The sequence below is a fragment of the Pezoporus wallicus genome, unplaced genomic scaffold (assembly GCF_028554395.1).
Source record: "Pezoporus wallicus isolate ANWC-B61680 ecotype Strahan unplaced genomic scaffold, APGP_CSIRO_Pwel_v1 contig_3952, whole genome shotgun sequence".
Classification (NCBI taxonomy): domain Eukaryota; kingdom Metazoa; phylum Chordata; class Aves; order Psittaciformes; family Psittacidae; genus Pezoporus; species Pezoporus wallicus.
The window spans coordinates 4,763,648-4,824,595 of NW_026635034.1; the positions used below are offsets into that span (position 1 = coordinate 4,763,648).

Below are 60,948 nucleotides of genomic sequence, written 5' to 3' on the forward strand. Positions count from 1 at the left end.
ATTGATGTTACTAAATTAGAGTTTACTGCTTTACCTATGCAAGATAAAGCCCACATAACCCATGCAACTTTTTGCCCAAATGAGGTAAGAAGGTTTAGCTAGTGAAACACCACTGACTATGCATAAATGGTAACCCAAGAGAAAGTAGTTTTGCCTCTTTGGACAGGAGAACTAGTATATCACTTTGAGCTAGGAAAAAAATCTATACGGACTACGCGTGCAAATGTCTAGAGGGAAATAGGGCTGACAAAAGCCATTTTTATTGTTTGCATGATCTGCTCCAGCTTAGAACAACACTGCAAGTTATTATTTATTTATATATCTTTAAAAAGTTGCATATTTTGTCCTTCCATCTGCAAGAAAGGTGGAACACAGGAGGAGAAGGGACAGCACAGACTAAAACCACAGGCTTGGGCTGGCAGTGAAATATACATGCAAACGCCTGAATAACCCACAGTGAAGAGAAGATTAGACAAATGAACAATAAAACTGACTGCTCCGTCTTGTCCTCAGTGGATGGGAAAGTAATGAAAATCTCATGAAAGATAAATGGTAACGTTAGTTTAAAATGGATTTAATGAAAGTAAAAAAAGGATGAGTGCTCAGTCCAGGCTGCTGATTTATATTGCCTATATTTTAGTCCTCATAACCAAGTTCTGTCTCGTTAGCCATTAGGAGTTTAATACAGGGTTACACATTCACTCAAAATCCAAGCAGCTTTTAAGACTTTGAAGGAGCACAATGCTGCATTTTGAAAGATTAGCAAGGGCGTCCTTGGCTGGATCCTTGCATATGAAAAAGTCATCTTTAAACCCGAGTTTTTCTTGTGGGATGGGGGGACGGAGAACAATTCAAACCACCGCTCCCATTTTTATTTCCATTGAACTTGGTATAACGTAAAATTACACCAAACTTGCAACAAATGGAATAAAGGTTTACAAAGAATTAGCTACAAACTGAGGGCTCTTGTGAAGATGAAACGTGCTCCAAAATTAGCTGAGGGTTGCTTTTATTCTAATTCTATATTCTTTGTCTTTCATCTGCTCACAGCTTTTAGAAAGAATGAGCTAATTTTTTCCCCACTTCTTCCTCTCAATATTTCCCCCCTGTATAAGTAATACATAACAGTAGGGATATTGGTTTTATTTGGAAAAAAATGGAATCTGTCCTGGTGTCAGAGCCAGGCTGAGGCAGCCATAATGCGGATGAGGGTTACGCACAGGGACAAAACCTTCATGTTACAGTGAGGACCACAAACCCGTCCTTGGCTAGATGTGCTGGAGGAACATCAATAAAAGGATGCATAGGGACACATGACCTTTTAGATGAGCAAAAATAAGCAGAAGTACCCTATAAAAAGTAGGAGGCACAAGACAAACACAGCCCCAGGCTGTCCACACCCCCTTGCCAGTGACTCAGCACTGAAACTGAGCCTCTCCTAGACCAGATAGTGTAGTCTGCTGTGATTCATCCCAACCCACCCACTTCCTATAGGAAAGGGCAGCAGTGTTGGATTGCCACTGCTGACCTGGGCTGAACCAGACCTGGGAGCAAGCAGGTCTTTACTCCGCAGGGCATGGGCAATATGAGGCTGCTGCAATGGCCAGCCAGGGGCTCATTAGCTAATAGTAATAAGCTAATAAATAATAGTAATTGACTAACTAGCTAATAAGTAATTTAGAGCACTGCAGCCCCTGTCAGGTCCCTGGCTGCAGTGAGAGGGTACGGATCCAGATCTCTACTGATGGACAGCAATGTCCTTGATCTTTTTTGCTGTATAAATAAGCAAACAAATAAATCACATACGCACACTTGCTTTCAGAAAATGAATGGGAATTTTCCACACAGGGCCAAGGAGCAACCCTCTGCTCAAAGTTGCCTCCCATGCATGTCCGTAGGACTCCTACATAATATAGGGCCCTGCTCCATCCTCTGCTTGTGTTTCTGAATCTCCTCTGCCAGGCTCTGCTGCCATAAAGCAGCTGCTAGTGCTAAGTGACTTTCTGCACCAGTGGCCTTCTCATGAGCAACACGGATCTTTCTTTCCTTAGCAACTGAAGATGCAGTGTCTGACTTCAGTCAATTGATTTTGATGGGGATCATATCCACTTGCACAGTGAGGAATAGAAGGTGCCGTGAGTGTCTCAGTCCCTGAACGAACAATTGTACTAACAGCAAGGATGCAGAGGCAACAGATTTCAGGCTGTTGCAGGTAGCAGTAACAGTCAATCACCTGCATTTAATGACTGTGTTACAGTAAATCCTCTGCCCAGCCTCTTTAGAGTCCAAGCAGCAGCTCATTTCTTGATGAAACTCAGCTGGCCTTTAGTTTCCCATGGGAACACGTTGCGCAGTAACTTGGTAATCCATGATCAAAATGAAGGAACACAACCTTGGCAAAGTGAGTGCTTTCAGTTGTAAATCCCCCCAGTGCCTGCTCGTTGTTCTGCACTTTTACTTTGATGCATTCTAAACGCCAAACTGCTTTTGCTGGGTGTCTATTTCTGTAGTGGCTTGACTTCTCAGCCAAGACCTTATACCTGTTGCAAAGCTGCAGCACAGGAGATATGAAGGGATTGCCTGGGCACAGCCACATCCCAGCTCAAGATCAAGAACTTGGCTATGAGTCTTCTACTTCAAACCCAACTACAGATGGGTTTCTGGACACTTTTAACCCTAAAAGCACAGTGGGTGCAACCAAGAGGCTCTATGAGCAGGGTATTCGGTTGGGTTCTCACCAGCACTGTGAGTTTTTTCCTCCCTGGTGCAGGAGGAGCAAATATATTAACCACCATGGCAAATACCAGACAAATAAACACAAATGCTTTTCAGGCCCTGATGAGTTGGGCACATCTCTCCACAGAGAATAATCTCCCAGAAATTGACACATAACACTGAAAGACAAATGGGAATGAAAAGGCCTCTCAGATATAATAGCCTCCATGAATTACACTGCCTTTCATCTACATGGACTGTCACTCTTTCCATTAAAGAGTCACTGTCATCAGTAATCCATTTTAAGATTTATTGATGTGGAGATGTATAGACTTACTGTTCTTATTTGCTTTTCCCCCCATGCATCTCCATGGGCCCCCAAAAGGTGAGACTCTATCCAAAACCTCCACCCTGTATATGAAAATATAAACCTGTGATGGGATGGCAGGCTTTTGAATTGGGTGCCAACAAAAGTAATAATGCTGATAAGGACAGCAAGGATGATAACCTTGGGGGGGGGGGGGTGAAGAGGGAGGAATGATGCCAAGGACAAGAAAGGATAAAAGATGAGCAGGAGAAAATAAAGAGGGATAATCCAGTTTTTAATTTATTTTTCACGAATTCTCACTTTATAAATTTCATCATTTCCCGAAAGAAAGAAAATAATTAGGTTACCTTTCCTCTTTGGTCATTTTTACTTAGAAAAAAAGAACACTTGCATCTTTGAAGTGAATATATTCAGATCCAGCTTTTGCATCCAGGAAGGCCACTTTACAATGCTGGCAATAAAGAATATACTCAGGTGGGAGTATGCTGACATTACAAAGTCTTTTCAAACAGCTAGAGGAATTTTAGTATAAATAAGCCTCAAGCTACCTGCTTTGCATATTTTTATATGATTCTAGTGCAGTTGCACAGTTTGTCCTGATAGTAATTGAACACCCATATGTGGATTAATACCTCCAGTGCAAAAGAATGTGGAAATGTTCATGCTGCTTCAAACCAGTCTGTTTGCATGTGCAACTTGATACCGGGTAAAATTGCAAATACTTACGTGACTTAGAAATCAAAATGCTATTCAGAAGCTTCTAACTCATTCCGAGGCAGATTTGGGGATATGTGTGTAAGAAACAGATACACTTATCCTCACTCCATTATTCTGTGTATTACGCTGACAGCAGGTAGTGCTCAAGGCAACTCTACAAAGGTAGCATAGGGCAAAATTCCTTTGGTAACCTTTAAAATCTCTTCCTGCTAAGAAGTGCTTGGTATATTTCTACACTCTTGTCTGTAAGGACAATGAAGACAAATCTTTTTCTTAGTTTTGTTGCTGTGTTAAGTAAAGCTGCTATATTTGGTGAGCTACCAAAGAAAATGTTTTGGTACACCTGGCTATGCTGTAGATCAATGGGAGTCTGTATATTATCCATGTATACTAAAAATAAGGCTCTCTTCCCATATGGAAATTCGCTTAAAGAATAATGAACTGTGGGGACTGAACATGTAATGCATTCTAATTAGCATCCTCTTAATCACAGCTATTACCACAGGCTATCGTCATATTGGAAGCTGTGCCTGTGCTGATCCTTTAAAACACGCACATGTGACAGCTATCAAAGGAATTATCAGCACAAATTTAGCTTTCTATTTGTGCTTTCTAGCTCCAGACACAGAGAAACTTTAGTGGTGGATTAATTTTGCTGCGCTCTTGGGGATGTTCTAGCTTTCGGTGGGATAAAGTTAATTTTCTTCCTAGTAGCTGGTACAGTGCTGTGTTTTGGTTTCGGTCTGGGGATGATGTTGACCACACACTGATCTTTGCAGTTGTTACTGAGTAGTGTTTATACTAAGCCAAGGACTCTTCAGCTTCTCAGGCCCTGCCAGCAAGAAGGCTGAAGGGGCACAGGAATATGGGAGAGGACACAGCCAGGACAGCTGACCTCAACTGCCCAAAGGGATATTCCATAGTGTATGGTGCCATGTTCAGTGTATGAAGTGGGAGGGAAGCTGGCTGGGGGCTAATGCTTGGGAACTAGCTGGGCATCGGCTGGGGAAGCGGTGAGAATTGCATTATGCATTGCTTGTTTTGTGTGTTCTAATTCTTTTATCATTATTTGTTATCATCATCATTATTATTTCCTTCCTTTTCTGTCCCATTTAAACTGTCTTTATTTCAACCCATGAGTTTTCTTGCTTTTACTCTTCCAATTCTCTCCCCCACCCCACCTGAGGGAAGGGAATGTGAGCAAGCGGCTGCCTGGGGCTCAGTTACCAGTTGGGGTTAAATCATGACAAGGAAAGGCAGAACAGTGCTAGGACTCGTTTTAAATCGATCCTATTCAAGTTCTTCAGCAGATGGGATTACGACCCATGAAGTCAAGAGCTGGCTTCCTGCACTCGTGTGTTACACAGGATGGTAACCACTAAGCCAAAGCTATTACTCACCTCCTTGAACAAATAGTTTCCTAAATAAGTGCCTGGGCTCATTGCCTTTAATAATCCCTTGGCTCAGTGTCATGAATATGCCTGCATTTTTCTCCCAACAGCATTGTTCTCTTGCAAAACAGTTTCTGTACTGGGTCTTTTATGTTTTGCATGTAACAACAGCTATTTGAGAAATAAAAGTCAAAGGGCAGAACTGTAAATGATGGGAGTTCCATGTGCTTACACGGCTCTTGTCCCATCTTTAAGGTGACACTGAACAGGGGTAATTTCATGGAGTAACAGCATTGCAGAGACCCTGCAAAGAAGGGGGATGCTCAGCTGCAGTCAAAATCTTTGTCTCTGGGAAGTTCATTGTGGTAGTTTGAGCCCCAAGGGTATGCTTGTGTTGTTCCATGGGCTGCCTAAGAAAATGGGAAAATACTGTAGAGCTTGCTCACCCTTCCATCACTCTCCTGCATCAGAAAGAGGGCTATCTGCAGCAGCCACCTCCTTCTCTTTTCTTCTCCTCCTCTTCCTGCTGCTTTTCCTTCTCCTTCTCTTCCTTCTCCTTCTCCTCCTCTACCTGAAGACTGTTTGAAAGTGCACAAACATCTTCCCAAACCCACTGATCTTGCAGATCCAGGAAGAAAGGAGACATTGTACCTGGAAGCACAAAAGTTGGCTGCACTTGCTCCAAAGGCCCTTTCCAGGCCAACCAGCACCTGAATGACCTGCTGCAACAGGAGGAGCTCCTCAGTGGCCACCCCATTGTGCTGGTAAGGCAGTCAGACACCGCTGGTGTTCATCACTTGGATCTGCAGCAGCAGAAGAAGCTGCAGCAATACTTTGGCAAATGGCCTTTATCGTTCCCCATCTCACTTGCTCCAAATGCCCTAAATCTCCAGAGACCCAGGGGAGAGGGATGCACACAGGAGACAGCAGCCTCTGTGCCCGCATGACAGCTTGCAGAAGAGCTGTGATTAGTTATTAAATACATCTGCAAACAAAGCAGATGATTGCAAATGCCCTTTTGCAGCCTCCTGGCAGCAGTCGCCATGCTGATTGGGAGCAACACAGCATCAGACAGTGGCAGAGCCCAAAACTCATTTTTACACACACATCCTCCCTACTTTAGGGAGTGATTTAAAAATTGGAGGAAGGATTTGACAGTTTAATATTTAAACAATTTGTTTCATGTTTAGACTATCATGTTAATGATCTGTGTGTCACAACAATAATCAAGTGGAGTGGAAACTCGCTTGCAATTAGGTACTTAGCCTGTCACAGCATACAGAGTATCAGGCCCATGGCTTCTAATTTTAGCCAAACGCTTGCTTTAAAATCTTATTTACATTCTGTTTTCCCCCTCCCCCTTCAGTCCACAAACACTTGTGATCCCCATGGCTCTGGGTATAAAGGCTCCGGATTGACAGGTGATGAGTCTGTGACAGCTCCTGATGCAGAGCCAGTCCCTTCCCTCCTCCCTGGCCATTACAGCTCCTTGTTCCACTGCACAATGTCCAGACAGCTGCAGTCCTCTCCCTGCTGCCCCAAGAGAAAACCATTTCATTTCTGTGTGCCACACTGCCATACCCCTCATGGCTTCTATCCACGCACCATACAGCATCCTACAAATGTTGAAGGAGGACTCTGTTATACCAGAAATGTGGGTATCTATCAGAGAAAACAGGAAAAGCCATAAAATTCATCTGCAGGCTGTGTCTGAACTACTCAAGTGGTGATAAAATAGCCTGACTGGCCCTGCTGCTACTCCACAGCCCTTATGCGAAACCAGATTTAAGCCTCTTGCACTAAAATACCCTCCTCTTGCCTCTTTATTGTCCCTCTTTAATAATCTGCATTGTGCTGGTACTAATCCCAGCCAGAGGCCTGTTGTGCTGGAGAGAGACTGTGCTTACAAAGCCAAGACCAGTGCCCTAAAGAGCTTTAAACCTCGCTTTAATTTTGGTGCAAATTATGTAAAACGAAGTGCTCACGGCATTTCAACAAAGTGGGGAATTTCTTCAGGAATTTGTCTTCTGTTGAAAAATGGAGTTGGGATTCTCTTTCTTTCTTTAAACAAAAACCTCGCCACCACCAGCAGCTTTTACCAACAGTAACCTGCATCATTTTTCCAACAGCAGAGAGTTTTTGACTGATTGCCCCGTGCATATCAATTCTCAGCTCTGCTGTGGCGGTGATGTGAGTAACATCCACAGCAACACGCTGCCTGCACCTCTTCAGCATCTTTATTAATGATGTACAGCCCAGCCCTGCTGCTCGCTGGTGCTTAGCACCAGATTTATGGCTAACTTCCCAGGCTTCTCCCACTACTCTTAATTTATTATAATCACAGTGTTCATACATGAGCGTTTCGTGTTAGGGAGACGACAGAGCACCCGGTCGCACTACAGCAGATGAAGTCTATCAAAGTCCTACTGGTTTAGGAAGCCAAAGTCTCAGGGAAGCAAGTCTTTTTTAGCATTTGCAAAGTGTTTATCACAGTTGTAAAAGAGCAGTTTGCATCTGGCCACTGACTCTTGCAAGGTGTCCCCAGGAGGGTGACACAAACCTGCAATGCAGCTCAATGGAAGCTCACCCATGGCCAAGGCAACGGTAGCAAAGGCTCTGAACTGCAATTGCATTTTCCAGCTGTATCCAGAATGAAAAAGTCATACATGTTTTAATATGGTCTAATAACAATCACTCTATGCATCTATGATTCTATTTAATAGCAAATGATCCTTCCCAGTATCTTTTTTTTCAGCCATTCTTACAGAATTTCTTTATTAGTAATTTGTTGTTGAATTTGACATGGTGATAACAAAAGGCTATAGGAAAGTATCCAGTTTTATTATAGTCTACAGTACTTTTCCATAAAGGTTAATATGGACCCAGCGCTCCTAATAATTAAATGGCAACACATCTGCTGAGACTATTCAAACCTTATAGTTCTGCCCTTCCAAGAACAATCCTTTATTTTATGTTTATGTTCTACTCCACTCTTCTGTGGTTTTCCCCATGAATAAGCTAGATTTGCAGAAATTTAGGGATATTTTCTCCTTCTTCCCCAAGTACTGCTGGATACACTGTGGTAGAACAGAAAATAAAATCTACTGATCAAGACAGTTCTAAAGCTGTCAACATATTTTGTTCCCTAACTATTATATCCAAATAATCTCAAAAGTATTGTAGTCTTCTCTTGGAGTTGATAAGCCATTTAATGTATTATTCTAGTGACAGACAAGCTGGCGTTTGCTACAAGCATTTTTATGATTCAGTAGTTTTCAGAGAGACTAGAAAACCAAGCGGCAGATTTACACTACAACAAAATAAAAGCAGAGCTCTCATCTGCCTGATGAATGACTAAAGCAGCTTTCATCTGCAGATTTTCAGCTAGTTTGCCTGAAGGTGGAGAACTTACTGTTTAGGATGCGATAATGGTACCCGCAGGCTATAATCAAGCAGAGTGTGTTGAAGAATGTACATATGCAGGGGGTACTGTTAACTCTGGGACTGTTTCCATCTAAGCAAGACATACAAGGTTTAAAAGAAAAAGGAGAGACAAGGAAAAGAGCAATGCTGTACGTGTCTATTTGGGCTGACAAGCACTTAGGCATAGCTGGCTGCTCTGCTCAGTCAGCTGGCTCTTTGGTAGGGATGCCACAACAGATGTGGCTTCTTTCAGAAAGAAGTAACAGCAAGGACAACCGCAACTGAAAGGCCTTTACATACATAGAATCAGAGATCACACCAGCTGTCCTCCAGCAAAGGCCAAATCCAGGGGGCAATTTCGGTAGCAAACACTTAAGCCATGTTTCATGTGGGAGGGCAAGCACATCAGGTTTCACCCATGCATTCAAAAGGAAACAGCCTGTCTCTCATCCCACCTTCTACTGAGGGTTAACCAGGCTGGTCTAAGCTAAAATGCCATAGGTGGCGTGAGAACAATTAAAAATACACACCACCCCAGTATCCTCTTATTCTGACTCTCCATCACCTCTAATCTTTCATCTTCCTCTGCTAGGACTTAATCTGTACCCTATCAAACCCCCTGCAAAAGCCAGTTCGTCCCACTACAAAACAAATGACCATGAGCTCATAAGGCACTGTCAGCTCTGGACTACAAAGCGGACAAACCCAGTGACTGCATTTTCTGTGCATGGACATTTTGGTGCTTTCCATATGATTTTTAACAATGAGTAATGCCAACTTCTGAAGCTTTGTCCCGTATTTGACCCTTGCTCACAGTCTTCCACTTGCTTAGCTGCGAACATGATATTAACAAAGCCATTTCAAACTCTTAGTTAATTTGTTTCTGAGGTCTTTCTCTTTCAGAATGTGCAATTAAACTAAAAGAGCCTGGAAAAGCCCCTTATAGTAAATAATTTACAAGTTCCTCCCTGGGGACATTTTTTAATTATAACCCCACTGGTCAGATCTTACTGAACCCTTGGAGATCGCATTCCCTGCTGAGATCCTGGAACATAATTAACTTACTCCTTTGGTAATGCCTTTTTCTTTAGCCTATCCATTTCTTATGCAGGGCAGGCAGATTTGTTTATAAACAAAGTAGAGATTGATAGACGCTTTGTCATGAGAACAGCACTAATGGCATTCACTGCAGCAGACAGGGGCACGTCCATCTGAGGAGAGATAATACTGTTTTGAAGCAATCGTTACAGATCCTACCCTGACAACCCAGCATGGAGAGAGAGAAGGAAGCAGCCAGGCAGCCCCAGTGCATCTCCTTCTTGGCAGCCTGCCTTGCTTCCCAAGTGCCATTTTATGCATAGCAAACATAAATAATCCTGATGCACCTACAAACCCCTAACCTCTGTGCTTCAGAACCACTGCTATGTGCTATCAAACTGACAGTGATTTCATGTTATGTGGCAAAGAGAAAAACCCTGAGCGACAGCAGCAAGGTTGGGGATGTCAAGTGAAAGCTCTCACGTTTATTTAGCTCCGTGATTCTCAAGACAATATACATAAATACTGTCTTACTATCCCCATCAGCCAAATGTTATGAGCTTTCTGCATCATCCAGGGTCCTGCAGCTCCCCCAGCCCAGCCGATGAGCCTGCCATGGTCGTCTCCTGACCCAGGAGAAGCTGGCACGAAACAAAGTGCCATCTCCTCTTGTTACCGATGTTACAGTACATTAAATAGCTTCCTCATCCTTTCCCATTGCAGCGGTAGCTGAAAGGGCAGTTTGGAGTGAAAGCGAGACAGAATGGTTCCACAATGTATTGAAATGTGGTCTATGACATAGGAAGCTTGAGGACACTCATTGCCTCAAGTCCTGAAGCCTGAAAAGCTTGCTTGCTTTTCCTATACCAATTAGTTCCAGCAACTTCAGTGAGCCCACAAGGACAAAGTTTGGTGCCTGAATGTGGCTGTGCTGGACGGGGGCCTGTATTATGCATCCAAACTCTTGCTTTTTACTTTTTCCTCCTATTTTGAACTTCCACACAATGAAACATTGACCTTGTCTCTCCCTAAGCACTTTGGTTTTGTACAGCTGTTATTGCTGGCTCTGAAGCCTCTTCATCATATCCTGGACTTTCTGTACAGAGTTATTCACCTGGTTTCATCTGCAGTGAAATACGCATGAGTGAAGCTAGTGGGTAAGCTCAGGCAGCAAGATCAAAAGCTAATCCAAAGGGCTGTAAAGTGTTGTGACTAAGCTCACATCTAACTGAGCAAAGAATAGTAAGAACAATCAAAAAACCCTCTTATACAAAGAATAATTCAGAAAAGCAAAGCCACAAGGTGCAGAGGTTTTAGATAAAAAGTTTGCTTTCATGGTAGCTATTTGATTTATGAGGCACAAGGCATGCTAATAAAATGCAGTTAAAAAACAACAACAACAACAACTATTTAGCTTAAAACCAGCCATCATGGCTTCCCTCAGCTGGAGGGCAGCAGCAAGAGGTCAGCCACTGATAATGTTGTATGCTGACATGGCCTCTTAATTTTGCACCTAAAGTAGAACTGGAGCAGCATTCATGCAGTCAGGCCTAGTGTTACATTATCCAAAAACATATAAACATGCCCCAGGATCCCAGATAAAAGTCCATGGTTAAACCTTGACACCACTAAAAGTACCCACTGGTTTTGGTGGGGTGGAAGCAAGTAGCTTGTTGAATGGGGCTGGACTTAATATCCGCATTTAAAACATTTATCAGATTCGGAATCCAGGTTTCCAGTGTGAAAAATAATGGCTTCAGTGTAGCTCTGTTGATGGCCATGGCAGGCTGTGCCATATGGCATAATGCTGAGCCTAATGTGATAGGTGATCAACCTAGGCATAGGTCTGCCACATACAAAGCCTGAGATGAATTGGTTCAAACGTACTGTAGGCATGGGTTTGTTCACAAAAGCACTTACCGTTGAGAAAGTCTTCAGGTCATTCTGCTCTGCAGCTGTTCCTGGAGAATTCATGGATTTTTTAACGATGACACAGAATTGTTTGGTGAAAGTAAACACACTGACTTATTGATAGAGGGAGGAGTTAAACGTATGGAAAAAGTGAAATTGTGCTGGAAAGGGAACACAAAACGTGACAGTTTGATTGATCCTGATAGAAAACACTGTGACTTATTACTATGAGGACTATCTCTTGAGAGTGAGGTTTTTTAGAGGAAAACTCACTATCTTCTTCCCAGTTTCCAGGATAGTCTGGAGAATGCACAACTTCCCACCCAAAACCTTACTCAATCCATAAAATGTGTTCTCTGCAATTCTTAGCTTCTATTTATCCTTTAACATAGTATCCATAGTTCACACAATATTTTTGGATGTTATTAATAACCTGTGTACAAAATTAAAGAACGTAATTTGGAATATTATTTTACAAAAAAAAAAAAGAGCTGTTTTTTCTCCAGATGGAGAGCTCACTGACTGCATTTTAGACTACACTGCAATCTTGTATTTGGATAAAGGAAAGAACCATATGCCAAAGTGACAGACATAAATTAACCTTTTTTTATTAACAGATACTCTCTTTAAGACAACTTCTTAATACTTCTTTATTTTAAGACAACAAGGGGCCAGGTAAAGTCAGAGTTATTGTCCACACTAAAACCAATTAAGGCTTTCTTCCAATCACTATTTTTTGCCCAGTTTACTATAGGACTTTTCTGGCAGTTTCTTGTTTTGTTCATGGATGCACGTAAGACCTAAGTACTAAGAGCTTTTACCATAATAACTATAACCAGAATGGACCAAGAACTGTCATTAGTAGACAGTTCACCTTTAAACTGGAACAATAAAACTGATAAGTATCAAGTAATTTGTTCCTCAACAGTATGATGAGCAGAAATGGTCCTTACTGTAATAAACAGTCACACATTCTTGTTTCTATTAATTCTAGAATAAGAACTACATCAGATACTTCATAATTAGATGGAAATCAACGCAATCCTTGCTAGTATTACCACATTTACAATGTTGTTTTGTTTTTCTCTTGTTCAGTAGTGTGCTCATTGCTCCCAAAATCATCTACATGACTATTAAAAAGTCATGACTGATGGATCTGACATCTTTGGCTGGTGCCTCTAGAAGTGGTTTGAAATCAAGATACATTCAACAGTGTTCATAAAGGATTTCATCTACTTGGACGTCATTTTCTGCCACAGGCACCGATTCACAAATCTGCTCCCGAAAAGCCAAGGCAATCGTGTAAGGCTTTCCACTGGGATGTTTCATACATCTTTCAAGGTAGGTGTCGTAATATCCTTTCCCTCTTCCCAATCTGTTGCCTTTTTTGTCAAACCCAAGGCCTGGCATGAAGATAAGGTCAAGACCTCCTGTAAAAAAATGAAATAAACATTAGTAGAGGCACTGTGGGTTTCCCGATGGCTTGACTACATCCTCGTAACTTCAGATGTTTGCAAAAATGCAAGCTTTGTGTTTTGTAAAATCTCTTTGATCAGATGAAAAATATTAAATACTAAATCTGAATACTAAACCTGTAAATTTACATTTTTATCTATCAATTGCATACTAGATCAGCTGCAAAATAATTAGACCTTGAAAAGCTTGAAGGGAAAAAACCTACATTATAACAAATCTATTTTATCATTTTAACCTTGCATTTCCAAATACTAATGATTATGACTCTAAATCCAGGCAGAGACTGAGCTCGGGGAAATTAAATGCAGGAGGAATCAGAAAATCAAATGAACTTCAACATCAGACACAGAACTAGGCAAAGGAAAAAGAATGAAAAGAACACACATAAGAGAGGGGATCTTCTTGACACAACTGTAAGATGTCATGAACCTTCACTCAATCTCCCAAAACCAAAGAGCCATGAATGCAATATATTCTGAAAGTGGATATTGGCCCTCTTGTACCAAGATCAAGATCGGAAGAATTGTCTCTTTGTGGTGTCAGGCTCCTCTTCTCCCAAAGGACTTTCTTCCTGAGCCTCCAGCATTTTCACTGTTGCTCCAGCAGCACACACAGGCATTCTGCTTGCCTTCCCTGGATATCCCTCCTTCGGGAGGGACATATGGGCTCCCCAAGACCCTTCTGAGATTGCACTTGACTGGAACTCAAAAATCAGGTAAAAAACTGAAACAAGATGCGTAAATTGGTAATCATCCGGACAGAAAAGACACGACCTGCTGGCGAAACCAAAAGTCCCCACCAACCAGCTCCACATGAAAAGGTAAGATTAGCTAAGCCCTTTTTTCTTGCTTTGTTATACTCTGTGAACGGATGCAGATCAGCATCATGCCAGGCAGCCAGCTAGCTATTATTTGCACTCAGCTGCCCAGTTGTTTCAGGATTTGATTCACATCACTTCCAGGTAGGCAAAAGAAACTGGCTGCAACCACTAGGCATGGAGGCAGCCAGCCTGCAGATTGCCATTCCTTATGCAAGGCTTGTTCATTTAGTGTGAGAAGTCTAAAAGGACATCCTCTAAACAAATGAGCTTGGCTGGGCTGGTGCTGACCACTGAACCCAGGAACATCCCACTTACTAGTTTCACAATGTAAAGAAGGTCTTTCTTTACTTGCTGATGTAGCAGATCGACACTTAAGGAGAGAAGGGCAGGAATGGTAGTGGAAAGCTTAGCACAGACTAAACCACAGCTGACATGAGTCTGGAAAGAAAGCAAATGCTGTGTCTCAGTCCACTGCTTCTTCCATCTCATAGGAACAGTACTTAGCCTTCAGCAGCTTTTTATAACTAGCTTCTGCTCCTTCACCAGGGCTAAGATGTGTCAGGTACTTCTTCATTTTTCCTATGTCCAAACCTACTCTCTCCTGCCGTTTTGGATTTGAAGAGCCACTGATGCAAACACTCATCATGACCTATTGACTTAAACAGAACATTGATATGAAATATGCAAGGCAACACGGTGTGAAATGTTTAGAGAAGATCAGCCTTGCAAATTTGGCATCATACAGCTAAGGAGCATGGCTTTTTTAAAGAGGTCAGGGGAGTAAGAGGAGGGAATTAGCCAAAGGGCAGACCACAGAGTATTACTGGTTGAAACAAAGAGGAGTCTTAGAGTTTTACCACACTTTTGACTCATAGGACAGAGAAATGGCAAATGGCGAAGAGGAAAAGACACATGAGGCCAGAAGCATGGTTTGACCCCGCAATAGATGCCATTTTTATGGTAATCACTATGTGCATCATGTTGGATGCACCATGTCACATCTCAGTTTGCAAGTGAAAGTATGTATTTGACAATCGCCAGCCCTATGGGCTAGGACCTAGAAACTAGGACCTAGATCATATTAGCAGGTCATTAGCATTAATTAGCAGGTTAAATCCTTCCCAAGTTACTCCTGTGCTCACTATTTATCCTCTCCATAATCTGCCACACATCAGTTTTGTGTAGGTAGTCAGCTGGCTCAGAAACCAGTACGTACCAAACATTAACAATGCAAGGAAGGAAACACATTCTGCCTTACACTTTTTTTCAGCTGTTTTCACTCCATAAGACTCATGGCAAAAAGCAGGAAATACCTGCAGTCGCTACTGCTGGCAGGTGAGAATGCACACAAGGGGCAAAGCTACAGCCCAAAGGTGCCATTTCTCTGTACGTTTTGTATTACAGACAGGAAGAAGACAAGTCAGGAGAAGCACTAAGAAAAGAGGGAATTGGCAGGAACTGTGGAGGGAAGAAAGATATTTTCTACATAGTTTAACTGATAGCACAGACACACTTGAGTGAATTTAGATGTATTAAAGCACTGTGTTTTCTTCTGGGTTCTCTGGAGAAACAGACTGTATTTTAATGAGTCAGCTCCTCTATAATCATGGGGGTTTTATGCTGAGCAACTCAAACAAGCTTGTACAAATCTCAATATGAAAAATTATGCTCCAAATGCTGTAATAGTTACCCTTTTATTTTTCTTCTACTGGAGCACTGCAGTAGTGACTGCCTTTGCTCTGACTCACAACACTGTCTGATACCCATGCAACTCACACCACACAAGATTTAAGCAAAATGCCAAGCAAGACTTTCAGTAGAAAAATGACACAGCTACTCTGCAAGGAGCCCAAGGGCAGTTGAAGCATCATTAGCCCAAATCCTGCCCCAGGATCAAAGAATCATCAAATGGTTAGGGTTGGGATCGGAATGAATGATAGAGAGCTGCATGGAGAGAACTCTTTCTTGCCACATAACTTAGGGAGCAACAAAACCTCTGTGGTGCCTGCGGCAGAGCGGGGGAAGAGCTGTCACGGGATGAGAGGTGACAGACGCACAGATGAGACCAAGATTGCACACGCAGATGAGACCGAGATTGCAGACATAAAATTACGATCAGCAATGAGAGTACATCAACAGGATGGCAGGTGAGGGTAATAACATCTTATCCGTTTTGGCACAGGGCCCTCATGCTCCCAGGCCCTTCCAGCCCTGCAGGACCATTGGTTGCCACTCAGGACGCCCTGCAAGCTTGCTCTGTTCTCACATCCTGCTCCCTGTGCTCCCACAGATCGCTGTGTGAAATGGCATCCTTGTGCCTCACAGGACAGAGCAGGTACTTGGGCACCAAACACCACATCAGTTTTTACTGTCTCGTAAGACATGCTGAGGGAGGTCTCATATTTGCTACTTCTATCCCTCTCCTTGTAATGTCTGCTGCCCCTCACGTCTCTGTAGTTGTTAGCTGGTGGTTCTTGTACCCCTGAGGCTCCTGTGACTACAGGAGCCCAGGAAAGCACACCCATAGTCAGGAGTTAATCTGTGCTTCTCTTGGAATACTTGCTTGTGGTCTGCAAATTGCTAAAGGCTAAAAACACTGTCTCAAACAACAATCTATTGCTCCAGCTTCTATGTAGAGAATATCAATGCTTCTTACACACTTTAGCAGCTTCAGAACTTGTTATGTACAGGCGCGCTCTGCACTGAACTATGTATGTCCACATAGACATACCTTAGGTTACACAGAAGTGAAATGACTTGCCCAAGGACTCAGGAAACGCAAGATGCAGATGTGGAAACTGCACGTCCCCTGACTTAACCAGCAGACCAAAACATCAGCATCCCCTCTCTGGTGTTTTAAATAGGAATAGATGGTTTCGCTTCCTCTAGGCAGCTGCAGCGAACCTCCTCAGTTGGGCAGTGCATTTCTCATTACCTTCCATGATGATATCAGGTTTGATTTGTTCCCCAGGGAAGGATTTTCTCCTTGCACCTCATTACCGCTCTTCTCCTTAATCTGATGTTCCTATTTGAAATGCCAGCATTTTAAGAAGTGTTCTTGACAATGGTTAATTATAGAAGAGTACATCAAACTGCACAGATACAGGTCATGTAAAGACTGCTGGAGACTCGTCCTGCTCTCAGAAGGAGCTGCCAGCATGGCCCCTGTCCTCCCAGGTTTGAAGGTGCTCCACCAGCCCACTGTCACCTGCATGTGGGGTCACCCACCTTCCCCTGCACAGCTAGACAGTCCTAATGGAAGACAAACCTGAAACACTTGGTCATGCCAGCTTCTCATCCCTCACTGCCACTTGCTTGTGACTGCCTGTGACCCATCAAAGTGGGAGCTAGGAATCTTTTGATCCTTGCCTCCCTAGCACTTACAAGAGGAGACAGAGGCCGAGGTGCAGCAAACTCCTGTGTCGCTCTAAAGAACAGCAATGTGCTCATAAAAATCATGTTTGCAGCACAGACACCTCCTGAGCTCAAGCCTACAAGAGGTCGACAGCAATCAGCTCTGTATGGCATTGCTGCTGCTTCTCACAGCAGCAGCAGTTTGAGCTTCTCCCTGAAGCACAGAAGTTTGTGCATCGTTTACTCTACCACCACAAGGATGACTTGATCCTCCCAGCCTGGTACCTTGGGCAAGAATGAGGTTTTCAGCAGTTGGGTTTCTTCCACGCACAGCTTGCTCTGTGGGGGTAGTCAGGGACTCCCCTTCTCTGCTTGGATGTCAATATTACATAAGGTGCAGGACCAGAAGAACCAGGGCAAGAACAACTTTCTGTTTAAAGGAAAGGAGTGTGTATGGTGTTATGCACAACATAAACAATGACAGATAAGTCTATGTGCAGCTGCTGCAGAGGGGACAAGTATTTGAAAGCTGTTCACTTACAACAAATAGAAGCTTGCTTTGATCCTTTTCTGATCCTAGCAAGGACCACAGTGGAGAAAAAAACAAAGTCTTTTGCAGGAAAACCTTTTCAGAATGAAAAGGGTGCAGTAACCATCATCTGCATCAGCGTTTGCTGCATCCCAGTACAGAGGAAAAAAATAACTTAATCACTTGATCCTAACATTTTAAGTATCAGCCTTGGTGACATGCAGAGTATGAGCCAATGAGTTTGAATAACTCAGAAAGTTCTAATTAAGACAGAGTCGTTACTGTAACTTTAATTACTGTCAGCACCAGCATTGTTAGGCCTCTTGGGTAGGTGTTAGCTCCTCAATATGTACTCTGTAGGGCACAGATCATCATCTTGTTCTGTATTTACACAGCACCTAACAACTGTGGTCTGGGTTAATCACCAGACCTCAGGGAGAACAACTCCACAGAAGTAAATATTTCAATTATGCTGCAGCAAAACAAACCCTTGCCCTTTATGACTAGTGCAAAGCCTTCTCCCTGGAATGCCCTGGGTGCCCTCATGCCACTCCTGAGGTTGCTAACAGCTTGGTATTTTCTTCCAGATAAAAATGTTCTGCCCTTTGGAAAAAACCTGCCCTTGGTTTCAAGCACAACATCTCTGCTATTACACACTTGCCTTGGTATAAGGTCAAAAAGGGAAATGCCAGATCTGTTCACTGAAGGCCTAATCCAGACCCTGTTGAGGTGTGTGGTTCCTGGAAGGGCTGGGATTGCTTCCAGAGGAAACCAGCTCCTTATCCTGACTAAGCCAGATACTGTTATCCTGGATAAGCCAGATACTGTTATACCCCAATCAAACAAGCAAGGAGACAAAAACATTACCCTTTGCTTCAATTGGTAAGCATTTGAAAAAAAGTCATTCATCCAAAACCAATGATGGAAATTCCAGTAACATAGGGGATGGCAGACATAAATGATACGTGGATAGACAGTTACATTGCTTAACTTTACCCCAGCCAGTCTGCTAAAATGTAAATGCAATCCCTTAAACAAATCCCTAAACAGAAAGGAATCTGATAATTCCCATTTGCTCACACGATATGGCCTTTGACAATCAGCATCAGAAGCTCAGCATGAATTCTCATCTCCTAGGAAACCTAAGATACAACATAAGTGATCAGATCCTTAGTTACCTTAAATCAGCATTGCCCCATTGACTCCCCTCTGCACCAACCTACGCGAAAAATGTCCCGAGTTACTGACACAGGTTTGAGGAAAAGAAATCCTTTTATCTTGTAGATATTTGTTGGCAATTGTTCATCAACAGTTGTTCTCTGGTGCCCGCTCTGTAGCCTTCTTATGATCCCAAACAGTTACCTAGCAGTACTAAACGTTGTGTTTCAGATCAGGTCGAAAACCCAGCTCATTTTAAACTGCAGTCAGTAGCTTTTCCTCCAGCTGTTTCCTTTTGTCTGACAGCCCTGTATGAACACCTTTAACTGTGCAGTACTGCATCACTTCAGCAGGACTCACTGTTTTCAAACTGTTCCTGGACAACTCCTGCTTTAGAGGGAGAGCCAGAGTGATGCTCACTTTTTACCCAGCACACACTAGCCAGGGACAGGAATGAAAAACCAAAGTATCACATCCAAATCTCACAGGCTCCATCCATGCTCTCCTGCTATGGGGCACATGGTGACATCCTCAAGGCTAATGCTCACCTCATCCAGGGAGGAATGCTTTTAATACCTGGGGCAATCACTTGCTTTATTTTCGTTCCTATTTGTGTATGGGAATTGCAGGCACCAGGAAGGCTTTGCGTCCTTTTGTCTTCTAAAAAGCTCTTTACCCACATCCATGCCCACCCATAAACCACCCATCTATCTTTTACATACACAGAGATGCCAAGCAGACAATCTCCTCTGCAGCCCCTGTGCCCAGGTAACTGGTTCACAAGCATGACTGAGACAGCTTCTGTTATTACTTCAGTAAAATATTTTGCAGAAAATAGAACCATCAGCAGAATCTACAAACACTGAGCAACTCAGCGTTTATCTGTCTGCTCATCCATGCCAGTGCTTTGTGTCAGCATGAAACACTGGTCTCCACAGTTCACACTTGCCCTTCTGAACTACAGCATAATAAAATATTTATACTTCCCCCGAGAAGCTACATGATAGCCATCAGTCATACAGGTTTAAAACAACCAAGTGGCAGCCATTGTCCTGCTATTAAACTGCAAAATGCACTAATAAAGCCACTTAATCATCTGTGCTACTAAGCTGTGATCAAGCAAATACCTTCTATTTTGAATTCATTTAAAACAAAATCTTACACACTTGGTGCCAATGCATTTGAAAGGGTAAGTGCACTGCACAGCATCAGCTGCAGCACATCAGCCCTGCATAATTGAACCTATCCTGATCCACAAACAAATATCCCTTCATGTGTCATCAGGGAAGCTACTGCGTAAGGCTAAGACTTGTGTTTAAATCTAGCTGGTTTCACAATGTGGGATGTGTGCAAGGAGGCTATAACCATTGCACTCATCTCCCCTGAGGTTTAAGTTAGCTGAGGTCTAGTGTCTCATTTTTAGAATTTGCCAAATGTCTCCCCAAAAGAAAATCTGAACATGTACTTTCCTATTTCACTATTATTCATCAAGTCTGCGTAAGCCCCATAAATAAACTGTAACCACTCAATGCCACCTACAAAAATGTCTAGTTTTGCAAGTTCTGGTTTTGCAAATTCAGCAGCAATTCAAAAGGAAAGAATTACTTAGAAATGTTTTAGTTATTAGTCTGAGAATGACTTACCTGCTCCTGATATTCAGATGTGTGAGCAGAGTCAGAACAGTCCGATTGGGAAAACATGGGCAGTGACAAATGTCTGGTTCAAAGGCTTGCACCTGGGTTCTCCTGTGATTTTAAACCACCAAAATACTCTGAAACAAGATGTACCAAGGAGCAATTCCAAAGAGAGGACAAACGGGATTAGAGCCACTTCAGAGCACATTAACACATCTTGTTAAATCAGCAAATGCTGACTGCAAATCTGCTCCTTTAGAGAGACTCTCAAGGCATTGGTGCTTGAACTCTTTATGTTGGGATTGTCCTAACACTGTTGCAGCCTAAAATACAAGGATCTTTGTGCATCTTTCTGTGGCTTTACACTGCATTCTTTAAGATCTCAGCAGCTACACTTCCCATAGTGTTTATCTGAGCACTTACTTAAATACTTCCACTCCATACATGTGCATGTGCACTACTTCATCTCTTAATTTTTAATTGGTCCTCTTTTGCATGCTGCTGTCTGGATATTTTTAAACCAAAATATGACAGAAGTGAATCATTCAGGGATTTTTTCAGTAAATGCATCACTATCAGCATTTCCAATGACCTTTGACTCACTCAGCAGATAGCCTATCATAAGATACACAGAATTGCTTGTGAAGTATAAATAGTTAAAGCATCAACTTCTTTGTCAGTGCATAAACCTGACTCCTGTAGGGAGTTACGCTGCTTGATGGGAACATTAGGCATATTTACAGGGAGGGTTTATTGAACATGCAGAGTGAGCTGGTTTGGAGGTGAGGGCACCTTCACTGTTAGTGTCAAACATGTTAACACAACAGCTAAGTAATCCTGCTTCTTCCATCACTAGATTTTCTTTCATCTTTTTAAACTTGCACAGCTGATAAAAACCAACTCTCCCTGCAATTCTCCACCTCCTTCACTCCAGCCGCTGATTTTTTGGAGACACTCCTGTGTGTGTAAGTACACACACACAGGAGCACTTGCTCTCCTGTGAGTGTGAGTACAACGCCTGGATGAGATTTTAATTACAGGATTAAATTACACCAATGCTCCATAGCAAATGTATGGAATACTGACACCTGCCGGCAAAGGACTTCATGTCACTTCTGGACATGAATTTGCCCTCCATCTACAGTCCAAAAACTGATTCCCACCTCAAATGCACAGCAGCCAAAACACGCAGAAACTGAGTCTAGTTATGATGCCAGATATAAAGACCAAGAGCTATCCTTACATCGTGAAACAGCAGCATGAGTCTCCTGCTCCCTGAAAGCCAGTGGCTCTCAGCCAGGTCCAAGGAATTTCCCACTATACAGAGGAAATGACAGTGTATTTTGAACCTCAGCAAAGACAGCAGGGATTAACTGTGCAGGAAGAGAAATCTTTTGTAGCTGGAAAAGTGCTGACCTGATTTAACAGCCCACTAAGCTGGCAGAAAACCAATCCCAGGAAAAAGAAAGAAAATAAAGTAGTGATTTTGTGCCAGATTCATGAGCTGAATATGCTCGGCAGTGACTACTGGAGATGGCTCCGGGGTTGGGAGGATAAGGAAAGCATGGAGCCTCATACAAACATCAGGACTGTCCCTTCTGGCACCAGCAGGGCTCATCAAACTGCACCTTCAATCCACATTACCCTACACAGGTGGGCAGCAGGAAAAAGCTTCCTCTCTTGTTCTTCGGATTGTCGAGGTTATGTGCACAAAGGCACTGGGATGACCTTGGTGCTGGCTCCTCCTTTCCAAAAATGAAAATAAAGGGAGACAAAAGAGTCTGCTTGGATTAATTACTGCAGCCAGAGGCACTTGCATGTTTGCATTTCCCCTGTATGAGCTTGTTCTACAGACTCATGCCATATACTCTAGAAATTAACCCAACCTCTTGCTTTTGAGACACTCCTGTCTCTAGGAAACCGTATGAAGAAAATGACAGTGCTACTCTTCATACTCACTGTAGCAAAATTAGCCCTCTTTGAAACAAAACACTTGAGAATCACTTGCAGTGGATTTATAGTCCTTGCCTATGTCGCTCTCACTTCTCTTTAAACTTAAATTGATTACAGCAGAAGTAATCTTTTTAGTTGTTTTGCTAAGTGCAAAGGGAATGTTTTCTGCAAGAAGGCAAACACGGATGTGACACTTAAGATGATTACAAGGAAAAGCACTCTTTAAAAGCCTTAATGAACTTTATGAAAGCAAAGAGCTGCAGTGCTCCCGAGCTCTCAGCCCTCCAGGTTCACTGCAGGATAACCTGGCACAGGTGGTATTCAAATTAAAACACACTGTGTTCACAGTTTAGTCTGCACCAAGGTAATTCAGGACATAAGACACCAAAGGGCATTACAAAGTGATGCCACATGAAAACATTGACTTCTGCATTTCAGAGCATTTTTTAAAAGCCTTTCAAAGAAAGAGACTGTGTGATCATGACATAGCTGTCACTGAGCAGCAGCAGTGGGAGAAGCTCAGCCAAAAGCCTCTGCATTCACCTAGCAAATTGGGTGCTGATTGCTATGAAGGTGTTTCAGAGAGCTGTGGAAGCTGGTGCAGACATCAAGGAGAAGGGCAGACACCAGCTGCAGTGGAGAACAATCCCAGTGCTGGTGGTGGAGTCCTATGTCTTTCAACTGAAGGCTGGGATGCAGAAAGGCCCTGAGGGAAACTTGTTATCACAGCTGGGTCCAACACCAGAAATATTTAATTTCCAAGCAAGTATTTTCCAACTCTACCTGTTATGGAACATACCAGGCAGAATAATGTGAAATTATTTTATGGATCTTTAACACTGGAACAGGCATTTTTGTAATGGTGCATCATTAGGGGATACCTGGTGGAAACCAGTAGAAAAGACCTGCCCGGTGAGCTGATTTGAAAAGCAGTGGTATGGCACATACAGAAAGAATTAACATCTACAGTGCCACTACATATATTTCACAGTATCTCTTTACCTGGCATAACATTTTCTCTCTGGCATCTTTTCTCCAAAACAACATCAGAGAGATTGCAAAAGAAAGAAAGAGCAATGGCTGGAGCTACAGATCTAGAAAAGCTTCTGTAAGAGAATAAAAAACCAGACAAAGTTCGAGAGAAAAAAATACAATATAATACAGCTTTAACTGAACAACGAATAATGGAAAGAAATCAAATATCCTTATTTACTATTCATCATAGAAGAATGAGGTATCACTTGAACTGAAAGCAGCAGATTTATAATTAATACAAGGAACACAGTATTTTATACACTGTAGGAACATAATATAATATTAACATAATTAGGAACATAATATTTCACATTGCAACTAACTAACCAGTGCAACTTGCAGCTGTCAGAAGGCAGTGGAGCCAAGGGCTCAGTACAAGTAAAATGAGGTGCTTAGAGCAATGCTTGGAATGCCCACAGGTTAAGAGAAACCAGAACCTGTCTGTAAGGGGATGAGCCAGCGACTGTAGCTGCAGAGGTGGGAAGGAATTTCAGGTATTGCTACAAGATGTGAGATCTCCTGACTTGTAAAACACATGCCACTGGGTTGAATATCCAGTGCTTTGATCCCGCACTGTGTGAGGGGAAGAAGTATACTCTTCACAAAAAGCCTCATCACCAGGATGTCAATGCCTCCCTTCCACTGAATTTGTTCTCCTTTGCATATCAAAATACTATGGCTCATTGTCTCCAAGCAGAAGTTCATTCCAAACTTTAAATCATTTCATTAAAAAATAAATTACATTAGGAGCTAGGCCTCGATTTTCAATTTTGTTTCATGACATGCTCTCAGGTTTTCTTTTTTATGAACAGTGTAAAAAGATTTTAAATTATAATCTATCCCTTGACATATTTAGTACTGTAAGTTTTAATCAAGTTTCCCAGAGGAAAAGAAAACCTAATAGTGCCCTCAATCACTTTACAGTCTTGTTTGAGGAACTTTTGTTTTTTTCCTAGGCAGTAATATTTCACATCTCTGCTTTTCTCACACCCATGTTTCATTACATCCAGATACATTCCAATCTGCATAGATCTCATTTAAATATTCTGTTACCCCTGAGCATTATTTATGACATGTCTTTTTTCTGAATGATTAGCATCATTTTGTATGGTCCCATTGTGCCTTCATGGACAGCTACACAACATCTAATGGAGCTGAAGCAGCATATTACAACTTCTCTGTGCTTCAAGAACCAACATTTTCTCTTCACACTGTTTTTTTTTTTTATTTCCAAACTCTAATGTGTCTCATTTTTCAAACTCTCCCATTTCTGGTGCATCTTTTTTTTGGGCAGGTAGAGCAGGGGCAACCTGTCATCTTTCTTTACATCCCACTTTATTTCACAGCTGTAAATTAAACCTATTCCCCTTAAGACTGCACTGCCAACACTTCAGTCACACTCCTAAAGAACTGTGCTAAAATTTGGAATAATGAAGACTGCTGGCATCACAAGGCCATCAGTCCTGGCAGCAAATGCAGCCTCTCTGAATGTATGAATAAATAGCAGGAGTTTAAAGATGGATGAAAAAGAGCTTCTGTGGACTAAAATGTTTCTGCAGGGCAAATCCCAATGGCAAAGTTTGAAACAGTGCTAATGGTCACTTATACTACTTCAGGTTTCTTCAAACTGTAGCCTAGAGGTAGCCAGCATTTTCCTTGCAAGAGGATCACACTTCCCAGCATAAATAACCTTCATAAACCAAATACAATCTATGCAAGCAAGCTGTCCCTGCCTATTTCTGCTGTATGTTGTAATTTATGCTGTAGCAAGTCTCAGAGTGTTCTGGAAGTTATAAGGCCACAAAGATACAACTACCCCCAATCTTAAAAGTTAATACTCAAAAGGTTACATGAAAATGAAGCTGCAAGAGGTTGCTGCTAGAAATACATTAGTATTTCCTCACTTTGTATGAAGTTCAAATCTTATTGCTAATGGTAGATGTACTGTTATTTAAAGCACAGATTATCTAGTTAATATTTCACTAATTATCCTGAAGGTACAACACAAATATTGTGATCAGTCACTAAAGTTTCCAATACTGAAAATGCCAGGAGCCTCCAAACTAAATTATGAGTTCTTGATACCTTCATTTCTGGAAGCAAAAACACATTAAGCTTTAGCAGAGTAGTAGAGATTATTCAACATACCCCATTAAACTATTTAACAGTGAAGGAGCTTTTCTACACCAATGAAAAAGAGAAAGAAGCCTGCACAGTGGGGAAGGAAATGAGTAAATTGGGATGGGGAATCTTGTATGCCAGGAAGTGGACAAGTGAAAGAAGACAAAAGCACATGATCTCCTCCCTTTTGGCAGGGGCATTATTTTTGTTGGTCGTAAAATGACAGTTTAGGACTGAGAGCAGAAGGAAATGGGGAACATGGTCAGAAAGGCCAGAGAAGGATACTTGGAGTGGGAGATTCAGACCGGATGGGCAAAGAGCAGAGGGATGGAAAGCGGCTTGTGAGGGCAGAGAAATTAAGCTGGGAAATGGGGTCTAGCCCAAGGATGAGGCAAGTCTGAGAAATGATCATTTCAGAGGGAACAGAGAAGAAACCATAATGTTTGGAAAAGCAAGCAAAAGAGTCTGTGTTCAGTGGCGGCAGATCCTTTGCACAACTCAGACTGGAACTAGGATCCCGAGCCTCTGCTGCTTCTCCCTCAGTAAACACCGGTTAATATCTAAGTCATTGAACACTGTAGTGATAAAGAGCCCATACAGAAATGAAGAACTCTGTCCCCATACCAAGGATTGAATAACGCATGGTAATAAAGGCCTGCAGCTCTAACTTGAACAGAGGGAAAGCAAATGACTGAGCACATACTTGTTAGTAGCATTCATCAACAGCAAGCAGTATTCATATGTTGCACCTTTGAAAGAGCCTGTATCACTGCATCTGGGTTCATCTTTGAATGAGCCCAGATCTGATGGGCAAGGACTATGTAATAATGTACTTAAAGGCCAGGGCGGAATACACAGATAAAGAGGCTTATTTAAGTCTGTACACATAATGCCATTTGTTGCATTTCTTAGGAGAGTGGCTCACAACCCATTAGAGTAACCAGATCCAGTGCCAAAATTTCTAATAGCTCTTTATTTTTCAGCCAAGGAAAGATATCAAGGCCAAACCCCCTCTCCCCATTACCTAGGTGAATGTTTTAAGAGTTGTCTATAATTCACTGTACACCTTCAACTACTAGTCAGTAGTTCAGTTATGAACACTTATGTTTTTATATTTATTCAGGTCCAAGACTTCCAGCTGAAATTCTTCAGTTCAAAGTTGGCCACCTGCCTTCCCTTAAAAGAAATCACCTCCAAGAATTTCACCATATGAAGGTAACTCAATCCAGTCTTTTTTTCTTTTTTGAGTCCCAGCTTTTTGCCCATAGTTCTCAGAGCAGGTTTAAGTAATAATAAATGTCATTACAAGTTAGGAAACCTATGTCCAGCCCGCTGAATCACACCACTTCCCTAAACCACACTGAAATTATAACTGCTCGGGAAATGTCCTTTTAAATTTCTGTAGGAGTCATGATAAAAAGCAAACAGGGAGCATGGTTTTATCTTATTTACTCCTTCCAAAGTTGTGCAAGGTATTTATACTCCTGTAAACAATTGCTGCAACCCACAGTATTCATTGAAAGTATTACCTTGGGCAAAACTTGGTACCAGTGCACATTTACATTTCTGATGGGAAAGGATACAGATGGGAACTGGTACCCACTACAAAAATGTATCACTGGCTTGCTCCAGAAGTTGTCTAAATCTTTCAGTAGGTGTAGCTGGAAATGAACCAAGTCATGGACCTACATACACCCCTACTCCAAACAAAATATCTGAACTTCTTCCACCTTTGTTCTGTTACTGTGTCCATTTAGCCTAAAGAAAGCAACTTTTCACATTAAGGATTGCTGTCAGCCGTGCGCAGTAGAGAAGGTAACAGACTTTCTACTACTAATACTGCAGAGATCTCTGTTTATGCCAACAAGGTGTTACGTGGCGTACTGCCAAGATGAAAATGGGTAAACCCTGATCCAACAGAAAATGGGCTGTCTGTAAAAGGAGGGTCTATTCAAAAGGACAGGCTCACACCTATTAGACACTGCTTGAGCACTACCAAGATTGGGAAACTCTATGCAAAAATTATACCTACTCTAATATTTGAGCTATTCTTCACAATAACTATGCCTGAAGTTTTAAGGACAGTGTGAATTTAAGCTTTCTGTCATGCAAAATGAATACACTCAGAAATGACATGACTTATTTATGTACCTGCAGGGTATTTCTTGGAAATTACATAGCAACTTATGCCAGAGATGGGAACATTACTAATGTAACACCATGTTATCTCCTTATAACAATGTAAATGCCTCAGATCACCACAGTATTTGATAACATCACAGAGATAAATGTTTCATCCATGCATAATGCCAAGAATGGGGGATGAATGTAGTAGCAAGGCAATTTGCATTCCTGCAAATGTACCCAAGTTAAAAAATACAGTAACTGACATAAAAAATACAGCAAAAGGAATTTAAAGGCACATTGAGATGCAGTGTGTGTGTTTCTGTGGGAACAAAATCTGATTATGCAATAGTGAAACAAATCTAAACTTACTCTCTAGTCTTCAAAAACTGTCCAATGATAAAGAACCAAGGTCTGACTTCCAATCCAAACCGAATTATTCCTAAGTTACTGAGCACAGACTGAAACTGAGCTTCAGGCAGAACAAGTTTGATGTGGACATACATCAGTTCTTACAACTGCTCTCTTGGCATCTCTGTAGACTGCAGTAGCTCTTCTGGCATTGCTCTCTGCCCATAACCATATCCTGGTGCAGACAATGGAACAGCAACTCCAGGACTAGCCAGGTACCAAATCTTTCTCCTGCCTTCCCCCATCATCTTCACTGCCGGGCACCTGGGCTGTCCCCAACACATACATCTCAGTGCACTCTATACCAGGTAGTCATTCTTTCCATCGTACCTAAAACTGTTGTGTGTTTATTCTGTGATCTCTGCAACAGCTTTGTTTAATTCAATGAACAGCAGTTCATCAGTAGTAGAAAAGCTTGTCCCAAGCGCCTGAACCCTGGACATTTTAAGGCTTACCTCCAAAAGCTCCTAAATCCCACCAATACATACACATTTTTGACAAAAATTAGGAAAACAAGCTACAATGCTAAATATTAATGTAAAGAAGGATGATTGTATGAAGCACTGAAATACCTTGCTAGCTAACATGCCAACACAGAAAGCATTCTAATATAGGAAAGAGGTATAGATTGAAAATAAAAGAGAAACAAAGACAGTTACTGTGTTCTGGGAAAAAGTACATTGGCATCCTGAAGCAAATACAAACCCATGTTTAACCAGCCAGAGTCATATAAATGTTATGTTCCTCTACCAGGCATTAAAAACCTGTATGTGGGGTGTGGAAGCTGTCTGCATGGTTAATTTCCACCAAGAGAAAATTTTCCCAGACTGTTTCAAGCTCGAATTCGATATGAGTTTTCCATTAACGACATTAAACATTTCTTCAGATGTTTCAGGAAGATATTAATGTCTTCACAAAAAGAATGCAAATACTGAATGCAGACACAGAAGAAACAAGCTTGTTCACAAGTTTGTAGAAGTTGGGCAATTTTAGGCTAAGAAAGAGAGAGGTTATTTTGGGACTAAAAGATACATGCCACTAGCTAGATCTAAACCAACTTTACTTTTCAACTCTATGAAGAATCCAGTATCTGAGAAAGCATTATAAAATCAAAATGTGAGAGAATAATGATGGGAAAGATTTGCAACATTCATCCAGGCCTACAAGAAAGTCCTTTTATTTTCAGACAAAGGTCTCAGTCTGGAGAGGTGTTCTGCATGTGCAGGCTCCGTATTGGCACTGTGATTCATCCATGCAATACAATTTGAAGGATCAAAGATTTCAGAGAATTCTCATGTCAGCCTACAGACATCACCTGAAAAGTTCCCCACCTCTCAGGCAGCGCAAACTAAAGTTCTCAGAGTGCATCCTAAAACTCTGAATCCCTGTGATTTTCAATGGCAGCCTAAGCCATTCCTGGTAAGCCTGTGTCCTTCATGGGCCTCTGTATTATGCTTGCTGAGACTATGCTGAGGATATCCATGAGTCAGACCAAGAAGCTGGATTTATCTGGAAGGTTGAATTTTTTTCAGTTGGATCAGCTGTGCAGTCTTGTTCCCGTCCTGCTGACATATTACAGGGGTGGCACAGGACACAGAAAAACAGGCAAGAGAAACAAGCATCTACTTACATTGACTTAAGCACCTCTACAACATATAGAACCAAAGTGCAGCATCTCATTTCACTCTACCAGATTATTTGCTACTGGCCTCCAGGCTACTCCTGCTCAACAACCCCACAACATGGAAGAAAACACTCACCACCAGCAAGAGCTTCCTCTCTTGCACTGTCATCATCACTAGGCTGAAGAATATTCCAGGATGTCAAAGTAAGTGATGAAATATCTTCAGCTGATGATAACTTCAGCATGTCCATGTGATTGCTGTGAGGCTTGTAACGCGGGATGAAACACTCCTTGCCTTGCTTAAAAATGTCCTTGATGATTTCTTCTGTCTGGATTTCATCTGGCATGCTTAGGAAGATTGCAATTCTTTTGGATTCTTGGTACTTGGGATGGCCAATCACCTACATGGGAAATTGGGACAGTCTGATTATGAAAAGTTTACAAAAAGAACTCTTAATTAAACACACAATGGGAGCAAAACATACACTGAAAAGGGTAGAGATACAAACTACCCTGCATCATAAAAAAGAAGAGATTGACTTTGTTTCCTACTCCAACACTTTCACCATCAGCAAAATGAAAATAGGTTAAATATTTGCACCTAGTGAATAGAACATTGTAACACAGGTTTCGGCCAGCAAAAAGCAATTTAGGAGGCAATCTCCTGAACCTTTTAATGTTTGTGCCATACAGTGCTGACATCCTCAAATGCCCAACACCACTGGAGCAAGATACTGCAGGTCAGAGCTGCCAGCTTCTGCAAGACACAAGGTTTTTGCATTCCTTTTCTTCCACTCATTTTACACGCATCTCTCATCCAGGCCCAGGTAGAATGAAAAGTGCATCAATGATAATAACTCAAAAGAAAATAAGCATCAGAGCAGATGACTGCAGAGCACAAAATCTTCCAAGGCCAAGTCCCTCTTTCCTTCTTTTAACCTGAAACGCCTTCCGTACAGCAAGTTTAAATATATGACTTCAAACATCACCAGCTTCTAATGGGGGATCTTATTACTGCACATTTTTCAGAGCTTGAAGGAAAAATGGCCTTATGATTTTTTGATTTTCATGAGGTTCTCTGTGCGGGGCTTATAAAAGAGTGAATATGGGAAGGAAAACAAAAACCACTTATATGGTGAAAAAGTGTTAGTGCATCTATACCTCATTATGTCTCTGCCCCATTCGTTTGAATTCCACATTAAAATTTGAGAGAAGGTTTCTAAATGTTTGTCTTCTTGTTCTCTAGTACCACATATAGTTTGTTACTTACATCTGGTCAAAACAAATACAAATGTGTCCTTCCTCATTAAATGTGATTTATTTTTACTCTACACACTTGCAAAAATCTGTCCAAAACATCAGAGAAACCGTGCTTATCCGTGGGGGAGAGAGCACCAAATCCTCTGCTTTGTGCTTGTGTAACTGCAGGGTAACTTGTTCTGAGCTTTAGCCTTTGCCCTGGCCCTGGTCTGAGAGATAAATAATTGCCCTTATCCAAGTTGAGATAGCTTATCACTCCTTTTTTCCCTTTCTTCCCAGCACAGCAGTGAAAAGCCCAGGCAAAACATTCAGAAGATGGATATATTTTTGTAAGGCAAAAAAAAACAACAAACCTTACTGCAGACCAAATTACGGTAATGTGTTGCTGCTTGGCCATAGAAATATCTTCACAATTCAAACCCATATTTTACTTACTTTTGTAATTTGCTCAACATTACACATGGATTTTTCCACATAAGTTATTAAGCTTTTAAACAACAGAATTTCCATGGTAGCTTTTGTTTGAAAGAAGGACTATTTAGTCAAATTGTAGACTCCAGACAGTGCCTGTGATTCATGTTGTTGAGGGCCTCCAGAGCTGAATCTTCTCATAGTTTTGGAGGAGAGAAACTGAGACATGAAACTCTTCTCTTTCAAAGTGGTGCTGTGTGCTGTGGGCCCCACACAGGTCCAATCTGCTCCAACACATCCAGCAACACATCAACTATGCCATATAGAAGAAAAATGAGGCTGAAGATGTCAAACCACACAGGAAGACACAATTTCAGATGTTTTCAGAACTGTGAAGATGAAGCCGCTATGACTCGGAGCATTTTCTGAGAAGGGTGAAAGATTTTCCACTCTGAGCAAATATTATCTGCCCTTTGCTTGCCACCTGATGGCTATTTTTGCAGAATCAAAGCATACAAACAGCATGACTTTACTAATGAACATTAGAAAAGAAAAATCATCCAGAAGCTAATTGAGTACCAGTGGCTGGGTCAGCCCATGGAACTGTTTCACTTTGAACTTAAAGATCACTTTGAGATGAGATTTTACAACTAAAAATACTGTTCAGGTGTTATAAAATAACCTACTCACTTTTATTAGCTGCAAGCAGTGATATATGGTATAAAGCTACATTTTCAGCCTTATAGCATTCCAAATACTATTTTAGCACTTTCAATAAATTCTTCATGTCTGCAGTACTACCCTCCTATAGAAGAAGCTGACTCTACTTCTGCCATTTGCACACCACCCCTCGGTCTCAAGCAAGCTCAGGACTTTCAATTTGTGTCAGATTATTAAAATGGCAAAATAACACCAATATATATGTCGTATTTTCCAGTGCCTTCTTTTATGCAAAACAAAAGCTGTCTTTTAGTGTGCTCTCACAAGCAGAAACGTGTGCTGTTGCTGAGCTTAAAGGCTAAGGGCTCCTAAAACCTGGTACTACTACATGGGCTAGGTGCTTATGAAGTTGGCAGAGGACTGCAGTTTTGAAGAGGATGCATGCCAGTATTTTCTCAAAAAATTGAGAGATTTTAGTCTAGGATATTTAATTACTAAAATGCAGAAACATGATAGGACATTACATATATGTATTAAAAAAAAAAAGCATTCCCAATAAAAAAGGGTTGCATGAACTCCTGTTAAGCTTCCTATGACCTGAAGTTTCTGTGCAGCCACATCCCAGTCATTAAGTGGCTACACATCAGTATTAAGTGAAGTCTGTAAAATGATTTGTGATCCTCTGGCAGGAAAATAACAATACAAGTGTAGATCATCTAGAAACACCCGCTGGTGCTGCAAAATGCAAAAATGAGGACTGTGCTCTAGGACATGCAGTGACTGCAGAACAACATTTTATTGTGTTTATTAAAATGATAAAATACATCTATATAAAAACTTTGTGATCCAAAAGCAAGCAGGGCTTTTTGAAAGAACATGCCAACACCACGCTGTGCTAGGATTCCAATTAGGTAAACCCTGCTTGGTACCTTTTAAAGTATAAGAATTACGTTAGAAATAAAACTGCATGGAAGAAATACCACGGAAAGATACAGAACGGGAACGTCAGCCAGGTAAACAAGATATAGTTGTTTTAAATGGAGATAGTTGCTAAATATTAATCTGTATTGCCAGGAGCTGCCCACAAAGTTACACACCCCACAGGAACCCACACGCCCCCCGCTGCTGGGGGGTTTATGGCAGAACTCGCCTCCTGCTTTACAAACCCCATGCTTCCACTCCGTGATGGCTGTCACCAAAGCCACCAACCCCGGTCCCCGGCGCTCATTAGGAGCGGTGAAGGGAGCAGAGCCGGGGCCGAGGCGGTGCTCCCCGCCCCGCACAGGCCCGGGCAGCGCTCGAGGAGCCCGGCGGGAGCCCTGAGTCACCGCTTCGCTCCCTAGAGCCGCCTGGAAAGTCCCCGCGGGGCTCCCCGCGCTGCGCGGGGGCCGGGCCCCGCTCCTCGGCGCTCCCCCCTCCGCCCCCGGGGCCGCTCTTCCTGGAAGCCGGGCGCACTCGCACCCACCTCGCGAGCGAGCAGGCGGGACTGGCGCTGCTTCTCCGCCGCGCCCAGCGCCCGCAGCCGCTGCCGCAGCTCCCCGCGGAGCGCCCGCTTGGCGGCCCGCAGCGCCGCCGCCATCTCGCCGCCCTCCACCGGCCGCTCCATACGCCGAGGGAGCCCGGCCTAAGCGCCGGCCTCGCCCTCCCGGGGGCGGCCCGCTGCCTCGGCCGGGTGTCAGCCGGAGCAGGGCCGCTGCTGGGAGGCCTCGGTGGCTGCAATGTCCCGTGGCTCTTGGGGGTGTTGTAGGCCACCTTGGCCCGGCCAGCCTCCTGGCGAGGCCTTTCGTCATTGTTTTGTCTGGTGAACGTTACGAAACCTCTTCCCCTTTCGGAATATTGCTGTGAAAAGGGAAATACGTGTTGGTGGGATATTTTACCACCATATACCAAACGGTTTCGTTTCCCTACGGTATTGGCCCGTCTATGAGGGCGGTGGTGTGAATGAAGGGCTGTGCCTGTGGAGTTGTGTCCAGGGGGAGACACTGGAGGCTGATATTTGGGATGTTTAATGATCGATTTTAAGTGCAGAAAGGGATGTTTTTAGAGCAGCAGTTGCTTTCATAAAACTATTCTTCATGGCATTTGATGACGTCTGAATTTAGTTCCTGTGAGCATTAATGAAGACATCAGCTGACCCACTCTGTGGCTCTTTGACTTTACCTTCTGCTCTAGAAACAGCACTGTGTTTGCAGTGTATTGCCTGACCACTGCAAGGATCACTTAAGCAGTGGTGCCCCAGGACCTGGGACATTGCCCAGTGCCTGGTATAGATAACTTAATGACAGTTAACACAGTGTATCTGTACTATTTTATAAGACTTAGATAATAGCAGTGTTATTTTCAGACCTTCTGTTACGTTTAGAATCTGGGTAGTATTTCTTATTACTGCTTTTCCTGCCTTTAAATCCAGAGCAAATGGAGGTCTTATTCTGATGAAGATAATCTGGAGCCCATCAGGCCATTTTGATTTAAATTGAGCTGCTTTGATTTAAACCCAGGCCTTAACCATGAAGGCAAGCTCTAAAATGATTGCATCAACTGCATTTTAGAAAGGCTGGGTTAGCCTTTTATATTTAATTAAAAAATTGTACTCCCCAGTATAAAATATACTAGCTTAGTGTAAAAGGATGTGAATGTGGTATTAATAGACTGGTGTTAGTCACTACAGTGTGTGCTTACAGTAGTGCACAGAAAGGAACTGAGTAAGAATTGCTGTTCTTATCACAAAGACTTAGACTGCAAATAATTAAATATATGTCAAAATATATTTTAAAACGTCGTTCCTGACAGGAACTTCCATAGGTATTCTGGAAGTGGGCATTTTCCTTTAGCTGCCCCTTGCCGTCAGGATGATGCCATCTTTTTTTCAACAGCAAGGAAATTCTCAGGAGTCCTGCTGAGTATCTTTCTTGTTTTCACTGGGGAGGGAGAGGGAGAGGGAAAAGGGAAGGAAAAAGGAGAGGAAGAGGGATGGGGAGAGGGAGAGGGACAGGAAAAGGAAGAGGGAAAGGAAAAGGGAGAGGGAGAGAGCAATACAGGTTCTGTCAAATGTTAACATCTCTTTGTGTTCTGTAGTTAAACCGTAAACAAAGTTGGACTATAGAATCACATAACAGCTCAGGTTTGAGGGGGTCTTAAAAGATTGTCTGTTCCAACCTTTCATGGGAAAGGTAGCCTAGATTAAAGTAGATGTTTATTCAGTCCCATTTTGAAAGCCTACACTGATGGTGATGCTGCCACATTCCTGAGGAGGTTGTTCCATAAATGATTGTTCTTACTGTACAAAATTTCTTATGTCGAGATGAAAGATGGAGAACCCATTGCCAGGAGGATGAATGATGGAGAATCCATTACCAGAAGGATGAATGATGAATAACCCATTACCAGAAGGAGGCTGCTTCATTCTCCCGGTACCATAAAACCTTGATTGTCTAGAGGATTTGTCTTAGAGAATAATGCTGTTGTGTGCCACAAGCAACCACTGCTTCAGTTTGGTTCATCTCCTAGCATGTCTACAAAAGGGTGTTTATACCCAGCCTTAGTTCCCTCATGTAGGAGTCACTACAGCTAAAGAAAACCCTCCTAGCACGAGTTCTTGAAGAACTACTATTTAACCTTTGAAAGCAAATGGAATTTGAGTCAAAACAGTAGTTGCTCCAGACTACAAAAGCCTGGAAGTCCTGCTCCTGAATTTGCTGAGTTGCAGCAAATCCCCAAAGAAACAATTGCTGTCATCAGAGCAGATCCAGTTCATTTATTTTGCTGTAAATATCTTTCTTATACAAACTCAGAGATAATACTTAAGTACTACAGAAAATTAACGTCTTGACATCCTTGGATTTCAGGTCAAACCCATATACTACTTGGATTCTCTAGTAGCACTGTGATAGATTTTCTAGGAGTCACCTTACTCAGGTAGATCTTTTCTCATCCTCCAATTTTTCTGGAAGAAATGAGACCAATCATAAGACTTTCAAATACATATTTTAATGTCTTTTTCAAAAATATTAGTGTATTTACATAAATTTCTCATTTAGAAATATCTTGTACTTGCCTATTTTAAAACACCTGGTTTAAAAAAAGTTCAGCCAGATGATTACATTACACAGATTTGAAAGAACATTGACTGTAGATATGAGCAATTAAAAAATACAACAAAGAAATACATACCATTGCATTAAGATTTAGTGCACATTTTTAAGTTGCTGACTTCTACAAATTGTTCTTCCCGTAAAAATTGCTTAGTCTGTGTCAGTAACTTGTACCCACTTTTACACTGGAATTTGCATTTCCTTTTTCCTCACAGAATCTCTCCCCCCCCCTTTGCCTATACAAAGGTTGCAATAAAATGCATTACAGTAGTATTTCATTTACAAAGCAAATGACATTAAAACTTGTTTCTTAACCCATTGGATTGTACTTTAGTAAAACAATGTCCTTTCATGGAGGTGCAGCACAGATTCCAAGAGCTGCCTGGATGTGGAAAATGATCACTCTTTCGAAGCAGTCCTGCCTGGGAAGGTTGAGTTGAATTGCTTCATGATGCTGTGTCAATTCCTCTTTGGAAGGATCTCATCCTCAGGTTTGGCAATTAGGATAGCATGTTAAACATTGTATTTATTCAAAATATATACAAATAAGTTAAAAAAAGTAGGGCAGAAAATGATGTTGATATTGCTTGGAGGAAAGCTTAGCAATGAAGCTTGTGGCAATATCTAGATTACACATGACTGGCAGGTCCATTTGTTTCAGTAGTACTCTCTGAGCAAGGTAAAAACAGCTATGAACATGGCTGTTATTTTGGAGAAAGACAGTCGTGATCTTCTTTCAAACTTCGTTAGGAAGCCATTTTCCTATGGAAAGGAACATGCAGACTTAGAGATAGCTTAACAATAACATTAAGCTAGGAAAAACACACCACTCTACTGATACCAGGTGCACAGAGTGCAACACCATTCTGCATAGAGGGACAGGTTTTCAGAGCTCTACCTCCAAAAGATGAATAGGGCTTTAAAAACAGTAGCTGAAAATAGCTGCACCTTGCTGAATGTTTGATTTCCAAGTCAAGACTGTGCCCTGCCTGTGTAAATAGAAAATGAATGTGAACTGCATCATCTAGTCCCATATCTTCAAGGAAGATACAAGTACTATGTTCTGATGTAGTAATATACTAGTAAGTATCTTCCTTTAAGACTCCTTATTCTACTGTGATGAGACAGTAGAATATTATGGAAAGTTTCCAGGAGCTGATACTTTTCTTAAATAAAATTGACTCTATTTCAAAGAGACGCAGAGAGAAGCCTTTACAGTAAATCTGATGCATCAGGGGTCCACTATCACGTTTTTTTTTTACTGCTACCAGACAGAGAAGGGTCAAAACAAGCAAAAAGAAAAAAGGAAAAGCAAGACACTAGAAAATAAATGAGGGGAAAAGTAGTAAGAGATAGGAATTGAAAGAGAAGTGGGACGAGAGGGGGTGGAAAGAGAAAGTAACATTTACATATAGAGAAAGGAAAAAAGTACCAGGGAAATAACTGAGAAATGATGTCACTGATTCTCAGCTTCCCCTAACTTCAAATGAAACCAAAATATTGGCGTGATGAAACTCAGCAAAGCAAAAGGGACCTCTCCTCCACTGCCAGAAGGGAATTTCAGCAGCTTGGCAAAATAATCCACATATTGACAAATGCTTTCCTCAGCACTAACTGTTGGTAGATGGAAGATGTGGGATTATCTCAGTCCAGACAGAAAAGATTTAACCTGGATTGCACTTACCTGTAAATTTGTGTAAGGAAAATTGATTGGGGGATTATATAACGGCTTTACAAAAGTACTGAGTTCACCTTTCAGGATCACACATGTATTCTTCCCTTATCTTGAACTCCAGTATTTTTGGTCCAACTCCTCTATGGAAGAAGAGTTGCGGCACTAACCTTAGGGTACCACTTATTTAAGTTTAGATTTAGTAATGGAAATTTTCATGCCACGCAGGCATTAGCCTGCTTTGAGCAGGAGGCTGGATCAGATGATTTCCTAAGGTCCCTTTCAACCTGAGTTACCATATGATCCTATGAGTCAAGGCTAACTAGGAGTTTGCTGTAACAGATACAGAAAGTGCCATTTTAAAAAGAAAGTTGCCTTTTAGCATTGTTCTGTTTAAAGCAGAAGCAAAACTTTCACTGTATGTCTCAGGAAGACATTCCAGTCATCATATGTTAAAGCCACTAAATAAAACCTTAAAATGGTTTTGATGATGTCTGTAACAATAGTTTCACTTAATGAAACAAAATCTCCTAATACAGATTCTGATGGAAAATGAGAAACCTACCCAGCCACCGTTTGCATCTATCCATTCGGCTTTATTGTTTATTATGTACTCTGTGATGAAATAAGAAATCTGCTCCTTTTCCTCTCCAGTGAGCTGAACTCCATGCTCTTGAAGCTTCTTGGTGAGAAGACCTCCAAATGTAAATATGGTCATAATTCGTCCCCAGTTAGTATTTCCATCAGCAAATTTTTCTTCCATGACACCATTGAAAATTCTCTTGGCAACAGCTACAGAGGTAATGTCAATTCTGTCCAGGAATGGTCTGAGAGCCTCCTCGGTTTGATCTTGCAGTGAAGATGCAATGTTTCGCAAGACATGAGCAACTCTGGTTTGGGCTGGTCCAAGATGTGACTCCTGAAGCACATATTGCAGGTAATCTTGAGCTAAGTAATAAACGTAGTAGAAGTCAGCAGTTTCCATTTAGAAAGAAATGCAGAGAGCAGTGCACCAGTCTTGATCAGGGTCAGTAATGAGCATCCACAAGACATGCACACGGCTTTGTATCGTCTGGTTTTCATGGAGTTTTTATCTGACTTAACAGTAGCGTGGGTTGTGGAATATGTCACAGCGGAAATGAAAGAAAAAGTGTGTGCTCAAGGGGAGAAACATGTCTTCCTGAGAGATTTATTAGTTCTCTAAATAGATCGGCTTTTACCATATTCTTTAGCAGTATAAATTGGAATTTCCTAGGGACTTTTGCTATGTAACATTAGCAAAAGTTTGGCATTTAGCTTACAAAATTCTGAGAATGGTGTATGTTAGCAAAGGTTTGCCATTTGGCTTGAAAAAACCTACTTAAAAAGTGTATGCTGTAGGAGCATGCAGCCCCCCCCATCTTCTCTTACCCTAATCTCTTCCTTGCCAGGGGTTAAAGCTGCAATCTGGATTGCAGTTCAGCAGGTTATTTCTGGTTCACAACTTTTTGAAGATACGGGTGGATATTTCCAGTAGCATGGAAGAATGGATAAACTTTCTTCAGCATTCAGGGAGCTTTACATAACTGCAAAAAGTGATACAAATATGGATGGAAAAAAGCAGAAAGCCAGCTTTATAGCATTATCTCCTGTTCCAGACTTTCCCACACTTTCTCAGTGAGTACTTTTCAAGATTTTGAATGGGTAGCTTCGAAGATTACCTCCCCACCCCGGGGAGTTCTGCTGTAAAAAACAGTTATGAAGGACAATGCTAATGCAGTCAGCTTGTCAGAACATGGGCTGGAAAATACGGGGCCAAGGTAGTGATATGTGATACTATTTGAATCTTTCTTGTCAGGTAACAAGTATGATACCTACAACAACTGCTCTTCTGTTAACATTTTCAAGCAGTTATTTTTGGGGGAAGGGGCAGGGGTATCTAGTCCACTTTTTCCTTACAGATTTCTCCTGAGGCAACCTGATGTTGCTAAAGGGTCAGGATGCATCTGTAGAGGACCTCAACCCACTGTGAAGGGTTGCTTAGAGCAAGCTGATATGGTTGCTGATATGCAGTATAGGGTTAACCCTAGCCAGCCGCCCTCCCCCCCCCCCCCCGCCCCAAAAGGGTATGCTGCTGCTCTAACATCACAGTTTTGCAGAAAACCCTTGAGCAGACCAGGGTAGTTTCCAGTTCCTTCTCAGGGTTTTTTCAGTGTGTGGTGAGACTCAATGTCACAGTAGTCTTCCATCCACAGTGGGGTTTGAAACCTCAAGCTATCACCAGCATAGCATAGACATCAGTCACTTCAACGATGCTGGAAATTGCTTCTTTTGCTTTCTCTTGGAAGCAAAGAGGTTGCTTGATGCTGTGTTCACCTTTGGGTTTATGAGGGCAGTGTGAGCTGGAAAAACTCAGATGGTATCTTCAGGAGAGAATGCGATGCTAAGACTGGGAATGGGCTCTCCTACATATACATGCACATTCTTCCCAAGCTCGTTTTCAGAGTTCAGAGGTGTCCTCTATCCAACACCTGCAGCTGCTGCTTTGGCAGAGCTGAGGCTGGCTTTGCCTTTGTTATGTTCAGTGATTTCAGCAAACTGCCAACGTTTTATGGGGAATGCAAATGAAAAAATAAAAAAAGGATGTGATAGTCTTTAACTCTTCCCAGCTCTGCTAAATCTGGGCTGAAATTTCTAGGGCAGAGGGAAGGCATTGCTTTACCCAGACCCTCTACCCAGACCACTTCCTTCCTGTCAAATGCCTGCTGCAAACAGCTGAGAAAGTTACCTGAGGAAAGAAATCACAAGCATCCTTTTTCTGTGTAGCACAGCCTGTGAAGTTACAGATCATGCCTGACCTAATAATTGATTAATGAAAAACTTTTTTATTCTTTGTGAATATAATAGTTGAATATGAGAACAGTGAACAGTACCTAAGGAGACAAGTTTTGCTTTTTTCACAATCAGCTGAGGTAGAGCACAGGCAGAAGCAGGTATTTCTTCATTAGTGGAGCATTTTGGATTCTGGGAAGGGTGATGAAATAAGCCTATAAATACATCACCATTATTGAAAGAAATCAGTGTTAATACCTTGGCAATCTTGGTGCAAATGCTGTCACAGTCTCTTGATCTCTGTAAGGTGAAGCTCAGTGCTCAGCTCCCAGAAGGGGGTGGCAGCTCTGAGCAGACATCTCTAGCAGCAAGCTGTGACACTGGTGACCAGAGCTCAGTATGTGGCTGTTGAAGTTGCCCCAGGTCTGTCTCCTTCAATGTCAGGCACATTTGCTTTTCAATAGCATGTAGTGGAGGGTGCAATTCCAAGTGTTGTATGCTGAGGTTTAGAGTTATGTAAACTTTGGAACAGATGATCTTTGGGATCCACTCCAATCTGGTATTTTATGATTCTATGAGTAGCAGTGGCAGTTTATTTATCTAAATACACACATAAAGACTTGGACCAGAATGTGTAGCCCAGTCTTCCCAAGGTCTAATGGTCAACTCTAAGCACTGTAAGAAATGGCCTTTAGAATCTTTTCCCTGTATTGTGCCACTGTAACGCTCTGATGCTCATTTTCTGTATTAGGGAGTGCTTTCCTTTCTTTTACCAGAGTTTGTGTTTTGTAGCTGTAAGTGAATGCCTTCAACATAATGAATCTCTACTTATCTTTCTACCTGCTCTATCTCCCCAGTGCTGCATATACTGCAGTCTCATACACTGTATTGCTTTTTCCCTATTTTCTTCTTTCCTGCATACACTTTGTCTTTTATAAATGATAAGTGCTAATAAAAGGTTTGAAACAGAAACCAGCTTGACATAGAAGCTCAAATTCAAACCCTCCCCTAACTACCTGGCAATAGCAAGGGGCTTCCAGTGCTTTAAATTTAAATCTGTGCTTTGTGGATTTGATTCTGCATCATACCCTAACCTGAAAAAGCTTATTTTCCAGAACAGATGGGAACTCGGTTGACAGATCCTCATAAAATTGACTTGTGAGAGACAGTGTCATCTCATCATGTTTGAGGCAAAACTAAGCCAAAATGACAAAAGCTTTGTTGAACTATTGGTTCTCCCTTGCCAGAGTTGTTCCAGTTCCAGGTGAGTGTGGGCATTGTGAGCCTTGTCTGGAGGAGCAGTCTGAGGCCTTGAGAAAATCATCACAGATTTTTTTCTGCTTTTCTTCCCTTTTTGATGTCCAAACCAGGATGATTTTTGTGTGGTTTGGTTGGATTTCATTGCAAAAGAACGGCGCAATTCACTTATAGCTTCCCAGATGTCCTGATACAAGGCTTCTGGAGGCTTTGTTGACTTTTATTTACCCTCTATTTTCCTATAAATCGGAATATGCAAGCTAGCTTTTCTGTGAGCTGGGATGGTTGGTTGGTACTGAATTCAGAGGCTTGGTTGCCCAGTGGAGTGCTGCCACCTAGCCGCAGCCAGCCCGGATGCACGCAGAGAAACCCGTTACCTCCAATACAAGTTCAAGTCTGTGCTTTGGGGTTCTGTGTGCAGCAAAGAACTAAAATACAGCAGGATTGAGATTCATTCCCGGTAATAATCTAAATTAGTACATGATACGTTGTTTCCCAGCTAATTCTGTCAGCTGGGAAGCACAAGCCTCCTGTCCAAAGGTTTCCAATGAAAAGTTTTCCTTCTTGAAGAAAGGTTTCCTTCTTATGAAGAAAGGTTTCTCCTTAAGAAGTTTTATGAGCAGTTCATTCTAAATCACTTCAGTCCATCTCCTACTGTTTATAGGGTGTAGGCTGAATAGCAGGATCCTGGATCTCAAATTCTGGCAACTGAAACAGACAATTAGAGCATCTAATATTCTGTGTGTCTCACAGATGCACAGAAGACAAGCTCCAGGGATAGGAGGATGTAGCTGGTTTTGCATCATCTGGGCCAATTGAGATATTCTGGGCTAATAGGAGAGCAAAAGTGGTCCCCATTGTAAACAAAAGCAAATAGCTATTCCATCTTAGCACTGAGCTGGGGTGCAGTCCAGAATGAGGGCTGAGCAATATGGCATAAGCAATTTTCTGCTCCCAGAAATACCACGCAGCAAAGTCTGGGAAGACAGATCATATGAAGATGCACATTCTATTGTCTGAAGCATGAGAAGAATTATCTGAGAGGCCATTATGACTCCTCTGTAGCACTCCAGTGACATAAGGGGAGCATAGGAAGGGGCCAGTCAGGTTGTGTTACTCAGGGTTCAGCTGCTGCCTTCTCACTTCCTCTGATAACTCATCACAACTCAGAACCTGTCAGCTTCTGGATCCCAGCTCCTCTAATCATCATGAATCAAGGGAGCAGCCAGACACACTGGCCCACTATGCATGTGCCATATATCATCATATGCTTGTGTGTTCTACACATGTTCTACATTCTTACAAGCCTTTCCAAGTGTTTATCTGGGATTAGGAGAATTTGGACCAATAGTCATACCTGTCAGCAGTGAGCCACAGAAACACAAGGCTTCCTGAACTTCCCAGGCAATGGAGCGTGAACAAGTAAAGTCTTGGTAGCAGGATTTTCTTGCTAAGCAGAAACACTGTCTGCTGAAGCCAGTTTCATTGCTGAAAATGCTTGATTCCAGGAGGAAAAAAACAAAAAGGTCTGCTTGGGAGTATTCATGAAATAAGAAGTCAGGAGATGATGTCTCCATATGATAACCAAAACTATGTGTCTCCCTAACAGCCACAAGTCAAGGGTGGTCTTCACTGTTGGTTCATTCTGCTGTGGCACGCACAATGCTAACATGTACAAAGTCCATTTTTACATTGATCTGCAGCTTTGGTTCAGATCTGCATCTTCCAAAGGCAAAATGCCATCAGGAGAGACAGGCATTTAGCATCGGCTGCACCGGTGTTTTAAAGCTACTTTAAAAGGTGGTGATACGTGGTGAGACAGCATTTCACTAACATCTGAGCCTGACATAGCATATAGAGAGTCCCACTGGATGCAAGTTTCAAAATATTCTCAAGATTCAGGTAACAAGTTTCCACTCAGCATGAATGGAATATAGATGCCCAGTTCCTTTAGGTGCCTTCAGAAAAACCTGCAGCTATTCAGTAGGGCTACCAACAATTTAAAGTTGGTTATTCTTTTAAATTCTTTGCTATTTGATTTTTCCAGTGAAGCTTCTGTATGTCATGGGTTTAAAATAAATCGTGTCAGAATTCAAGCTCACTTCAGCAGGTACTGTTTACCTGGATGCCTTAGAGGTTTGCAGACATCTACATTAACCCTCCTAGGAGTGAGCTTGCTTCTGTGCTCCCCCCTCATTTAAATCAAGCCTACATTTGCTCCTGTTACTACTAGAAACCTTTGCACTGGGTCAAGTGCTAGTGATTCACAGATTCTTTCCTTTAGAAGATAATGTATTCTTTTAATAAATCATTTTACCCTCTTTTTACGATATCCTCTCTGTTGATGACCCTATAAAAAAGGGTTATAACAACACTAGTATTTCTACTATAAAACACTCTTCATGAAGGTTCATAACTCATCTTTTGTTTTATTTGCAGAGTTCCCATCTGGGGGCACATTTGTTTTTATTCCCTTTTCAAATTGTTTTGAGTTATTTAGAGTTATTAAAAAAGGACAAAAATATAAATGTGTACAGATGTTTTCCTCTTTTATAATAAACCCAGATCTTTGAATAGAAATTCCGCTTAAGGAAATTAATACGTAATGTGATTTCAGTAATTTTCATAGAATCATAGAACAGCTTGGGTTGGAAGGCACCTTCAAAGCTCATCTAATCCAACCCTCTTCAATGAGCAGGGACATCTTCAACTAGATGGACAAACTAGGTTGGACAAAGCCTTGAGTGAGATGGTTTAGTGTGAGGTGTCCCTGCCCATGGCAGGGGGGTTGGAACTAGATGATCTTAAGGTCCTTTCCAACCCTAACTATTCTATGATTCTATTCTATGATTCTAGATCATGTTGCCCAGAACCACATCCAGCCAGGTCTTGAATGTCTCCAGGTATGTCACATCTCCCACCTCTCTGGGTGACCTGTGCCAGTGTTTCACCACCCTCGCTGTAAACAGTTTCTTCCTCACATCCATCTTGAATCTCCCCTCTTTGTTTAAAACCATCACTCCTCATCCTATTGCAGCAGGCTCTGCTAAAAAGTCTCCTCATCTTTCTTACAGGCCCCTTTTAAGAACTGAAAGGTCTCCCTGAAGCCTTCTCTTCTCCAGGCCAAACAACCCCAACTCTCTCAGCTTTTCTTACAGGAGAGGTATTCCATTCTCTGATCATTTCTGTGTCCCTCCTCTGGACCTGCTCTGACAGGTACGTGTCTTTCCTGTGCTGAGGACTCCAGAGCTGAACACAGTACTGTAGGGGGGGGGGGTCTCACTGAAAATAAATATGTATATTAAACCACATTTCTGAACCTTAATTCAGTAATCTTGCTAAAATTTTATTACCTTCTCAAATGTAATGTCTGTTTGAATCAAAATGTGATGCTAGCGCCTACTGTTTACAGCCTTTATTAAAACAAACAAACAAATAGCCCTGCATCTAACACATGAGGAAGACAAAGACTGCAGTGCCATTTGGTAGGACTTTTCTGAAGTCTAAAAGCAGTTGCTATGAAACTCGTTCATCCACCTAAGAAATTGTATTGCTTGTGGTAGAATAAAATCTGCATAAGTCAAGTCAACTGCAAGGAAGAACTGGTGAAGGTAATATCCCCAGCGATCCTTCTGGAGGGGTTACTTGTAATCCGAACTGCATTTCTCATCCTTCGATTTACCCCATTTCAGCAGTCACTCATGTTGGCACAGTGCAGTATTTTCAAACCCACAATGATCACGTGTAAATTGCGGCAAATTACAGCACGAAATTAGCTGTATATTTTTATCCTTGTGTTTATTATGATTTTTTGATCCTTCAAAAAAGCACACTGAGGTGGCATTTCTGTGCTCTTAGGAGAAGGCTGTGAGCAGAAATAGCCAACTCATCTGTCTCCCCAGGTATTTATACCACATTCATCACTGTGCTGTCTGAACATTTAATACTAGCCCCTCAATCTTTCTAAGTGAAATGACGTCCCATTAAAGAGGTGTGAAGGAAGCTGATGCTACCATGACTAGTTATCCAAATCAGAAGGAAACTTGCTTTTGAGCTCATTTTTTAATCATATACCTTTATAGTACTCTGTGCTTTGAATTGCATTTGCGCATCACTTAATTACTGTGGCTGTGTATAAAGCCCCTGGTTTATCTAGGGAATCAAGCCTGTAAGTGTTGTAGTAATGATGCTAATACTGATGCCTGCTAAGGCCCTAAAATGCTCTGTCTTTCAGAAAGCTGAATTCTTTTAGACCCTTTCAAATGATCTCAGTGCAAAGTGTTTACTTATTTGTGCCAACAGTTACAGGCAGTAAAGCAACACCTAAATGCCCCAGTCGGGAGCAGGGATTCTCTTGTGCTGGGTGTTTCACCCATTAAAGCCAGGAGGAGTCTTCTGCCCCAGCTCACTGCACATGGGGAGAAATGCTGAACCAACACAAACCCCCCTGGCTTCACAAAACAGCAGGAGTGGGACCATGATGGTCTATCATTAGGCAACAGTGAGGATGATTATATTTAATTTGAGTCATTTTCATGGCTATCGGTAGCAACAGCAAGCAAACTACATACCAGCACTTCAGTGTGTGTAATTTTGAGTTTTCACAATGAAACCCCAGAATACTCATTCACCGTTGGCAGACTTGCCTTTGTATCAATTTGGGACTAGATTCTTGGCATGCCAGGGAATTATGCATCATAATGACTTAATCAAGGGCTTTCATAGTGTATTCTAGAGCTGAGAAACTTTTCTAAACCTAAATGCAGATGGAAGCTTGGACCCAGCATCAAGTGCTTTACGCATGAAGTCAGAGGAGCTCTGCACAGACTGACCCCCTGTGCCTCAGCAAAGTTCTATTGATTTTGGTAACTTCATCTGTGCAGGGATGTGAACCTATCTACAGGGAACTAAATGAAGCCTAAAGTTATTGATTTTTCAAGAGAAAAGAACTTTAGTTAAAGATCTCTTATGTTTTCTTAATTATTCCTGAGTTTGAAACATGACATCACAGCAACGATATTAAAGAGGGACAATAAATAAAACAGCCAGTTTTGCATGATTTAATGAAGCAAGACCAGAGAGGAGGGGATTGACCAAGTTAGACAAGGTTTTTATTTGCTCTTTGTGCTGGATAGCTGTTAATCATTCAATGAGAAACACATTTCCAATGGCCAGTTCTCAAGCAACATAAATAATAGCAACATCCTTGTTTCTCCTTTGCCCTTAATTTCCTTTTGGAGGCTTGGCAATAAACAGCCATTCCCAATGTATTTTGCAACTTAGAGCCCAGACCCAAAAAGCCCCCATCAAATGTAATTACTTTGCTTTACACCCTCCTTTATATTCCTGAGCTAACAAACAGCCACTGCAGTTCCAGAGGGAGCTCATTTTTCTGGCTGCCTACAGGGCATTCAGAGTTGTCACATGAGCACAACTCAGTCATTAGCTGAGTGTATTGGCAGGGACCAGTGCTCTCTACAAAAGGTGGCAAGCCACAAAATTTAGAGTTCTTATATGCAGTATAAAACTTGGTGTTTCTATGGCCTGGCAGTCCCCTTCAGCTCAGTGAGCTTTGATTTTCCCATCTATTGGATGGGCTTCTCCAGAGGATTTGCTGATTCTGCAAATATGACTTGATTTTTTACTTCTACCACAGATTTCCTCTATAACCTTGAGAAAACTCCAGGTCTCCCTTTGACTCAGTTCCTCACTTCTAAAATAGAGGAAATTAGAGAATTACACTCAGGTGTGATTAGTTTTGCCTATATTTAGCAGTCTTCCCAAGGAAGTATGTTAAGGGGAGTTGATGTGTGTGTCTCAGCTGGTCTGTGGTATGCTGGGATGTCTTAGTCTAGGCTGTTGATGACAGTAACTCTATGGCCACAAGCCAAACGGAGCTGAAGCAGGTAAGAGCTGACTCAAAGGCACGTAACTCCAGTCATTTACCATCTGTGTGTGAGTCAGAGCCCTAATATTTGTTTTCTTCTCTCCTTTGTTGGCAGTCAGTGGAGCTGTTTATTTGTACAGCAGTTAGCACATTGGGACCTTGATCTCAGTCAGGCCTAGGTGCTAGTTTTAATACATAGCCTAATGTAGCATGTTATAGAGTGAGATGCTGGCTTTGTCATTGACATATACGTATGTGTGTGTGTATGTCTCTTGGATCCCATTTTTCTCTCATGTGGCACTGTGGCTAGTAGATAGATCTGCCTTAGAGATGCCAAAGGTGTAGATCTCGTAATTCTTTGGACATATGTTTTGGTTAAGTCACTGAAGCCTGAGTGCTTGTGAGGCAATTTGAAAAACAGCTTTATCAAGTTCATCTCTTCCAGTCATTTTTCTTTCACAGTATGCTTTGCTAGCTGTAAAATTATTCTACTAAGGTGTGTTACCACATTCTGAGGCAATTTGTTTTCTTCTGCATTGATCTTTGATCTGAGGTACTTGTTCCTGAAAGCATTTTTCCTTTTTAACCACTTAGAAGCTAATTTGGTATAATCTAGAAATTGATGTAGAACAACATTTCTTTTATACTTTGTCCTTTATTTGCTAATCACTTTTTCTAGACAGTCAATTTGTGAGTGGATTCCTATTCAGTCACAGTCAGATATGTTGGTGTTTAGTGTACTAAATTAATTTGTTGTGTAGCTCTCCAAAATAGCTTAAAATTATAGATTTCATAAAAGGATAAAAAAATCTCATTTTAAAACGAAGCAGTAGTTTTGTCAGTGTGTAATGTTTTGCAAATGAAAAATTGGAAATAATTGTAATAACAGTATATTTATAGTTAATTAACTTGTAATCTAATGGAAAACCAATCTCCCTTAGAAGGTAAAGGCATGATGTAGTCGGGTTTTCTGTTTCTGGTTTCCTGCTGGATACCCAACAAAGAAAATAAATGGGGTTTTATTGTAGCAATTCCTTGCCAAATAACCTGTTAACCATGGGCTTTTGTGAAATTAGGAGGCATTTTAGGTGCACTGGGGCTCTCACTCTTATGTCTCTTTGAGACATTGTTTTTAATCTTAAAACATGCATTCAATCCAGTCCTCTTCTTCCTTTCTGTGGGTTTAAAGCCCTGCAGCATCACATACACATACGTGAGTTTTACTGATGGCGCATCCTCCTGCATGGAGGGAGGTTGCATACAGCTGTAGGATCCAACCTGTAAAGCTACCATCTCATTTCTAAGGAGTTATGAACACTTCTGTCATCTTCTGAGGAAGCAGGACTGGATAACAAGTGTGGTCTAGAAGCTCACACTGCAGTAGGGCTTAGTTTTAGCAAACATATTTCTTGATTGCTGGTGATTACTGACAAGATAAGATGCTGAAACAAACATTTACAACCCCAATAATACACTGGCAGTGGTGTTCTGCTGTGAAAAGTGACTCAGTAAAAGCGTCACTTCCAAGCTGCAGGATTATTGGTTCTGAGTCCAGACAAAATGTGCTCAATTTGCAAGCAAAAATATAATACCTGTTTCTTAGCTGCTAGCCATAAAAAGGGGTTATGGTCTAGGCTGGTTGCCCTATAGACTGTGTAGTTTCCTCAGGTAGGTGTTGCATTCATGACTTGGTAGTGGTTTATATTTGTGTAAATACTAGCCAGGTTGCAAATAGATGTGGGTAAGATCAGAATAGGTTACTTCCTTTTGATAAATGTAGGGCTATTTGAATGAGATCATCTATAGTCTACCCTCTTTGGTAACACAAACCATAGAATTTCAGTTAGTTCCTTCTTGTGTGCAGCTCATAACTCTGGGCTAAGACAGGCTGTGCAAGCTGGAAGAATTCTTACAGCTTTATCCTTTCATTCCCTTTAATAGTTTTGCAGAGATCTAACAATCCAGAACGGGTGCTCTGATTCACACATGCTGATGACTTGCCTTCCAACAACTGCTGCGGTTCCTTCTCCTAGAAGTCATTCCCTCCCACCTTCCACTCCTCCTGCCCTGTCCCTCGTGCAAAGACAGCTTGGCTATTCATCAAGCAGGATCTGAACTGCTGCAACCTGGAACTCAGCAGGTCAAGGTGGACAAACACCAATTTCACTTGTCCTTAATGCCCTGGGTCGCAGTTTATAGCAATGCAGTAGCTGCAGTGGAGAGCTGAGCCATCCTTATGGCAGAGGCAAACCTCTCTTGCTGCCTTACTGTAAATCAATCCCACTCATCCATCAGAGCTTTCAGTAGGCGATTCTTGTGTGTGACTGGAGCTGTCTGAATGGTGGTGCAGTAATGTTATAAACCATCTCTCTTCCCTGAGGCACTTGTATAATATTCAGTGAAAGTTTGTTCTGTGCCATTGGTATGTTTTGCAGTGGGTTCAGTGGTTAAACAACCAAATGGTAGTTAAGAAGTTCACTGTTTGAGCTAAACACCTTCACTGGTGGTGTCTTTCTGACCATGTTCCTATATGTCCCTGTACTTTTTGAATTAGGATATGGTGACAAGATATCTTGTCATCATTAATGTTGCACAAACTAATGCTGATGCCTCTCTTCCTCATCCTCCCCTTTATTAAAGTTTGGGATTTTGGTACCTTCTGGCATATTTAAATTGGGAAGAATGCTGAATTAGGACAGGCTGTCCCTTGTGATTTTGCATAAATGATTGCATCAGGCAGTGTTGACTCCAAAGGAATTTGTAGAAATTTATTTCCAGAAAGCAGCTGAGTTACCAGCCTACAAAGGACTGATCAATAGCAAGTGGCTTCAGCTATCACAGTGCTTTTAATTTGGTAAATTGTGCTTTTGTCGTGCAACATCAAGGGATTCTTCTGGCTTGAGGAACCTGAAGAAAGGGAATATTGACTTTTGAGTGCTTAAAATCTGGGATGCTTTACTTTCAGTTTGTCTACAGCATCTCTGGATAGACAGAACAAACTGTTAAAAAGATTATTAAGGCAATGCTGTGCAGGAACATTTTAGTGCAGCAATTTAGTCATGTATGTCTGGCCATATTAATGGGAATCCTACTGCTACATCCCTGTGCACCCTGCTAAATAATTTGCCTAATGATTTCAGTTAAGCATGGAAAACAAGCACCATCTGAAACTGTTTGCTTGACATATTATGTTTGATGCATGGGAGCTGGAGAGAAAATACAGCGCTGCAATGTGAGTACCTCAGTTCCCTGTACTGTGAGGGGAGGAGACTGGTATTAGAATAAAGATGACCTGAGACATCAGTGCTTATTATGATGGATGCAAAGCCTGTACTATGAGTCCAGCTTGTATCCTGCTGCTAGGAGTGCACCTTTCTGGCCGTAGGTCTCAAAAGTCCAGTTGGGCAACTCTTGACTGAGTTGGGCTCCTGGCTTCAAATAATTTGCAAAGAATTTGGCATCAGGTTAAATTTGGACACAAACTGCTACTTCTATAGTGAATTTTTCTCATGTCCTCCCTTTAAGTGAGATTTCAGCTTTGGTGTATGCAGTTTTGGTACTTCCCATCTGCTTTTGGAAAAAATTTTTAAAGGTGAAGTCTGATCAGTTACCTTCCCTTGTGGTACAGTTCCATTCAGATAATAATAGGTTACACAGCAGATAGTTCCTGACAGACTGTCCATATCATATTGTCTGTTTCAGATAATAACTAATTCCTTCTGTTATTATATATAGCAACACATTGAATTATTAAAGAAGACATAATAGGAGACTTTCTTACCTTCCCCATATTCAACTGAATTTCCTATTCTTCAGGTATTTGTGGCAGAGCCAGCCCCAAAGCAGAAGTCAGAGCAGACTGTGGACTATGCACTAATGCACTAATGATGCATCTCTGAGTCCAGTAGAATGATGAATATCCTCCTACCATATCTAGAAAAGGCTCACTGTCTGTTAAATAGTGTGGTATTAATTGTGTTACAACTCAGACATCAGCAAAGCTCCTACACATCCCTGGCTGAAAGCTGCCTGTCATGTACCTTCCCACGTGTATTGTGTTTGGACTGCAGTGAATAAAGCTGTGTATGCTCAAGTGTTCAGCAAAGGGGAGCTGGGCTTCACGAGTCACTGGACTGCTTAGGAAATACTTCAGAGAAATGTGCTAGCAGCACATGTGCTGCTAGAAATAAAGCTTTGGGTACTCAAGTCACAGTCCTGTCCCTGAGCTCAGTTGGAAATACTGTGCTGAGTGTGATGACAGAGAACCTAATGCTGAAGTGCCATCACACACAAGTGATGAAACAACCCCGAAATACTTTGGGACATATTTTTACAAGCAGCAGCATATCAGCTCTTATGTGCTCATCAAATTCCAAATCAAGTAATTAGCTTGCAATTTCAAATGGCAGTGTTATTGTTTGCTTCATTACCTCCTGCACTTGCTAATGCTGTTTGTGCAGGATGGTCACTATTTCTCCAGCTTAGCAGCAGGTACATTTTAGCAATGAGAAAAGGAGCAATTATCAGCCTCCACAGCACCTTGGTTCTCTTCGCGATGAATGGTGCAATACAAATGTAGAGGATTATTTAAAAACGCATTGCAAACACTTCTAGCGTATTAGCCATAATAATAGCCTGCCTGTTTGAGCTGGCAATGATCCAATTCCTTCGTCAAGATGCACTACCTGGTGCATGTGTTCATAGACCAACTGACTAGCTCATAAAACAGCAGGATGGCAAAAGCATCAGGAAAAACAATGATGTGTGTTTATGTTGCTGTAAGTTATGGATGTGTAATAAACAGGGGACAGGAAGTTCCTGAGCCAGTAAGGATAAAGGCGAGGGTTTTACAACAGCTATAAATTCTGAAATGTGTGTTTAAGACTGGATGATCTTTAGCTGCTTATCCTGATTTTTGTGTACCGGACTGATGATAGTAAATGTGAACTAGGTAATTTACAAATTGGAAAGTGTAGCAAAGCGATGTTTTGAGTTCACTGAGCAAAGGAAGATGATGTAGAATGTTTCAAACCCGAAGTAAAAATATAAGGGCCTCCATAAGACTGCAAATGAGGCACAGGTCTGAATTCATTTTACATGTAGTTTGTTTGAAATCTGAGGTGATATCAAGAGAAAAGTTCATTTGTATTATTGTGGATATGCTGTTTAAATATAACAGAGGTAGTTTCTATGAGACTTAGTTTTTAAACTAGTGCTTATTAACACATCTGCAGCCATTCTACAAAGTATGTATCCAAGGGCAGATGGAGGCATGGCACAGTGCTGGCACTGACAACAGCAGATACGTCATCTAATTAGCATATCTGATATATATGTTAATGTTGATAATACTCATTGGTATTACCCAGATAACTTCCTGAACAAATGATTTCTGGGAATCTATGCAACTTGTTGAATGTTTAGACTTTATTTTTCAATCCAACATTTGTGTGACATTAAAAAAACCTCCCTGGAAGGATTTACTGGATACCACTGTCAGTGATTACTGACAAGTTTGGGTGTTGGTATGCTGTATGTGATCAAGGCTGGCAGAACTTCTACAAATGTGGTTTATATTGGGCTGCAAAACTCAGCTCAGTTCTGGAGCAGAGTGTCTTAGACTTAAGTGCAAAACTTCATAAAGCATCTCCATAAAGGTACCGTGAATTCTTCACCCTCTCCGTTGCTGATTCAGAATTAAGCATGGAAGAGGGGCTAGGTGGTTCTCCATCACCTTGCCAGCTACTCAGGTGGGTCTGACAACTGAGCAAGTCTCAACTCCCAAATTTTCCTCAGTTCCTGCTCCTTTGTTCCTAAAGGAAAGCCTGGAGAGAATAAGATCAGTAACTGATCCTGATATCTACATCTAGTTAAGAGATGTATCGGGCATAGACCTAATCAGCCAAGCCTTAGGGCACCTCTGTGCAGAGGACGCTTCTCATCTTTTCAGTCTCCACGGGGGGCTCAGTCATTCACCTTCTGTGAACTACAGAGTTTCTTCCTTTACAAATAGTGTCACTGGAGAAGAAAGTGTTACTCAACATGAGTAAATGTGACAGCAGCTGGGTCTAAAGTTAAGTCTAATCTGCTCTGAAGTGGGAACTGAAGTAGGCCTAACCCTGCTGGATGAGTCAGTGGCAGAATCAGGGCAAGAACAAGAATCCCTTATTACCAGCTGTGCGATATAAACACATGCCTTCCCTTGCTGGCTTCCCAACCATCCATTAACGCAGCGGTAGCAGTTAGATTCAGTTCATTTTTTTTTTCCTTGGGATCAACTTTCACCTATTTTTGAGGTAGGCAGGAATCTGTCCTCCCCTCACTCCTCATCAGCTTTATCTGCTCCCATAAAACACCAGGAGTATCGGGCTCCTCGTGTTTGCCAGCATTAAACAAAACTTGCTGGCAGATACAAAACACTTCATGTTTGCTTGGTTGCCCCATACCTGTTAACTGGGTACAGCTCTTACAATTCATTCTTCATGGGACACTGCAGCCCCATAAAAGCTGTGAGTCAGGCTTCCAAGAAAAGTCATGCATGACTTAAAATCACGAGGATGATCAAAAACAATAAAATGCATATTTTCAGCTTGCCTTTGGGTTTTCTAAGGCTGTGAGGCACACCCATTTCAGGTCTTCAAGCTCTTCTTTGCAACCATTAAGGCTGGAAATTCAGGGCATTCATTTTTCATGAGCTACACACAATTTCCTGTTTTCAGGAAAACAGGGAATATTGTAAGACCTAATGGCCAGAACTGTCAACACTGGTGCTGTCACTGAACATAACTTGGTAAAACTAAATGTGTGATTTCTTTCCTTTTCCATCCAGAATGAGGGTTTTGCTTTTCCCATCAGCACAATGACTTAGTGTTTGGATACGTCAGTCTATTTGAGAAAGTATAGATTGCTTTTGCTGAGAATTATTAAAAATTGTATCACTGGCTTGGTGTTGGATGAAAGTCACAGAGGGGTGGACTGTCCCCTGAGATGGCATTTTCAGCCTACTGTCACCAATTTGTCTTGGGCTTGGTGTATTCATTTAATCTCTTTACCTTCACACAGCTTAATGCAGTTAGACTGAATATCATTCTGAATTTTCTTCTCTTTATTTCTCTTCTCAAAGCAAATTTTGAGTGTAACAGCTCAAGGCTGGATTGGGCATACCCCATCTTCTGGACCTTCAGACCAAGCACTTCGCTGGCAGCCGTGTCCCTTGGGTAAATGGGATTCTGCAAAATGACAGTGCAGCTTGTGTGGGCAGGGGACAGGCCACGTCCCAAAGTAAGTAATTAATTCCCTCGGGGCCTCATGGCTGTCACAAACATCACCATCTTCTGCTTCCTGTGCTAGATGCAATTCCTAGAGCTTGTGTTCTTGGATACAAAGGGAGTACTAATAGTACCTGCCAAGACATGCTGTCTTTCCCTTGGAAAAAAAAAAAGATGAGAAAACAAACTACATATGATAGATGTTAGTCATGTTGCTTATTGCACTGTTGGCATAATCTCCCCCTGGGGCTCCTATACTCACATCCAGGATTTGGGGATGAGTCAGGTGTATTGCATATGTACTTATGGATGATCTGAGCATACACAGAACATAATGGGAATTTCATGATGTCCCAACTTGCTTTTGCTTCCCTCTGTGCCACAAGATGTCTGTAAATCCTAGACAGAGTTCTTCTCTGAGACAAGGTTGCTGGATGGAAAAAAACAGTATACCTCCAAGGAACTGCATGTGTGGGAGCATCAGTCAGTTTGCTATAATTGAATACACTAATGATGCTAAATCTTATGACATTACTGCTGGCCATGTGACCTTGGTGGTGATTTCCTGAAACCTCTAGATTCTGGAGTCATGTTAACACTCAAGGATCTCTATTAAACAAAGATTTCAGCCTCCACATTTGTAAGATAAAGCTGTTTCCTGTGATTCCGCAGCATATCAAAAAGTGAAGGCAAGTAAGAACACACTGAACCTGTATTTTGAAAACCAAAAGTCTTTAAACCCATCACATGGCTTTGGGGGACCTGAACATTTATTTCTGAACAGCTTGCTGTGGCAACTTGATAATTTTCCTTTAATAGTTATGTCTGTTCTTGTGCAGCTTGGCTTCCTACACCTTCTCTAATAAAACTATCAATGTTTTGTGTATATTAAACTGCTTTATTTTTACTTAGAGTTCCTGAAGTCACTGACAGGCAAGATAGTGTTGTATGCAAGGCAATTATTTAGGCATTACAAGATTAAAACACAGAATATATTTCCTTGGGAAATAAAGGTTTCAGACAGTTTTTTCTATGTATAGAACAGGGATAAAAGCTTAAATGCTGCCTGTTCTGGTTCCCTACTTCTAGTAAAAGAAAGGTTGGGGTTTTTCTTTCTTTCTTTTCTTTTCTTTCTTTCCTGAAAGCAGAAAGATTGTTTAAAAACAAGGATCCAAAACTGGAAGGATATAAAAAAAGGCATGGAGCTATTGTAATGGAGGATGTTTCTTAGGCCTTAGTGGTAGTGTCTCACTTCCATGAGGCAGGAAAAATACAACAACATAGCAAGGAATAAAGTATTAAATGCTGCTGAGACTTTTATAAGGACATTTTTATAGTTCTTTCAGGTGCAGTGGCATTCTTTTAATTACCTGGACATGACAAAGAATGCTGTAATGCCGAAATGTTGATTCTCTGGTATACATAAGACAATAAAGGTAACAGCCAGGGAAAGGAACTCAGCAGCAGAAATAGTGAACGTTGTTTGTTCTGATCTTTCCATAGTTATGCTGCTAACGGGTGGAAATAACTTTAAAGGATATAAAACCCACTCATACAAATACCACTTGATTTAGCCATCAAATGAATTTGAAGTACTGGTGTCTTCCCAGATGCTGGCACTCTCCAGTGTTTCCCATTTTGTGTTATTCAATTTAATATACCTAATGCTGTAAGGAGTAACATGACCAGCCATCATGGTTGCCAGCCCCTGTCTTTTTCTATCTTTGTCACTATGTACTTAGACTCTTCACCACCAAGGGCCCCTATGCTGGTGCAGCCCCTGCACATCTGGTAACTCCTCTGCTTTGCTGAACAATGGAAGTTTTATCACCCCATTTTTCACAGGAGCTGACCCATTAGAAATTGTACTCCCAAGGGCTTACCAGGAGCTCATTCATGGGGAGAAGAAGCAGTCATACAATGAAGTATCTTCTACAAGTGTTGCCAATGGGAAATCAAACAACATTTTTTGGGTTTTTTTTGCAATGAAACAATTTGTCTACTGAGCATTGATACTTGCCTCTACACTAAACCTGCTCCCTCCGTGCTGTTTAGAGACTGCACCTGAGAATGCCTGATTTCTGCCATGCCCTCAGCTCCCACTGATTCCAAGGACAACTGAACTCATCCCATTTTTATATGCCTTTTGCAGGTCCTATCCCTTCTTCAAAACCTGATATAGTTCTATCTAATAAATACTCTGACACTCGGCAACTTGCAAAATGAGCTATTATAAGGGAAGTATATCTAACACCACAGCAGAGATAAGGTATGCATGTTGCCCAAGATCATGCATAAAATCTCCTGTAGCTCTGGAGAAGAAAACCCTTGAGAAGTAACTTGTGTTAGATATGGACTAATACATAACTCTCTAATGTTTATGATTTCCCCTGTTTTACTTATTGCTTTAATTTCTCTGTTTTACTCAAGACTTAATTTTGATTTTTAGCTACACTGGGATGTTTTGTCAGTAGAACCTTCTGTTCTATGGTTTTTACTTCTCCCAGTTTCTCCCTTCCAATGGCAAGGGCTCTGGCAGGTAGCTCCAGCACATGCAGTGATAGTTTTGTAAATGATCAGTGCTCCTCCCAGTATGTTCTACTGGATGTTATTGACACTAGCATGAAAGTATTACAGTTCATAATCCAACATTTCGGCACCAACACATCTCCACCACTCCTTTAAGCTGTAAAATGGGCCATATGAATTATAAACTAGGTTACCATCCCTTTCTTCCACCTTGACCACAAAGGTGGAAACTTCTCATGGAGAATATGGATACAGAAAGAGGGGATGATGAAACCTTATCCTTCTGTGGCTAGGCTCATCTGCCACTGCTGGAACTCAAGGCTGTGATCACTGCTGTGTAGGCAGAAATACTGGGCAAGGTCTTATTGCCAGTAGTACTGTAGTAGTTAAAAACAGAGTTTGGTACAGGCTAGTGACTGTAAGTCAATAAATATTACTCTGATTTTGCAGTCCATGTGGCTTAGCAATGGCTTCTACACTGGTTAGCAGTGTATTAGCTTCATTTTACGTGGTTTGGGTACATCTGCATTACGTAACAGCCACTTTAATGCTTGTCATCTAGACATAACTTAATGCTGACATATTTGACTATATAATTAGGTATGTCAGCAAATTAACAGCAGTATACTAAGTACTATTCTTCATGAGAGCTAGTGAGCTTGGTGTGGGGTGTGTAAATGTTATTTTGGCCCAGTAAGGACAAGAAATTAGGTAAAATTAATATTCCCAAGAAGATTGTAGAGAATGCTTTCTACAAGAGCAAAGCACAATGTAAGTTTTATAAGACAGTATTTTGGAAGAACTTGAATTACTTATACACCCCAGCTTTCTCATGGCTGAAGCACACAGGAACCCATTGTACCTTCACATCTGGGATGTTATACTCTAGGAGGTGTGACTTTCAGAAATACCAGAGTTTTGCTAAGTGAAATAAATAAATTCAACTGCAGTCTGGAGCTCTGAACTCGGGTGTGATGCTCTCCTTCTGCAGAACTTGTTTTTTATGGCAACTCTGATTATTAGCAATTTCCCAAAGGAGGGAAAACTTTGCAAGCCTGTAAGATGTCAGAATACTGTCAAATGGCCATTACTGTGAAAACAGAAGACTGTATCATGCTTTCATTCTTAAGGTTGAAAACTGAGGGGGCATAAATTTATTATCACGATTCTAGAATGTTTAAAGACAAGGATAAAATCACCTCCTACAAGAGGTCCGACTGGCAGCAGAGAGATTGGAAGAAGATGCTTCCTTCTAATGTCACGATTTTCCTCTTTCCTGTAGGAGATCAGTAGAAAAGGAAGAAAGAAGCAGAGAGAAGAACGCTGGGAGGGAGGTGTGATTTATTGCTCTGATGTCATAATTTCCTAGTTTATCAGCTATGTCTTAACCCCACTACTCAGGAGTACTTCAGAGGGCAGCAGAAGAGAGGAATGTGAAGAGCAGAGAGGGAGAAAGATGAAGAGGGGAAGGAATCGTAGGGAAGAAAGGAGGAATCGTAAACCTCTGAAGTTCCAAGTCAACTGATGTGCATTAAGAAACATTAGCTAAGCATTTTCAGCAGGAACAAATGTTCCTGTGACTGTAATAAAGAAAAAAACCTCTCTTCAGTCATAGACCTGTCAGTGATCCAAATCCTCAACCTTGTTCTACGTGTACTTTTGCTCAGGAAGTTCACCAGGCATTTAACTCTGGTAAGTTACTAATATGTCTTTTTAATACGTCTTGAATAGTGCACAGGACATTAAAAGATAGTACAGGGAGTCGGACACCAGACTTTCTTTCGGTTAAGTTAAATTAAATAATATCTGGTTTTATAAAATGTAGCAGTGATGTGGTGGGAATGTGGATGGATAGGCCTTTGATGTCCCTGATTCCTTGTGTCACTGTGGTCCTCACACAGGCTATGTCTGCATAGGAGCTGCTCACATATGATGGTATCCAAACGATTTTGATCTGTTACAGGAGAACAGGATTATGATACCTCTTTCTCTGGCCCTTTCTTCTCCCTGTGTAGAGAGTACAGGGAGCATAGTCTGTAACATATGTTTGCTGGCAATTCCTTGGGAAACTGCCCGCATGGAGGTGAGAGATGGATAGACTCTGTCCCTCCTGATGCGATACAACAGTGAGTAAAGTACACTTCAGAAAGGCAGTAAGGGTGTGTCGTACTTCTGGCTAGAAGGACTTAGGAATTTCTGTGATAGCTGTAGGATCCCTGAATGAAAGGTACTACCCAGAAGCAGACAGAGCTATCAATCTTACAACAAGCTTCTTTCCTAAAGTAGAAGAGTCATCCCACTTCAGCTTGATGTCCCCCACCAAAGTTTATGAGAGAGCTCAAAGCTGATCGTGACACAATAGTTGCATATTATGGGACAAAAAAAATTGTGCTCTAGGTATACTAAAAATCTAAGCTCCAAATTTCCAAAAGAAAGCACACCAAATCTCAAATACATTATAAACATCTGTGAAGCTATAGAAGTGTCCTGGTTTATTACTTTCTCCACTAAAACACTTTATTGTTTTTAAATCCACCAAAATCTGATGACATTTTGACAGCACAGATTAATTGTCTCACTTAAAGAAACACTGATCAGATCTGCTTTGCTGTAAAACTTTTTATTGGCTGCAGATTTCAAGCCATTCCAGTACCCTGGGCTGCTTTAGAAAAAGACTTGAGGCATTATAATTTTACAAGAAGTGAGTAACTGCATGGAGATTTTTTCAAAACAAATGCTTGCTTCTAAGCAATCAAAATGATGTTTTAGCTTCTCTAATGAGGTAGTTTCCTCAAGGAGCTGGAGAACACTGACACCAGATATTCCCTCTGTTGTTGCAGCAGATTTCTCTGGCATTGACAAACAGCCTATCTGAACTAGCAAGGTCAGATGGACAGTAACAGAACAAACAAGAGCATCAAACCCATAATAATCCAGTGCTCTTCGCATTCCTAAGCAGGAAGGTAGATGGATGAACAGACATTTTTGTCATTTGGAACATTTACATCTAGATCCTTGACAGATGCTTCGAGCAAACTGCTTGCTTTCTAGGCACCAGTATGTGCTTGGGCACCAAGATTATTTACACAGACAGGCTTCTAAATCCAAGAATCCAGGGACACAGTGTTATCCAAGAGCTTTGCTACATGCAGAGGAGGCAATAGAAAGTCGCAAAAGCCAAAACTGGCCCAGAGCACCTTCAGGAATGCACTAAATTCTGCTGGCTTTTAAAGGCCTCCAAAGGAGTGCTGCTAAAAGTCCCTCTTTACAAGGGCATGTGGTGATAGGACAAGGGGGAATGGATTTAAACTGAAAGAGGGTTGATTTGGGTTAGACATTA

At 41.6% G+C, this 60,948-nt stretch overlaps 2 protein-coding genes and 1 long non-coding RNA gene across 4 annotated transcripts; 1 reads left to right on the forward strand and 2 right to left on the reverse strand.

Moving 5' to 3' along the window:
* Window positions 1-12,183: 12,183 nt before the first annotated feature.
* MTHFS (methenyltetrahydrofolate synthetase) lies at window positions 12,184-33,781 on the reverse strand. The gene is made up of 3 exons (XM_057426239.1): window positions 33,559-33,781; window positions 29,899-30,163; window positions 12,184-12,953 (listed from the first exon to the last, which is right to left on the reverse strand). Exons 1-3 carry the CDS (start codon window positions 33,697-33,699, stop codon window positions 12,730-12,732), a joined length of 630 nt encoding a protein of 209 aa, XP_057282222.1. The 5' UTR covers window positions 33,700-33,781; the 3' UTR covers window positions 12,184-12,729.
* A 2,978-nt stretch (window positions 33,782-36,759) lies between these two features.
* Window positions 36,760-38,863, reverse strand: BCL2A1 (BCL2 related protein A1). The gene is made up of 2 exons (XM_057426344.1): window positions 38,422-38,863; window positions 36,760-36,946 (listed from the first exon to the last, which is right to left on the reverse strand). Exons 1-2 carry the CDS (start codon window positions 38,839-38,841, stop codon window positions 36,842-36,844), a joined length of 525 nt encoding a protein of 174 aa, XP_057282327.1. The 5' UTR covers window positions 38,842-38,863; the 3' UTR covers window positions 36,760-36,841.
* On the forward strand, window positions 38,860-59,171 carry LOC130608567 (uncharacterized). Of its 2 annotated transcripts, none has more exons than XR_008974577.1 (3): window positions 38,860-39,512; window positions 54,935-55,092; window positions 58,891-59,171. It is a non-coding gene; the product is annotated as an uncharacterized LOC130608567 (long non-coding RNA). The 2 variants fall into 2 exon arrangements; XR_008974581.1 differs by lacking the exon at window positions 38,860-39,512 and adding an exon at window positions 47,768-47,830.
* Window positions 59,172-60,948: the final 1,777 nt, after the last annotated feature.

Coding starts and splice junctions, on each gene's coding strand:
- MTHFS (XM_057426239.1), bottom strand. CDS start 33,699: ATGGAGCGGCCGGTGGAGGGCGGCGAGATGGCGGCGGCGCTGCGGGCC. Junction 30,164..33,558: donor CCCGCCTGCTCGCTCGCGAG/GTGGGTGCGAGT, acceptor TTTCCCATGTAG/GTGATTGGCCATCCCAAGTA. Junction 12,954..29,898: donor AGAGGAAGCTCTTGCTGGTG/GTGAGTGTTTTC, acceptor ATTTTTTTACAG/GAGGTCTTGACCTTATCTTC.
- BCL2A1 (XM_057426344.1), bottom strand. CDS start 38,841: ATGGAAACTGCTGACTTCTACTACGTTTATTACTTAGCTCAAGATTAC. Junction 36,947..38,421: donor TAGATGCAAACGGTGGCTGG/GTAGGTTTCTCA, acceptor TCCTTTCCATAG/GAAAATGGCTTCCTAACGAA.